This window comes from Silene latifolia, chromosome 1 (assembly GCF_048544455.1).
Source record: "Silene latifolia isolate original U9 population chromosome 1, ASM4854445v1, whole genome shotgun sequence".
Taxonomy (NCBI): domain Eukaryota; kingdom Viridiplantae; phylum Streptophyta; class Magnoliopsida; order Caryophyllales; family Caryophyllaceae; genus Silene; species Silene latifolia.
Genome location: NC_133526.1, coordinates 115,361,210 through 115,433,298, shown reverse-complemented (window position 1 = coordinate 115,433,298; position 72,089 = coordinate 115,361,210). Strand labels below are relative to the sequence as shown.

Below are 72,089 nucleotides of genomic sequence, written 5' to 3'. Positions count from 1 at the left end.
GGAGACTACTCAAAACTAGTTTCTAGATGTGATTTTCAATCGAGAATTGAGAAATGATTGGGGTCACCAACTTGAGTCTTGTATATATGACATTTTATTTATAGTTTGAATATAATTACCTTGATGTGTATGGTCTCACCATAAACTTAATCGTGGTATGTAAGGGCACAACGCTTGTTTTAATTGCATAATAGAGAAACCCTTTGCGTTTTATACAAAAAATTGAATTATATTCTTATTTAGACATATTGTACATCATAACAATTATTGAGGTACATTTCTAAACTATAATGAGTACACTACAACATTCTTGCTAGTCTTCACACGATAATGCCAAATATTATGATGAAATCCACAAATTTGTATCAAGTACTCATGATGTGGTATTTGGCAAGAATGCAATGTCAATGTCATTGATTTTCAAGAAGGAATATGTTGGAGTCACACGACCAACTTCCTTGGTCTTTACTTATTGGGGTTTGTATCTATTTTAGTGTCTAACACCTTCTCTTTCGAGCCTAGTTCTATCCTTAACAATTAAGATAGGTACTTACTTCTTATTGCTCCCACCGACTTCATGAATTTCTACTTGATGAAGACTTATCTTCATATAAATTCCTAGTTAATCCTTCACAAGGGTTAACTCTATTGTGATATTTGGTTAATCAAAATTTCTAACAAATCAATTTACCAATATAACATTGTCATGTTAACAATAACTTAAGTACTTGATGACAAGTGTTTAGTTTGAGCAATAAGACTTTTGAACCGTGGATGCATAAAAGATATTATCAAAACATATTTTGACTAATTATTACTTCTATTCACACATCTTCACAAGAAATTAAATCATACATAGGCATGTTAGGAATTTAAGATTCTAGTCTTATATGACATAGGACAACTCCTATGGAGTTCTATGGAATAGAATGATTCCTATGGAACTAGTCCATGCCCTATTTAAACGGTTCATCTGAGGATTTAGAAAGAGATTCTATTTGTCGTTAGTAATATTGGTTTAGCAGAGACTCGTGTTACAATCGAATGATATCGTATATGAGTAGGAGCGATGATAAAGAACAACATAAAACAACGAAATAGTGGGAAAAGAAATATTCATCATTAATATATGAAAATGTTTTAGCATGTTTTAGCATTTTTATAATGACCTCCACCCAATTATATAAATGATTCCGAGATCCAAATCCATATTAACTCGGGCACGGGGAAACCGATACATCCCTCACTAATATAACTCGGTGGGTTAACTCTTTAATCGATTCTACAATTAGAACTCTTGGTCGATGAAATTACATTAAGTTCATCTCTAGCCCCGAACATGAGACTAGTCACCATATCCGTTGAGTCCAACCAAATTTCGCGTGTAATAACTTGTTATTACCCCACTTACCCGATGAAAAAGAAAGTACCCCGGGAAACGGAATCTACCCCAAATGTCAAAGGGATTCATGGGTCCTACTATTTGGAAAGGCTAATCTCAATTTTAAATATGTGAGAGGTCTTGTCGATTTATTATCTATCACTTTTATGTGAACTATATTTAGTGAACTAACGATAATTATAATCGACACGGTCGAAAAGATGATATAAACATTTATAAAAATGCATGTGATTTTAATGGCGATTTGGCAATGCATGCAACATATAAAGGAAAAATGCAAAGCAATAAATAAATTTCCTAGTATGGCCTTCCTAAAAGAGAAAATCTAATATTCTATTTAAAAATTCAGAAACCAACTCCATTGGTCCCTTGAACTTCAAGTGGCACGCTTCCAAGGACTCCGTCTTGATCGGAACGCCTTTCCGATTGACACCGTCTTGAAGGAACTCCGGAATTACAAATAATAATAAAATTACATAGCATTTATATTATACATTTGTAAAAAAGAATCTAGTAAAAATAAAAGTGATGCGAGATCACATTAAAATTACAACCAAATCGGTAATCCCTTACATTACGGGTAATACCGATTAAATCTAAGGCCATACTAAGATAAAATTACATAATTCAAAATTACATAAATAAAATATGACATTCATAAATAAAATATGCAGCATAAATATATGTGTCTAACATGCCAAATTAATGTGCCAAATCGCCCCTACTTAAACCTTATATCGTATATAATCCGGTTTTATGGAAATGCGTGATAATAACTTATTAAAATCACAAATCAATACTTAAATCAAATTTAAGCTCAAGTTAATTACCCTAACTCTCTTAGGACTCAAAAATTAGTCTTTACTCAATTTTTGACAATAATTCAACTTGGTTTTCTATTATTGCTTATTAAACTTCTCTTAATCATAACAATTATGAAATAATTCCCAATAAATGATAAAAAATTGAAAAATTTCAAAATCATATATTTACGTATACTGTAATATTACAAAGATTCCAAAAACTCAATAAAATTTGCCCACAAAATATTTATAATTTACTTCATTAATAAATCGTATAAATCATAACTTTTACTATTTAATTCCAAATTAAACATAAAAATTATGGAAAAATCAAAATCAAAATTTTGAACATTCTTAAATAATTTCCAGAACCTGGAAATGGCAAAATTTCAACCAATAATTTCGAATTAATTTTTGTGACTAATAAAGTTGCCCTTTTATCGATTTTATCACATAAAAATCAATAAACATACCAAATCAATCAAAATTAATCATGCAACTTTAGATCTGATGTCCATATCATATATACAACATTAGGGAAAAATTTCATGCCATAAAATTCATATTAGCTATTTTTGCTAAAAATAGTCACTATTTATATCATTTTAACCATTAAAATTATAAATCATGCATAATAAATCACACTTATCTCAAATCTTACATATTTTCTGTAAAATATGCATTTGACATCATATTAAAATTTCATGGCCTGTTTCGAAGTTTGACTATTTTTAGTCATTTAACCACCATTTATACCATTTTTATCACATAAAAATCATAAAACATGCAAACCTAATCACAATGATCAGAAATTTTACATACAATATGCAAAATATGCATGTGAGGTCATACTAAAAAATCACGGCCAGTAGTGAAGTTTAACTATTTTTAGTAAATAAAAGTTCATTTTACTCATTAAAATGTAATTATTTCACTAAAAATCATAAAAATAAGCAATGATCATCCATAAATCATCAAAATGACCTAAAATCATTTTAGGACCAGAATGCATAACATGCAAAATTTTTCGTGATTTATCATTATAAATCTAAAATTTTAGTTTTTATTTTGTTATCAAATAACTCATAAAAAAAAAAAAAATGATATGCATGCAACACCAAAGCTCTTGATGCCAATTGAAAGGTTCATAAATCCCTATTAGTCTCGTCTAATTCATTTTATAAATTACTCATAATTTATGTCGTGTGGATCTAGTTGCATGCAAGATGATTTTATACAAAACAAGAAGAAAAACATGTTTCTTACATTATATGTGGGACGAAAATGGGTACAAGTGAGGACTCCTTCCTCCACTTGTTCTTGAGCTACAAAGTATATGGATGATCCTCCAACAAGATCCCAAAGTAGAGATCCTCCTCTTGATTGCACCAAGACTATCCCTCAATACTACAAATATTATTAACTAGATAATAAGAGTAGTGACCTTAAATATAAATCTAATATTAGAGTTATTACTACAATAGTAATCTTATGGAATATTAGAATTATATAACAATATTATGCATAAAACAATTTTATGTAGAGAGAAGAAGACGTTTTTGAGCATAAGAATAATCTTTTAATATGAGAACAATTTCCTTAGTAGTATAGAGGGGCAACCGGTTTTAACCACTTAAAATGGAATCCAATTTTTCCCAATTTATATTCCCAATTTTTCCTTTTGTTCTTCACAAGAAAAGTTAGAATAGGTGTAGGTTTCTTTCATGCAATAGGGTCATCATTATGTTCCAATTAGCTTAAAATAATCACCCACTAACACCTACATAAAACCGGTTTTAGCCACTTAAATTGGAATCCATTTTATTTTTTGTCATTTTTCATTTGTAATATGTTGTGACATGTGACATGTAACATGTCATTAGTGATATAAATGTATATTTAACTAATTAAATATCATTATATATCAAATAAATTACAATTAACAAATTAACAAGTAATTCACAATTACATGTATATAAAATGGGTCACATTAAGTCTAGTTAATATAATCTACAACATTTTGCAATTATGATTAACTAATTACTCTTATCTCAAATATTTCATAAACATTAATCAATTTTAGTAATATATAATATTAACTATTAAATTGAATCTTATTTAATCACATTACAATAAGATATAATATTCTCTCTTATATATCAATTTGTTCTAATTAAGGATTTAATCAATCTGTATCGTCATACAATCGATTAACTTTACAATTGAGGGAATCGGCCTTTAGGTATGACCTTAAGAGATCAACTGATCACCACCGTTAAACGATAGTAACGTCAAACTCTAGTCAGCCAATCATTACCGATTAATGTTGATTAGTTGACATATATAAATGAATCATCCCTTACGTATTCTTATCATGAGTTTCAATAATGTGATCGCACCATTGTTGAGGACACATACTCCAACAGTAACCTGACCAGAAAACACACGGCACCCTACTCGGCCGAGTTAGCCATATTCGGCCTACTAAACTGGACTTAGAAAACCGTGGTATTACAGTCTTCCCTCCTTAAAACGAACTTTGTCCCCGAAGTTCATACCATACCCAAAACAAACAACACAAGAAAACACTAACTACCCAAAGACAACTACCACAACTACTCAAAGGGACTACCAACACCAACCATAAACAACAAAACAACTCATCCCAAGCTCAAAGATACTAACAACACAACCATCTCGACCTCACACTAACTTAAAACATGCACGCGAGCATCTCCTACCCCCCCCCCTCCCCCCCAAAGACAACAGTTACATCCCCATAACCAAACATACCTGATAAAAAAAGTGAGGAAAGCGCTCTCTTATAGACTCCTGCGGTTCCCATGTGGCCTCTTCCACATTGTGATTAGACCAAATTACCTTAAGTAAGACGGTTTCATCATTCCTTGTCTTGCGTACCTTAAGATCCAAGATCTCCTTAGGAACCTCTGCATAAGTTAGAGCCTCATTTAACTCGATGTTCTCAACCTCAAGTACATGTGACGGATCACTCACACACTTCCGGAGTTGTGATACATGAAATACGTTGTGGACCCGATCAAGCGATGGTGGTAAAGCTAGCCGATAGGCTATTTCACCTACCCGGTCTAGAATCTCATAAGGGCCGATATGATGGAAATCGTATTTTAAATATCACATATTTTAGTTTAAAGTTTTAGTCATAAAAACTTAAAGATCTTATGCATGCAAAACATATAAATAAGTGTAGAGGAAAACCGGTTCTTTACATTGAATATTTCAGTTTATGGGCACAAGTAAGGTCTCCTACCTTCACTTGTTCTTGAGCTATGATGAGTAATAGGATGATCCTCCAAAGACTTCAAGTGTAGAAGCCACTCCTCTTGATTGCACCCAAGATTATCCCTTATCTCTACTAAATAATATGTGCTAGATATTTGTTTAGTAGTTTACCTTAAAATTGATTACTAATACTCATATATTACATTAATAATATTAGTAATGTTTTATGAATAATTTGAATCAAAAATCTCATGTTTTGATGAAGAAAAAGATGAATATGTGAGAGAGGATAACTTTGCATGTAATATATTAGAATGAATAATAAGAGAACTAATTCCCTTAAATTAAAGGAGGGTTCACGGTTGGAACATCCAACATAGGGCATCTTACTTTTCTCTTTTTGTCTTCACAAGAATTATGTGTCTAAGATGTGTAAGAGTAGGTGTAAGGCTAGTTGTAGGTAGGCATCATCATGCTACTTTATCAATTAAAATAAAACAATCAAAACACACTAATACTCCCTCCTTTTTCGGTCCATCCTCCATAAAATGGACTACCATTTTATTTTGTCAATTTGTCAATTGTCACACAATATGTCACATGTAGTATGTTACATGTTGTTAATTAATTTAATGCATATTTATCACATAAATATTATTTTATAAATTAATCAAATTACATACAACAAATTGACTAGTGATACTTGATCATATAAATAAAATGGGTCATTTAATTATAATTTACAATATCTTTTAATTATAATTAACCATTCATTCTTATCTCTATTGTTTCTCAAACAATAAACAATTTTTAGTATTAAAGCATTTTATTACTAAAATAAATCTTATTTAATCCCATTACAATAAGATATTAATATTATCTCTCACAATTGTATTGTTCAATTTTAAGGAATTAATCAACTTGTATCGTCATACAATTAATCAACTTTACAGATAAGGGCATCATGCTTTAGGTGTGACCTTAAGGGATCAACTAACCACCACCGTCCCACGACAGTAACGTCAAACTCTAGCAAGCCAATCGTTACAGATTAATGTTGGTCAGTTGACTATATAATTGAATCATCCCTTACGTATTCTTAAAATGAGATTTAAACATGTGATCATCATGATCGACAATTGTGATCGCATTATTGTCGGGGACACTCCAACAATCTCCCACTTGTCCTCGACAAGTGTGCGTCACCAATTCTCTTGTCCTATTACTATCTCCCACCCAATGCAAGGTGTCATTCAGGTCGTACTTGCAAGTGATCACATCGAGAGTGGTTTCCTCGATCTGGAAAATAACGGATTGACCGGACTTATCTACCATAGATACCTTCCGAGCGTGGCCATGCATTTCCAGTTCATTACTCCTCGAGTGGCCCTGAGATATTGTTTTAACCCTGACGAGGGGGTGGACAATTCCTATCGCACTATTCCCTTCGACTAGCCACAGCCATCATAACCCAAAATATGCCCATTTGACCCCTTTTACGAAGGTCGTAGTAACATAAATCAAAGTTAATCTGAAACCGTGCCACCTTAGGCGAACAATCTTTAGTCAAAAGAATCGACTCATTAGAATAATATAGTAGCTCTCGCCACGACTAGGCTTTATAAATTTGCCAGAACTCTATAAGCGGTCACTGCCCGACAGAATGTTCCTAACAGTCTGCCTATGTGATCGACTAGTCATCTCACATGACTCTATGGCACTTGAACTTGCCATAGATCGCATCACACTCTAGTCACTTCGAGACGTCACCTCATACAAGTGACTATGGGCAAATACCATGTTAATCCGAGTTCACTTTAACGGGGTTCAATATTGTCTCTACAACCCGTTTGGATGTAACAAAGTATAAAAGGAGTTTTTATATTTAAAAACACGAACGACAAATGTGATTATCTCATATGAATAGTCAATACTTGATTACTACTTCATATTTTTATAATCAATTTTCATCTTATATGTAGTTGTTCATCTCAATGCAATTGAAATGACATATGACATGACTCATCATGTTAAGCCTATGAGAAGGCTTTGGTTAGTAGGTTTTATCAACTTCTTGTACCTTACTCAACCTTACTACATACTCGTTTACTTTTGTAATGTATACATTTGCATTACAAAACTTTCTGAGTACGTTTCTAGATCCAATCTGGACATAAGCTCTCTAGCCTTAGAACAGCTCCCACTATTTTCACAGTGTGCGGGATCCATCCTCTTGCACATCTCATGATTGCAAGTGTACTCAATTTCCGTTGTAAGCATCTCTCATTGTTCTTTATTGCCTAGAACAATTCTAGCAAATCCACTTCTTAAATAACATAGCCACAATGGTTCCTTAACCATCTTTAGGTGTTTTGAATACGGGTTTTGTCCGAAACCTTATACAATCTCAACAGTCATTAGTGTAAGCCCTTACACAAATTTGTGAATTGCAAAAACACTTAACTTTGCATCCTTAATGCTTCCTCAAGCACTTAAGGATAATCTATATGGCTATTTGGTAACTATTACTTAAATTCGATTTGAAACAATTCATCATACTCAAAGTATATGAAGTGTTATACATCATTACTCATTTAATTGATCCGGCAGCGGAAGCAAATGGAATCAATCAAATATGTTCAACTTGATTGAACTAGTCATGAATCTTATCAACATAAGACTTCTTATTTGACGCTAATATCATGTGGATTTATCTCCATAAATCTGGATATTAAAGATGTATTATATATCTCCAAGTCTTAAATCATTCCCAATGATCAATATGTCATCCACATATTAGACTAATTAAAATTTCCGTAACTCCCACTAAACTTCATGTATAAACACAACTTCTCATCCTATCGAGAAAAGTTTTATAACATGATCAAAAATGTTGATTCCAACTCATTGATGACCTACTTAAGACAATCTCTTTAGTTGCACATTATTTTAGGATTGCAAGAATCTACAAAACTCATGACATGTATTGAATACATTCCTTCTAATTGAAGAAGTGGGTTTTAGATTCACTTGCTATATATATCTCATAATGAAACACAATCCCTAAGAAGATCCAAATAGACTTAAGCATTTCAACTAGTGCAAAACCCTTTGCTACCAATCAAGCTTTGATATCTAACAATTCACTTGGAATTTATTTCGGATTTTAATGGCTCTAAGCCTTGTATTGAGTTGTGACTTAAACACTCTCATGTAAGTCATATGTTCATTACTTTCCAGAAGTAATCAACTTGAATAAAACAATTTCTTTGTAAGTTGCAAGCTCTATACTTTCGAAAAGTAACACTAATTCATCATCTTCAACAAGTGATGACTTTAACCTCCTAGGTTTTGAAGAAACAACATCTTACACAAAACGTCTCATGTAGCCAAGAAAGACCAGTTTCTTACGACATATCATTCTCTGTGGCTCTTGAATAATTTCTCCCACTCTGTCTTCTAGAAATAAACTTGTATTCTAGAAAGACAGCTTCACGAGCCACAAACCCGTTGTACTCGTGATTATAGTAAGGAAAAAAATAAGCATTTGTTTCTTTTGAAAACTTACAAACATGGTACCCTACCATTTCATATCTCATATGATTCGTTTTAGATTTAGTGGAAAAATAATTTAGACAAAATGATAAAATCCCCAAAAGGATCAAGTAACTCAAAGTAACTTGATTGAAGTCCAAACCATATCGAATAGCGTTTGATTTCTTTATCCAACCACACAATATCCCATAATGCGTGCTAAGAGAGATTAATTTGTGATACTATATCACATTTCCTTTGGCTTATATCAAAGTTTTCATTTTGATAATGTAATACCCGGTATTTTAATATGATATTATATTAGGCCGAGTTACCAGCTGGGTCGTGTAGTGTATTTGTGACTCGGGTAATTATGTGACTCGGGTTTTAATTCATCTAACTAGGCTAGGCCCGTATCGTCTTAATAGCACCTATCCTATATGTATAACTCATCTAACCAAACCCTGATCTCCCTATCACCATATTCACTTTAACCATGAGAAAAGAGAGAAAAGAGAGAAGAGGGAGCCGTGTGTGAAGGGAGCCGCGTGAGGCATTGCGAGGCGATTTCTCAGCCTATTCTCATCCTATTTCGTAAGTAGACTATCCTATTACCTCTTTATTCAATTATTAGCATAATTATAGTGGTAGTGGAATACTTTTTGTAACCCTAGAAATTGGTTTGGGGGTTTTGATTATAATTGTATGAGATAAATGAATAGAATAGTTACAGCAATTTACAGATTCGTTGGTCTGTGTTGTTTGAGTGTTTTACCTGTCTTAAAGTCGTGGGATGCAAAAATTTAAAGAAGAGAATCATGTTTATTTCAAGCCTAGTTTATGCCTGTGAAAATTGGTAGCATTTCACCGTGTAGTTTTTCCTGAAGAAATTATTTGTGAACGTCTATCTAAAAAGTCCGCGAGTCAGTAGAGGCTGAAAGATTACTTCTAAAACATCATTTAGATATAGAATTGGTGCTGGGTATTTTTCATATAATTAATTTAAAGAGTTTAGATGAGTTAGGCGTTGGTTTTACTTAAAAATCATTTGTCAAACTCGTTTTATGAACCAATACTTTTTATGCGACGGTTTCTGTCAGTTTTTGGAAATCAGTCTGAAAACCCTTGATAAGTTTGGAATTTGAGAAAAACACTTTAGATATAATTTGTAGCGAAGACTCATGGGGTTCCAATTCAATTGGCCTTGCATCAATTAGAATTTTCTGGAATTAGTTATTCATTTTATACCGAGTATGCCATGTGCAGGAAAATCAGGGAAAGTCGTGTTTGTTCCTTAAGTTGATATTCCTATTAAATTACGATGAGTATAGGTTATGTGAATGATTAATTGACTGAGTAGGTGGTAATTATACATAATTATGTTATGTAGGTGATGTATATGTGAAGGATCATAATTGATTGTTTGTGCGGGCTTGGATTGCGAAAAGGTAGGGAAATACACTTGACTTATTATCGTTGTTGTTGAATGGTGTTGATTTGTTGTGTTTCGTATGACCAAGTTGTGAACGTTGACTTATTTCGTGGTTGTTGCTTTATGCTATAACTCATATACTGGATTGTGATTGATCGAGTTGATCGTATTGAGTATGCTATCACAACATTTTGTAGCTGGCATGATTTTATAATTGATCAGTTCAATGGTATACATATTGCATTGCATTGTTTACTGTTAAGCATTTCATGTGCATTGGAGTTGGAGGATAGTGTGGTGGTGACGAGGTTGTGATACGTTGTGATGTTGTGATAAGGCCTAGGCGGGTTCTGCGGGACCCGCTGGATAACCTCATTGCGAAGTGGGTATATCGACGACGGTCGATTGATAGTCCCGGGGATCGGTATGGTGGGCGTTCGGGTTATGAGATATGAGTTGAGATGGAGGTGGAGGTGACGGGGGAGCATGCATATCATATTTTGTTGTTTCATTGTATTCCCTACTCAACCTCGTGGTTGACCCTGTGTATTCGTGAACACCTGTGACGATCCAAATATTGGGGAGCAGGCTTGACAGGTTTATGAGATAGGATGGGAGCTTGATGGGCGTGAGACACTGGATCAGAAGACTTAGTAGCTAGATCATCATTTAGAAGACTTTCACTTTTATTTATGTTAGTTCTTTGTAATTTGATGTAAATGAGGTTTTGTAAAAAGTTAAGTTAAAGAAATTATGTAATTTGCCTTGGAGTTTAATTTGTTATTCACTACCTCGGGAAACCGAGATGGTAACAGTCCGGTTTATTAGGGAATGTCTTGCTAGAGGCTCCTTTATAAATCGGGGTGTTACAAAGTGGTATCAGAGCGAACGATCCTCAGGCCTAAACCAATGAACCCAATGAACGTAGGATGTGTCTAAATAAAATGAACCCCTGGGAATAAACTGTTAGGAGCTCACAGTGCGGTTAAGAAGGCGCCCTTAATGCGTGCTCTTTTGCCCTCTCAGTTTTGAACCAGGTAACCCGAGAGAAATCGAGTGAATGGGGTAGTTAGAAGGAAAACCTTGGATATAATCGAGTGGGTGTACACCTTAAGACCTATATATTCTAACCACTCTGCAGGACAACGTTACGGTACGTATTTTGTATGAATGATGACGTGGTCATATGATGTTGTGGAGATGAGAAATAAATTTTCGTGTTCAGGTTGATAATCAATGAAGTGTTGGATTGTGGTAATCGTGAGCGTAGAAATAATTGCGAATTGATGATATTTATCTGGATGGATGTTGAATGACGTGTTGATAGTGCTATTATGTCTAATGATATGCGGTTATGTGATCCCGAAGCCATGCTAGTATAGTATTGTGATAGTAATCAGAAACACTATTGAATTGCATGTTTCTAGTCATAGCAATCGTGATTTAGATGTAAGGAGTAGATCGAGATGCGAAGGGATTCTATGGGATAGATGTTTATGTAAGTACAAAGTGTGAGATTTAAGTTGGGATGCGTTAGTGTACATAGTATGTTCATAAGAGCTTGTAACATAGTAAAGAATGACCTAGTGCTGAAACTCGTTTTGTTTGATTTTACTCTTTAATTGACCTTACTGCCATTTCTTTTCTGTTTATTGCCTATGGATGAAAATTTTACGAGAGATACCCTTGGGAGTTAGTGTTCATTTGGCGTTACTTTCATGCTTATAGGATATATGGATTAGGAGTAATAAATATTTTAGTGGGCTGTGGTCAGGAAGTTCCTGTGCAGTGATGTTTTGACCAACGATTTTGTAAAAATCCTCATTTAAATTGTATTAATAATTTTTGCATAATTCCAATTCCATCGATCAGAATATTCGCATATGTTTTCAAATTGATAAGCCACGAAAATTATTGATGTCTCTATATTAAATGGTAAGTTTTGCAAACTGACCTAAGTTTCGGACCAATTGCTGTCACATACTTGTTTGGACCAACTGAGTTGTAAAATCCTTTAAAAATTGAATTCTTGAGCTTTGGACCTCATTCTTTTTCTCACGAATTATTAACTCTCTGTATGTTATAAAAAGTAATATAACTCAAGTTTTCGTTGAACGGTTATTTATTTGTGATTTTTGGAAGTTACAACGTGAATCATAACTTTTAAAATGTGAATTCTATGTTGAGTTTTCATACTGTTGTTCGATTATTTCATGAGCCTTATTAATGTGAAATTATAGTGTCCTTATATGATGATAGTAGCACACATATTCATTGGTTATGTATCTTAACAAGTGATAAAAAAAAAAAAATTTAAAGTTTAGTTTATAACATTGTTGGCATGATAGTATGTGTGAAATTGAATAGCTTAATATGATCCTTAATCGAGGGTGAAATATTTTATACGAGTCCAGTTGTTGCATATTTTATATATGTTTGGCATGTGGTAATATCTCTGGTGTGTTCATCATATTTGTATAGTGGTCGGATATATATAAATATAAAACTATATTGTCATATCTTGGTAAAGTTGGTGGCATTAAATATTAACTTGATTGTTCTAATATACTCGCGTGAATATTTATAATAATTATGTTTAAATGTTTACACATGGATGGTAGTAATGAGTATGTCTAAATGTTCACACATGTAGGATGTCATCTGAGTTCTCATGTCTGTTATGTGAGTCTGTATGCCTATAGTTATACTTATTACTTTCACTGCAACAATTTATTTCAGTTGAACCTAAACTTATGATATGATAATAAAATAGTGTTGTTGTTCCTTATTGGATATGTTCATAGTTGTATTGTCATGAAATGTTAAGGTGATTGTTGCAATTGTCACGATATTTGAAATATAGTTGATATAGTTACGATATTTGAAATATATTCTCGAACCGTCGAATTATAATGAGATAACCCTTTGATGATTCACATGTCATGCGTATGTTTAAATGATAGTCGTTATAGTTACGTTTAATTGAGCCGCGAGTTGCCTATTTGTTCAAACCGTGCAAAGCAGAGAACTTGTTCACCTTACTAATCTTTTGTCATAGATAATGTTTTACAAGTTATATGATGGTATATGTACATGTTTAAGTTGTTTATGCGATATCTTTTATTTTTGGTGGAAATGAATTATACTGAGTTGATGGATACAATTGAATGGTATGGTTGCTAAAATGTTAAACATATGTGTGATATGGAAGTAATTTTGTTGTTATTGTGAATCATATAACTATTAATACTCAATTGTAATTTCAGTTGTTTGACTTCTACATTATTAAGTTAATTACTCCTGGACCACATCGATGGTTCCGTAAGGAGTTTAATCGGGAATTTTATAGTGTGCCTCCGATCTAAACTAATAATCTTCTTATATTGACTATATGGTTAGACTCTTGTCTAGTTCTTATGACGTGATAAATCGTTTTAAAATTTAACATGTAATTGAGTTGGTACTTATACTTTTGTGTGACCATGCAACCTGTGATAAATAGATCTGTAATAAAGAGGTAAAATTTTGATTGAACACAGTTAATTTGTAGTTACTTGCTTTACATTATGGTACGAATCGTATGCTTTGATGAGACGTCACCAGGGAATGTGTACTATCTAAAAGGTCTCCGATTAAATGCTGTAGTCGTGTTAGCCGTGAATATAACTGAGTAAAGAAGTGCAACTAAAATCCTGATGTTGAGGTAATAGTCGTTCATTAGTAAAGATAGGACTGAAATGAATAAGATGAACCTGTAAATTACGAAATATGAGTCGACACCTAAGCTTGTATTGTTTGAAGAAATTGAGTTAAGTTTATCTGATTTTGAGTTAAATGGATTCTATGGACGGCTCTGTTATAAGATTTATGTTAAGAAAGTTATTCACCGTCCAAAAAGTAAAAGTTTTGAAAATGAAATTAAATTTTGTCGTGTGAGTATAAATTCGGAATGAGATTTCCAGCCAGTGTCTGGTTGTATGGTTTCATGATATTTGCTAGTCTGGAGGAATGAAGCTAGAACGGAGTCACAAATAGTGGGTTAATTTAGTCATGTTGTTCGTTCATGTAGTGAATTGGTGGGTTGTGGTTAGTTACGAATGTCAAAACGGGAAATGTAATGTGGTGATTTAAGTGAGTTGTGTGTTAACATGGTATGTTGATATTAGCATGATATGTAATGAATATTTGTAAAATTGGTGTAGTTAAATACATTTAATCTTTTAGGTCATTGTGTTGGGTGCAGTTTAAATATGTTTAACACCAAGAACAAAATTTTATGTATGATAGTCTTGTATGTTAACTTTCCAATATCATTTGTTTACTCGCTTGACGTCGACTCGACCAATAAGCTTGTAAAATTTGCCAATCAATGTGCATTCGTCATTCGTGAATAAATCCCAACCCTTTGTTATGAGGATTAAAGATATTTCTAGGACGATAAGTGTCTGCATAAACTGGTTGTCTTCATTCTATGGGTGATTCGTGTCTTGACCTAAATCGGTACAGTTATGTAAAGGAAAGTCAGACTGGACCTATTAGGTTACAAATTTTCATAAATCGATTTATTAAGTTTTGACCCTAATTCTTTTCTTATGTTGATTGATTCCTTATGTTTCTAAGGTATGAGATTACAATGATTAGGGAAATGAATAATTACTAATGATTTTTATTGGTAACCTTGTAAAGCATTGTTCCATTCATAATTTGATTATTCACATGAATAAATGTTACCAATATTTCTTGGAAAATATGCTATTTGACATGAACCATATGTGAGCACCTAAGCATCTTCATCTTTGTAACCTGAGTAGTAATGTATAAATTAGATTGACAAGCAGATCCTGTGAATGTTATTGCATGTATTGATTAATATGAAGAGTGTTTAGATTAATACTGAAATGTCTTAAGTTATTCAACGTGGCTTTTGCTCCGATCCGTGGCGATGTGCTATAGCAGCAGTAACTGTAGCTTCCTTGAGAGAGCTTGTATATTGATTGTCTTTAGTAGGGATTAGTTAACTTGAGCGTGAGTTGTGAATCTTTTATCCTCTTTCAGTTGTTAGCAGTAGTTTGAGAACTTTTGTTATAATAGTGAAGGTTACGGGGACGTAACCATGTTTAAAGAGGGTAGGATTGTAAAATCTTTATATTTTCATGGGTGATTTCTCAGTTTGGCTATATTGGTTATGCGTTGTGTGGGTTATGTTGGAGTGTTACATGATGTGTTTCTGTTATGGTTAAACTTCGGGGACGAAGTTTATTTTAAGGAGGGTGGAATGTAATACTGCGTTTAATATTCAATTTGGTGGGTGCCTTACATACTTTTGTATATGCGTTTCATAATTCGTTTGCGTTGGTTGGTAGAGAGGGTAAACTTCGGGACGACGTTTCTTTTAAGGAGGGTAGACTGTAATACCCGGTATTTTAATATGATATTATATTAGGCCGAGTACCACCGGGTCGTGTAGTGTATTTGTGACTCGGGTAATTATGTGACTCGGGTTTTAATTAATCTAACTAGGCTAGGCCCGTATCGTCTTAATAGCACCTATCCTATATGTATAACTCATCTAACCAAACCCTAATCTCCCTATCACCATATTCACTTTAACCATGAGAAAAGAGAGAAAAGAGAGAAGAGGGAGCCGTGTGTGAAGGGAGCCGCGTGAGGCATTGCGAGGCGATTTCTCAGCCTATTCTCATCCTATTTCGTAAGTAGACTATCCTATTACCTCTTTATTCAATTATTAGCATAATTATAGTGGTAGTGGAATAATTTTTGTAACCCTAGAAATTGGTTTGGGGGTTTTGATTATAATTGTATGAGATAAATGAATAGAATAGTTACAGCAATTTACAGATTCGTTGGTCTGTGTTGTTTGAGTGTTTTACCTGTCTTAAATTCGTGGGATGCAAAAAGTTAAAGAAGAGACTCATGTTTATCTCAAGCCTAGTTTATGCCTGTGAAAATTGGTAACATTTCACCGTGTAGTTTTTCCTGAAGAAATTATTTGTGAACGTCTATCTAAAAAGTCCGCGAATCAGTAGAGGCTGAAAGATTACATCTAAAACGTAATTTAGATATTGAATTGGTGCTGGATCCTTTTCATATATTTAATTTAAAGAGTTTAGATGAGTTAGGCGTTGGTTTTACTTAAAAATCATTTGTCAAACTCGTTTTATGAACCAATACTTTTTATGCGACGGTTTCTGTCAGTTTTTGGAAATCAGTTTGAAAACCCTTGATAAGTTTGGAATTTGAGAAAAATACGTTAGATATAATTTGTAGCTAAGACTCATGGGGTTCCAATTCAATTGGCCTTGCATCAATTCGAATTTTCTGGAATTAGTTATTCATTTTATACCGAGTCTGCCATGTGCAGGAAAATCAGGGAAAATCGTGTTTGTTCCTTAAGTTGATATTCCTATTAAATTACGATGAGTCTAGGTTATGTGAATGATTAATTGACTGAGTAGGTGGTAATTATACATAATTATGTTATTTAGGTGATGGATATGTGAAGGATCATAATTGATTGCTTGTGCGTGCTTGGATTGCGAAAAGGTAGGGAAATACACTTGACTTATTATCGTTGTTGTTGAATGGTGTTGATTTGTTGTGTTTCGTATGACCAAGTTGTGAACGTTGACTTATTTCGTGGTTGTTACTTTATGCTATGACTCATATACTGGATTGTGATTGATCGAGTTGATCTTATTGAGTATGCTATCACAACATTTTGTAGCTGGCATGATTTTATAATTGATCAGTTCAATGGTATACATATTGCATTGCATTGTTTACTGTTAAGCATTTCATGTGCATTGGACTTGGAGGATAGTGTGGTGGTGACGAGGTTGTGATACGTTGTGATGTTGTGATAAGGCCCATGCGGGTTCTCGCAGACCCCCTGGATAACCTCACCGCGAGTGGTATATCGACGACGGTCGATTGATAGTCCGGGATGGGGATCGGTATGGTGGGCGTTCGGGTTATGAGATATGAGTTGAGATGGAGGTGGAGGTGACGGAGGAGCATGCATATCATATTTTGTTGTTTCATTGTATTCCCTACTCAACCTCGTGGTTGACCCTGTGTATTCGTGAACACCTGTGACCATCCAAATATTGGGGAGCAGGCTTGACAGGTTTATGAGATAGGATGGGAGCTTGATGGGCGTGAGACACTGGATCAGAAGACTTAGTAGCTAGATCATCATTTAGAAGACTTTCACTTTTATTTATGTTAGTTCTTTGTAATTTGATGTAAATGAGGTTTTGTAAAAAAGTTAAGTTAAAGAAATTATGTAATTTGCCTTGGAGTTTAATTTGTTATTCACTACCTCGGGAAACCGAGATGGTAATAGTCCGGTTTATTAGAGAATGTCTTGCTAGAGGCTCCTTTATAAATCGGGGTGTTACAGATAATCCCATCACGACTAAATCGTGATTCTTTGAACTCCTTGAACTTCTTCAAAGATTTCTCTATTTACCTTATTAAGTGAACACATTAGCGTCAACTTAAATCGTTGGTAAAAGAAAATGATCAACCTATTTTGGATCAATGATTTACAACCTCGATCTCCTTTTCAACCAAAAGGCACGAGACATCTTTCTTTGAATACAAGATACGCATATACCATAAGATTAACAATCTAATGGTTTCAAGAGTACTCGATAACTCTTTGCGTTCATCATTCCAGAATTTAAGGTTTAATCTTGGGTTACCAATTTGAGTCTTGCATCATCTACATGATGTATCATTCTAGTTTGGTTTAGAATATATTCACCTTGATAATGGGCTAGCCATACATCAAATCGTGGTGTATAGGGTCACAAAAGTGAAACCTCTTTTGTATCTTAACAAGTTTATATTCTTATTTAGAGTTTATTCACTTAATAGTCATAATTAAGGTATAAATATAAACCCAAAACTAGATTGAGTACACAATGACTCTATCTCTCGACATCATTGTTGCTAGTCGTCATATTCTAATCATCCTATGTATCAAATACAATGATGAAAACCACCACCGGTTTCTAATATTGACGAAGTAGTACTAGCAAAATTTATGTTAATCGAATAAACATTTAAAGAAAAAAGTCCCATTAGATGTCCCACAACTAACTTGTTGATTCTTCAATAATTTGGGGTAGTTTCCTTTCTAGCGTCCAACAATTAAGACAATGGAAACTTTATTGGTCGCGATTGATAGGTTTAGTATCGTTATTCTCAATAACTTTACTTTTAACATTACCTTGTATCAATTCCATTCTAATTTTACTTATTTGAACCTCGTCCTTATCTTAACGGTTAAGAGAATACTCCCACTCATTTCAATGAGTCTTTGCTTAGAGAAGCAAAATTGAATTTCATGAAGACTACTCTTCAATTCATTTGTTTAGTCTTAAAACTTTCGTTGAAGTGGTTGCGGTATTTTGGTCAATTTTGATTTCCTACAAATCTAGTTTCCAAAATGATATAACGTTTCAAAGTACGTAACTCAATTAAGCATATGAGAAACAATTCATTGTAAGTAGATATGTTAGTCAAGAATCAAAAATCATTTTGATCACGAATAACTTTTATCTATACTCTTCACAAGAGATCCTTTTTTTTTTTTTTTTTTTGGGAAAGGTGAAGTATATTAATATCAACAAAAGAATACATCATCCGTGTAGAGATTTACAAGATCAAGACTACTACAAAAAAACACTCACAAATTAGCTGCAACAATAACAATAAATGGATCAGATTAACTAGCACGCAAACTATTGAGCCAACTAATATCCTCCTCTTTGATAGGTGCTTTGTTTCGAGCCCAGAATCTGATAGAGACAGCTTGAATAGCTTGCTGAACAATAACTTTAGGATGAATGACAGAAAACATAGTACGAGCTTTGTTCCTAGCCTGCCATATCAAATACACCAACATCACATAACACGTACACACCATCCTTCTTCTCAGAATACTAAGTCTTCTCCCTCTTTTGTTCCACTCAACCAGAGCTCGAGGATTCAGTCTGATAGTAAGCTTTTGCTGCAGAAGATCAGAGAATTTTCTGCTAAAGTCACACTCAAAGAACAGGTGCTCATGGGATTCATCAGCACCCTGACAAAGATAACACTCCATAGATGTAGGACCACCCATCTTTGCCAACCTATCTCGCGTCAACAATATGCCTAGCATAACCGCCCAGTAAATAAAAGAAGACTTGGGAACATTCAGAGAATTCCAACAAAGTTTCCACCAATTAACAATGTTCCTTGGATTCCTAATCCAATCATAGCCGGCTTTAATAGAATATGCAGCACTGGTACCAAGCCACTGATCATCAATATAAGCATGCCTAAACAGCAACATTATGTGAGCTATTGTTTTCCAAGACCAACTACAATCAGAGGGGGGAGAGTAGTTGGTCCAATGACCACCTCTGAGATACACATGATTGATCCACCGCACCTAGAGATGATCCTTATTATCAGCAACCCACCAAGCATACTTACCCAATAAAGCTTTGTTCCACATCTTGGAATTCTTAATGCCCAGCCCACCTTCAGCCTTTGGTTTACAACACTGATCCCAGCCTACAGCAGGGGCACGAAGATATGAGTCTTTCCCACTCCAGAGGTAATTTCTACAAATTCTATCAATGTTATTCATGATGCCAGAGGGAATGAGGAAGATAGTAGCCCAATAAGAATGCAAAGTGTGCAGTACAGAAGTGACCAAAGTTAATCTTCCAGCGTATGTAAGATGTTTAGCCCCCCAAGCTCTTATTCTAGCTGTAATCTTGTCTGTCAATTTCCTTCCTTCATTCTTAGATAATTTCTTAGAGGAGATAGGTACCCCTAAATATTTGAAAGGAAGTGCCCCCTTCTTAGATAATTTCTTAAAGGAGATAGGTACCCCTCGTACAATGGATTATACGAGGTTTTTAGAAGAAAATTCAAATTTTGTCTTTAGCTACGATGTTTTAATGGAGATTTGAACTAAAATCGAAATGATATTGTATATAATTTGAGGTAAAGAATTAGAACAATATGATTAATGGAATGATGAAAAAACTAACATTTATCGTTATAATAATACTTGTAAACAAGTAAAACATTTACATAGTGACCTCTACCCAACTATCATAAATGATTCCAAGATCCAAATTCATATTAACTTGGGCACGGTGTAGCCGATTCATCCCTTATCAATATAACTTGGTGGATTAACTCTTTAATCGATTCTACTTTTAGAACTCTTGGTCGATAAAATTACATTAATATTTATCTTTAGCCCAAAACACATCCGGCTATGGTCGAGAATACTTTTGTTGAGTTCAACCCAAATTTCGAATAAATGTGTCCATGATCCAAATTCACAGAAACTTGGGCACGCTTTGGCGATACAACCCTCATCAACATGAATTCGGTGGATATACATTTATCACCCACTTCCCCTACGTAACAAGGTTTGTACCCCGGTGTGGCCGAGTGCACTCCCTCACGAAATAGGTTTTCATGATTTTTACTTTTTGGTAAGGCTAAGTCTCAATTGTTTATTTTAGCGAGAGGTCATGTCAATTTATTATCTATCACGTTTTAAGTGAACTAAAGCGGTGAACTACGATAATTGTAATTGACACGGTCGATAAACTCGATTTAAAATGCATGTTTAGTTATGGCGATTTAGTGATGCAAGCAACATATAAATAAAATGCAAAGCATAAAAATAAAATCCTAGTATGGCCTTCCTAAAATAGTAAATCTAATAAACTATTACAAATTCGGAAACCAAATCCTTTGTTCCCTTGAACTTCGGTCTTGGCACGCACTTCAAGGCAACACTTTGTTTGATGGACCGCCTTCTCGAATGGTATCGTCTTCAAGGAACTCCGGAATAATTAAATTACAAAATGAATTACATAATTTCCTATTATACATTTGTAATTAAAAATAAAAATAAATCTATTAAATTACAAAACGGTGATACGAGATCACAATAATTACAACCGAATCGATATTCCCATACATTTCGGGTAATACCAATTAAAACTAAGGCCATACTAAGTAAAATTACATAATTCAAAAATTATATAAAATAAAAATATGACAATCGTAAATAAAATGTAGCATTATAATATGTATGAACATGCTTAATTTTATGCTAAATCGCCTTTTAAGAGCCAATATCGTATATTAAACGGTTTTTACGGACTTGCGTGATTTAACTTATTAGAATCACAATAATTACATAAATTCATATTTATGTACAAGTTAATTACCCTAACTCACTTAGGACTCAAAATTAGTCTTCACTAACATTTTGACAATAATTCAACTTGATTTGATAATATTGTTCATTATGGACTTAAAATTACAATATTAAGCTATAAACTCCAAATTAAATTATACAAATTTCAAATGATTTCAAAATTCGAAATTTAAACTCATGAATATTCTGGAAAAATACCATGACACTCATAGTATTCAAAACTTGGGTTAAAAATTTCGAAAATTTATCGAGAAAAACAATGTTGCGGTTTATCGGTTTTAACAAATATAATCATTAAAATATGAAAAAATTATATTCATCAACTTTTCACTTTTATATCTGAAATATATGATAAAATGAAATATGTGACGTTTTTCCTTTAGTCATGAAGTATGTTTTAGCATTATTACTAATAATAGTCACTATTTATGTGATTTTTCATCGAAAAATCATAAATCATGCAAAATGACTTCATTATAGCCAAATATTTTACACACATCTTGTAAAATTGTATGTGACAACATACTAAATTTTTATGATCATATTCGAAATATAACTCATATTAACCTATTTACCCATTTAAATACGATTTTAACTTATAAAATTCATATTTCGAGCAAAACAACTTATTTTAACATGAAAATTTACAGGCCATCATTATGTATTACATGTGAAAACATATCCAAAAACCACTGGAAAATTCGAAGTTTAGCTATTTTCGTCCAAAAATGACATTTATCTCATAAAAATCATATTTTAATGCCAATAATATATAAAATGAACAATAAAATCCATAAATCGTCCCATATAACCTAAAATCCATTTAGGATCAAAAACTTTTAACATGCCAAATTATTTCGTGATTTATCAACATAAAATACAAATTTCAAGTTTTATTCGTTAATCGTATTATCTCGGAAAAACGAACCCGATCTTGCATGCAACAACCATAATGCTCTGATACCACTTGATGGAAATCGTATTTTAAATATCACATATTTTAGTTTAAAGTTTTAGTCATAAAAACTTAAGGATCTTATGCATGCAAAACATATATATAAGTGTAGAGGAAAACCGGTTCCTTACATTGAATATTTCGGTTTATGGGCACAAGTAAGGTCTCCTACCTTCACTTGTTCTTGAGCTATGATGAGTAATAGGATGATCCTCCAAAGACTTCAAGTATAGAAGCCACTCCTCTTGATTTCACCCAAGATTATCCCTTATCTCTACTAAATAATATGTGCTAGATATTTGTTTAGTAGTTTACCTTAAAATTGATTACTAATACTCATATATTACATTAATAATATTAGTAATGTTTTATGAACAATTTGAATCAAAAATATCATGTTTTGATGAAGAAAAAGATGAATATGTGAGAGAGGATAACTTTGCATGTAATATATTAGAATGAATAATAAGAGAACTAATTCCCTTAAATTAAAGGAGGGTTCACAGTTGGAACATCCAACGTAGGGCATCTTACTTTTCTCTTTTTGTCTTCACAAGAATTATGTGTCTAAGATGTGTAAGAGTAGGTGTAAGGCTAGTTGTAGGTAGGCATCATCATGCTACTTTATCAATTAAAATAAAACAACCAAAACACACTAATACTCCCTCCTTTTTCGGTCCATCCTCCATAAAATGGACTACCATTTTATTTTGTCAATTTGTCAATTGTCACACAATATGTCACATGTAGTGTGTTACATGTTGTTAATTAATTTAATGCATATTTATCACATAAATATCATTTTATAAATTAATTAAATTACATACAACAAATTGACTAGTGATACTTGATCATATAAATAAAATGGGTCATTTAATTATAATTTACAACATCTTTTAATTATAATTAACCATTCATTCTTATCTCTATTGTTTCTCAAACAATAAACAATTTTTAGTAATAAAGCATTTTATTACTAAAATAAATCTTATTTAATCCCATTACAATAAGATATTAAAATTCTCTCTCACAATTTTATTGTTCAATTTTAAGGAATTGATCAACTTGTATCGTCATACAATTAATCAACTTTACAGATAAGGGCATCATCCTTTAGGTGTGACCTTAAGGGATCAACTAACCACCACCGCCCCCACAAAGATAACGTCAAACTCTAGCAAGCCAATCGTTACCGATTAATGTTGGTCAGTTGACTATATAATTGAATCATCCCTTACGTATTCTTAAAATGAGATTTAAACAGGTGATCATCATGATCGACAATTGTGATCGCATTATTGTCGGGGACACTCCAACACGATAAACTTCTGGCTCAACTTTCTTCTCTTGCCAAACCTCATCACGCCTCGCATAGGTGACACTTTCAAGAGGACCTTGTCACTTACCGCAAACTCAATGTCCCTGCAATGCAAGTCCGCGTTACTCTTTTATCGATCCTGAGCTACTTTCATCTTCTGGCGAATCAAGTGAACTTGCTCAATCATGTCCTGCACCATCTGTGGTCCCAAAACCATAGCCGCAACACTATCATCCCAACACACCGGACTCCTGCACTTTCTGCCATACAAATCTAAAAAAGGTGTCATCTCAATACTAGTGTGATAGCTACTGTTGTATGAAAAATCTATCAAATCTAGCCTATCCTCCCAACTCCCACCAAATTCCATGGCACAAGCTCGTAACATGTCCTCTAGAGTTTTGATGGTTCTCTTAGTTTGATCATCTGTCGCAGGATGAATTGATGTACTCATCTTCAAGGTAGTTCCCATCAATTCCTGGAACTCTTGCCAAAACCGTGATATAAACCTCGCATCTCGATCTGACACTATATCCTTTGGTACTTCATGTAACCGAACCACATGCTTCCTGCACTCCAAAGCTAGCTGCATCTTACTCCAAGTATCTTTCATCGGGATAAAGTGAGTTGACTTTGTTAAATGGTAGACGATAACCCAAACCATATTGTTACCTTGCTGAGTCGTTGGTAACCCCACAATGAAGTCCATAGAAATCAACTCCCATTTCCACTCCGGTACCTCAAGTGACTGAATCATACCTTGTGGTCTCAGTTGTTCACCCTTTACTCTTTGACAAGTTAGACACTTAACCACAAACTCAGCCAACTCTTTCTTCATATTAGGCCACCAAAACATCTTCTTTAAGTCCTTTTAGAGCATGTCACAACCCGGATGTACTGAATAAGGAGTGCAATAAGCCTCCGTCATGATCAACTTCTTGAAGTCAACGAACACTCTCATCTGTATGGATAGAAATTCTCAAAGCTGTCCCAGTCTCTACCCTTGATTTCCAATCTTGAATCTTGGGGTCAAGTTCTTGTTTCCTCTTTATATCATCATATAGATCAGGCTCGATATTTAAGTCACCGATGGCATCACCCTTCCGAATCATATGGATCCCTATCTTAGACATCTCATCCCTGATTTTCATCGAAGACATAGCAGTGCACAATGAATGTACACACTTCCTACTCAAGGCATCTGCCACCACATTAGCTTTCCCCTCGTGACAGATGAATTCCATGTCGTAGTCCCCAATCAACTCCATCCATCGTCTCTGGCGCATGTTCAACTCTTTCTGTGTGTAGATATACTTCAAGCTCTTATGATCCGAAAACACCTTAAAGGTCACCTCATAGAGATAGTGCCTCCAAATCTTTAGAGCAAAAACAACTGCACCGAGTTCCAATCGTGAGTAGGATAGTTCTTCTCATACAGTTTTAGCTGCCTTTTAAGCGTAGGCGATAACATTCCCATTCTGCATCATAACACAACCCAACCCATTCTTCGAAGCATCGGTATATACTTCAAAGTTCTCACTTCCCTCAGGTAGAGCTAGGACGGGAGCTGGGGTCAAACACTCCTTTAATGTTTGGAACGCCGTTTCACAACTCTCATCCCAACGGAATCGAATCTCTTTCCTCATTAAAGCTGTCATAGGTTTGGCGATCTTAGAAGAGTCTTTCACGAACCTCATGTAGTAGCCAGCTAAATCCAAGAAACTCTGGATCTCAGCAACATTCTTTGGTGCTTCCCAGTTTGTCACTGCCTCAATCTTACTAGGATCCACCGACACCCCCTCTTTCGAGATCGCATGGCCCAGAAAAGCCACCTTCTCCAACCAGAACTTATACTTAGATAAATTGGTCTACAACTGGTTATCTCGAAAGGTCTATAGTACTAACCTTAGGTGCTCCTCGTGCTCCTCGTGCTCCTCCTTAGTCTTAGAGTAGACCAATATGTCATCAATAAAGACAACCACAAACCTATCCAAGAACGGACTGAAGATTCAGTTGATAAGATCCATGAATACTATTGGTGCATTAGTCAACCAAAAAGTCATCACCACATACTCATAGTGACCATACCGCGACCGAAAAGCTGTCTTTGGAATATCCTCATCTGATATCCTCATCAGGTGATAACCCGACATCAAATCGATCTTAGAAAACACTCCTGCACCACTCAACTAATCAAAAAGATCATCAATCCTTGGCAAAGGATATTTATTCTTCACGGTGACATGGTTCAACTCTGTATAATCGATGCATAGCCTCATACTCCCGTCTTTTTTTTTTTCACAAACAAAACTGGTGCAGCCCAAGGTTATACACTAGGTTGGATGTACCCCTTATCTAGAAACTCATCCAGCGGCTTCTTCAATTCTTTAGGCCCCATCCGGTATGGTGCTTTAGATATAGGTCCCGTCCCCGGTTTGAGTTCAACACTGAAGTTGATGTCTCTCTTAGGAGGTGTTTTGTGTGGATTTTGTGCAAGGCAAAATCAGGTCAGGTTAAGATGAGATACTGATCAGGGAGGTTTGCGGATTTCCAGGCCTAACAATTGCCCCTTATCTTCTTATTTTCAGTGTGTCAGGACGAAAATGAGGAGATAACCTTAATCTCAGAAAAATTACCCAACGGTTAAGTTATGCCTAGTCAGTTCCTTCAACGGCTACTTACTGCAGTTTATGACGCGTGTGGCTTTTACTACAACTTCCTTAATGATTATCCATTTTCTTGCGGTTGAAACCCTAATTTACTCCACTATAAATACCTGTTTGCTTCATTAAGTTGAACTCCACCAAAATAATCTTTCTTATTTCTCTCTTAATAATCTTTCTCTCTAATTTCCTTAATTCCCAGTTCTTCAATCTTCAATTAATTTTCATAAATTCTCAAATATGGCCGCAAAAAAGAAGTCTACCAGGGCAGCGACTCATGCAACTCCTCCTTCCCAGAATCCTGAAGAAACTTCTTTTGAGAATTTGCCTGTTTCCTCTGCTGCTCAACCTTCTACGGTTAATAAACCGAGTGATTCTCCATTGGAGATGATCTCAATCTTTCATGGTGATTTCCAGTTCAAGTCTACGAAGGCTTTGAAGGATGACCAGTCTCTTGCAAATCGTTTGAAGCCTGAGTTTGAGAAGGTGTTGAAGGATAAGGGGATCATCCTGCGCCGATCTTCAAGTCGGATCCCCGAGAATTCTCATATCAGGGCCGACTGGGCTTGTCCTGGTTGGTTCTGCATTCATGACTGCGCTTTCAGGGCAGGTTGTAAGCTTCCTTTTTCTCCTCTTATGGTTAAGGTTATTAAGGAGATTGGTGTTCCATCTTATCAGCTGATGCCTATGGTGTGGAAGGTTGTGTGTTCTGTTGAGTATCTCTGTAAAAAACACAATATCTCGTTTTCCCTTGATGATCTGAAGGCTTGTTATGCTGTTAAAACCAATAGTCCTGGCCGTATAAGTTTCAAGGTCAGGGCTTCTACTACTCCCCTTTTGAGCAATCTGCATAGCGGCCATGATAAAGCCGGGTCATTGGTACATGTTTGTCGGACTAATTTGTGGGTCCCGACCTGGCGTATTTAAATTACGAAGCTTGCGTTTGGTGAGTTTCTTAGTTTTTCTTTTGTCCGCATGTTTTACTTGTTAGTAAAAAATAAAATGAAATTCATATTGAATTATACCTTTTATGCGTGCGATTGATGATTAGATTTATCAAACCGAGTATCCCACGCCAATATTTCGCTTTCCTTGCTATTCCTCCTTTGGAGAGGTCTTGGTCTCTCTGTTGTGGGGTTGGCCATCTCCTCATTTGTTTGAAGGTCGATGGCGCCGCAGTGGCTAAACCTTCCGGGGTCATTAGTGCCACTACCTCAGGCAGTAAGTCTATCTTAATTTCTTCTTTCTTCTTACTTTGTCTTCCTGGTGATGTTTAGTTTATATTGCTAATATAGTGTTTCGTGTTGTAGCCACCAGGTCATCTACTCGCCTTGCCAGGTTTGGTATGGCTGACCTTTCAGCCAGGCTGGCTAAGATCAAGGAGGAAGGTTCCCAGGGAAGTGGAGATGCTGAATCTGTTATAGATTTAACTGAACAACCTGATGCTCCCAAGGTTACTACTGTACCTGCTGAAACAAGTTCAACAGCCCAAAAAAGGAAAATTGAAGATGTTGACATTTCTGCCCCGGTCAGGGAAGTGAAGGCCAGGGTGGACAATATGGAGGCTGCCAGGGTGAAAATCAGAGATTATGCTGCTTCCAAATCATATGTCATTGATGTGACCATAATTGGCGCATATTTAGCCCCCGAATTGCCCTTGTTTCCATGCTTTTTAGTGCTTATTTGGGTCATTTCTTATCTTTAGTTCTTTGTTTTGCATATTCTTTGAGATTTTGATCCCTTGGTAGGAAAGGAGTAAGAATCTTGCATTTTCGTGGCAAAACAAGACTAAATTGATCAAATTCAATGACCAAGCATCAAGGAGAGACAAGATTAGAAGGCCTTTGTACATATCATAGTAGAAGAGCAATGTTGAGAAAGGATCCTCGAGTCCCCAAGGAAATCCCCAAGGAATTTATGAAGAAAAGGGAAGAAAAAGAAGAAGTATCACGCTGACTGACAATCCGAGCGGATTGTCAACAATCCGCCCGTCCCGCCTTGCACAATCCGAGCGTCCCAGTGGAATCCGCTCGGATTCCCCTCGCAATCCGCCCGGATTCCCGTAATCCGCTCGGATTCCACCGCCCAAATCCGGCCGTCCCGACCCTAATCCGCCCGGATTCCTTCACAGCGCGGGTTGTCTTCTTCAAGCTACGAAAAGAGAAGCCCTTCTCTCAGAAAATACCGGAGTCTCCTTGCTCAACTTAAAAAGTGTAATTACTAGTTTAGCCCTTAGTTAACCCTAATGCATCCTCCCTAATTTTCACTATAAATACCCCATTAGTCTAATTAGAGGGGCATGTTCTTCTTATCAATAATTAGTGTAGTTAATATCAATCAAATCTCTCTTCAATATTGTAATCAAGTATTAATCAAGTTTTAATCCAAGTTTTAGTTCTTTAATCTCTCTTTTGTTCATCCTTTATTTTGGGTAATTGAAGATTATTTGGGTTATTATTGGGAGATTGACAACCTCTCAATCAATCATCAAGTACTTCTATTATCTTTGCTTTATTATTGGAATCATTAGTAGGTATAATCTCTTAATCCTCTTTTAATTATTGTTAATTACTTTTATTTATTCATCATGTTTCATATTGTTGGTATGATTGACAACCTTGCTAGCATGATCAACATGATAATGAGTGAGAAGTCTCTTAGCTAGGGTTAATGGGTGATTAGGGGAAACCAACATGGGGAATGATTCATGCTTAAATAAATATGCTTTCATATCTTATTTGCTTGCTTGTTTTGATCTCAACTCATGCACATGTTATATTTGATGAAATGCTAAGCCTATGAATCCTTGCATTTACTATCATCTCCTATCTTTTCAATGAGACTTGTAAGACATAACCCAACTCGAGTCCCATTAGACCATGCATGTTGTTGAGTAGGGGAGATTAAGTCGACTTGTAGGTGTTGTACAATCTAATCGATTCGGCTCCGGGACCCAAACTTTCCTAGGATTGTAAGATATAACCCAACTCAATCCATCACAACAATAATTGCTTGCTTATAATTTGAGAACATGTTTGTATGATCATATCCCATGATTCCCCTATGATCCCATGACACCCTAGTGCCTTTAATCAATTGTTTACACTCCTTTTTATTCATCTTGCTTGTTTATTTTCATTGTTATTCTAGTTTAGTAACCTTCTACATCAACCCAATTTGTGACACCCCTTAGACACCACTAGTTACAATAGAAATCTCATTTCAACTCCCGTCCCTTGGGATCCGACCTTTACTTGCCTCTTTACTAATTGTAGAGTTGCTTGTTAAGCTATAAATTGTGTTTTGATTCGACCGTGACCAACGACCACATCTATTTATTTGTGAATACTAAACGGACCCGATCAAAAATGGCGCCGTTGCCGGGGACGGTGTTTGTTTGATTTAGATTTCCTTTTTTGTTATTAGTTGTGCCTTTCTTCGCCTTGAGGAAGTAAAAATCCTCAAGGTTTGTTCTAATTGTTTTTGAGTTGTTTGATATTTTGCATGTCTAGAAGGTTACAAAGTGATTTGTTACCTTTTGACCGTGAAATCGAAAGAACCTTGACGAACAATAGGAGACTTGTTAGGAGGAATTTGAGAGGTGTTGGTGAAGTTGTTCAACCCACTAGTGAGTTTGTCAATCCTTTCGCAATAGAAGGAGAAGAAAACCCATTACACAATATCCCACAAAATCCACCTACAATGCCAAAATTCTCGTCACACTCCGTACCCACCGAGGATAATCTACCAAATGGTACTCCTACACCGCAACATCTCACCGGAAATTTTATTGCCAAGTCCGCCTTCATCCAACTAGTTGAGAGGAGCCAATTCGGGGGAATGCCTAGTGAGGACCCTCATTCTCATATGGAAACCTTTTGCGATTATTGTGATGCTATCTCTCAAACGGGCGTGACTCAAGACCAAATAAGATGGGTCTTATTTCCTTTTTCCTTAATCGGCACCGCAAAGCAATGGTTGAAGGGCCTTGATAAGGCCACCCTTGGAATAGATTCTTGGAAGAAGTTGGCTCTAGCTTTCTACAAAAAATTCTACCCACCGGAAAAGACCAACATGCTAAGAGCTCAAATTACGGGTTTTAAGCAAAGGGATGAAGAGTCTTTGTATGAAGCTTGGGAGCGGTTTAAAGGTATTTGTCGCTCATGTCCTCACCATGGACTTAGCGAATGGTTTTTGGTGCAACAATTTTGGAATGGTTTATATGAAGATTCTAGGAACATTCTCAATATGGGATCAAATGGAATGTTCACCGAAGTTGATGACAATCAAACATGGAACAAAATTGAGGAAATGGCGGTCCATAATTCACAATATAGTAGACCTCGCAAGGCTACTAGAGGAGGAAAGCATGAAGTGGACTCCGTTACTCAATTGGGTGCTCAACTTAGTGCTCACATTGACACAATCAACTTGAGGTTTGAACAAGCTATGGCTAGACTTGAGGAAAACTCAAAATCATCGAAGCATCATGTCAATGCCATGACGGCATCCTCATCAATCCCAAGTGGGATATGTGAGAATTGTGGAACTTTGGGTCATGACCCAAGTGAGTGTAGGGGAACAACCGAACAAGTTAATGCTTTCCAAGCTTACAAAAGTGGTACCCCTTATTCAAATTTTTACAATGAAAACACCAAGTTCCATCCAAATCTCTCATACAAAATCCAAAATGTTCAAAACCCTCAAACAACATACACTCTACCACCCATGAGAAACCAAAATCAAAGACCCTTTTACAATCAAAACCAAGGTTACCAAAATCAAAATCCATACAATCACCAAAATGACCAAGGCTTTGATGTGCAAAAAGCGGTCCTCCAAATGCAAAAGAATCAACAAGAATTTTTCACCCAAATGCAAAAAGATAGCCAAGCAAAAGAAACCACCATCAACAACATTCTAGCTCACACCAAGATGTTGGAAACACAATTAACTCAACTAGCATCTTCAAGCTCACAAAGACAAAAGGGGCAATTACCACCTCAAAGTAATCCCCCTAGACATGAAACGGTTAGTGCCATTCACTTGAGAAGTGGTACAAGGTATGAAGCACCGAAGAAGCAAGTTGAGGATGAAGTTGTGGAAGCTAGTGAAAAAGAAGAAATTGTGCAAAACTCCAAAGATGGAGAATCATCAAAAGAAGAAAGTTCAAAGAAAAATGAAGACAAGGCCAAAGAGAAGGAGCCCATTGTGATTAGACTTCCTTTTCCAAGTCGTCAAGCCAAGCCCAAATTTGATGATCAACTTGGAAAGTTCATGGAAATTGTGAAGAATTTAGAAGTCTCAATTCCTTTCACGGAATTAATCAACCACGTTCCGGCCTATGCAAAGTACATGAAAGATATCCTCACAAAGAAAAAGTCAATCCGAAAACTTGAGACTATCGCCTTCACTAAGGTGAGTAGTGCAATACTTCAAGGGAGTTCACCTCCAAAGTTAAAGGATCCGGGAAGCTTCTCAATACCGTGTACCATTGGCGACACGACGATCAACAAAGCCTTATGTGACCTAGGGGCTAGTGTGAGTGTCATGCCGTACTCGGTAAGTAAAAGGTTGGGAATGGGAGAGCTTAAATGCACCAACATCACACTTCAAATGGCCGATAGATCGACGAAGACACCATTAGGGATATGGGAAGATGTCCCCGCATTTAATTGGGAAGTTTTTCATCCCGGTGGACTTTGTCATTGTTGATATGGAGGAAGATTCCAACATTCCAATCATCCTAGGAAGACCTTTTTTACACACCGCGGGTGCGGTGATTGATGTGAAACATGGAGAGCTCACTCTAGAAGTGGGAGATGAAAGCATAACTTTTAATCTTGACAAGACCATGAGAGCTCCTCGTTTGCATGAGCCATGTTTCATGATTGATCATTATAGCCAAAAAGATGAAAGGAAGAAATCGGAACTCCAATGGAGGAAGAAAATTGAAGATGCTCCATTCAAAGAGCAAGTGAATTGTGACAAGGAGAGCTTGCAAGGCTCATCAAAATCAACCAAGGAAGAAGAGGATGGCCTCATTGGCCAAGAGAAGAAATTGGGAGAGTTGTCTCCATCTAAGCAAGAGATTTTCAATGATCAACTCAATGAAGTTTGTGGTCTTTGGGACGACGAGTTTGAAGGGATTTTTAATCCCTACATTGGACATGCCATCGATCATGATCAACAACAAGGACCACGGTCTATTGAGGACCTCTACCATAATAATGAACAAGCTTTTGATTACTTCTTCAAGGTGTTGAGCAACATCAACAACACCTTGAACATGCCCCCTTGACATCTCATCAAGAATGAGAGTTTGGTGGAGTCCTCCCTAAACCACCACTTGTAAATATTTCTAACTCCCTAACTTACATTTCAATTCTTGTATTGCATTTTTGTCATTTTTGGATTTTTATTTACTTTGATCAAAATAATTGTCATGTAAGAGAGAAGTGAGGGAGGGACTAACAATTTCAATTGATGTGTAGTGCTTTACCTTAGTGTGGGGATGGCAATTGCCTAGGCTATCCATGCCTTAGTAATGCCCCCACAATGAAGAACACAAGCCTTGAAGAAGAATGGAAGAATGGTAAAGGGAAATGCATTGTGCACGAATGAAATGAATCCGGGTACAAAGGACCAGAATCCGAGCGGATTCCCAAAAATCCGCCCGTCTTATGCAATCCGAGCGTCCTACAGAAAAGACGCCCGTCTTGAACTGAGCTGAATTTTGGAATTTTCTTGACTGTTAAAGAATCCGAGCGGATTCCCAGAAATCCGCCCGTCTTGAAGAATCCGTCCGTCTTGTAAAAAAGACGCCCGTCTTTGCAGCTGAGGAAAACAAGCAAAAATCTCTGGACTGAAATCCGTCCGTCTTTGAAGAAATCCGCCCGTCCCGTGTTCAGCAAATCCGAGCGGATTGTACCAAATCCGCCCGTCTTTAGGCGAGCTTTTGCAAAGATTGAAGAAGCAGAATCCGCACGGATTGAGCCTAATCCGCACGGATTGTCCCTGCAGTTTTGAAAATTTCGGCCTCCTTATAATCCCTCCCACCTTCATTTATTCATTCGTTCATTCATAAACACTACCCCCAACATCAAAACCCTCATCCTCTCCATCATAAAAACAAAAACCCTCAACAACATTCAACAAAAACAAATCAAACCACCCTTCCAACAACAATTTAATCACCCCTTCTTCAACAAAAATCAAAACCAAGAACACAATCTTCAACCTTTGAGTCGATTTTTGTTTTCATAAAGGCAAAGCCTTTCACCTTCAAATCGATTTGGGCATACTACAAATTGAAGATTTTTCATTCTTTTCTTGGTTAAGCTCATCAATGGCAAGGACTAAGGGTGCAACAAAGGCACCAAAGGCTAAGGCACTCTCACAAAGGCAAAAGGCTCTTCAAACAAATAAAGCTTTGGCTATGGTGGTGGCAACACCAAACTTGGAAGTGCAACAACAACAACAACAACCTCCTATGGGACCATCAACATCCTCTACTCCGGTAATTAATCAACTTTTGCATTATCCGGAGGTAACTTTTATTTCCGATACCCATAGAAATACCTTTGTCAAGTTTGCTATGAAATCTTTTTAATCCACCAAATTCATATGTGAAGATACCTTGGAAAAATTGGGTGTTCTTGAACAAACAAAAGCCTTTTTCAAAGCCATGGGGTTGAAGAAATTTTTTGAAACAAAGGAGTTGACATACCCCTCACTTGTCTTGGAATTTTTAAGTTCTTTGAAAGTCACCAAAGTTGAGAATAGAGAAAATCTCGAGTTTCGTCTAGCTAACGTTAGTAGACGCATTACCTTTACGGAATTAGGTGAAATTTTGGGTCTTAGCGATGAATCGAGTTATCTTAAGCATTATGGAAAGTATGACCCCGAACCTCTTTGGGAGGCAATCTCCGGGAAGAAATTTGAGGATTTTCATGCATGTCGTGCTCTTTTGGTCCATCATCCGGGCATAAGAGTATGGCACAAGGTTGTGGGAAATACCATAATTGCTAGGAAAGACACCAATCATTTCACAAGACTCGATTTTATTCTCCTTGAATCGGCTTTGAATATCGGAAGAATTCACACCAAGCCTTACAATTCTTTGAGGCTATTGGTTGATAGATGGCTTAATGTTGATAATGGGAAGAAGGGCACGACCGTTATTGTCAATGGCGGGCTAGTCACGGTCCTAGCTAAGCACTTTGATCCTAATTTCAATAAGGATAAGAAGTACAAAGCAAAGGGAGGTGGCCATCTTATTGATATGCACATCATGATTCACAAGTTCAAGTGGGTTGCCCATAACCCCCTTGACACTAAATATGGATGGCTAACTAGTGAAGCTAGATCGTTCACCTTGCCCTCGAAAATTTGTCGCCTAAGCGTCCACCGGACCAACTACCTACTTCCCCTTTCCGAAGAAGCCGAGTATATCATTCAACAACAAAAGGGTGATCTTGAGACGCCCTCCTCTTCCATTGTCATACCACCTTACCCCTTTGAGTATGAAGAGTTCAAGCCGGAAGGAATTGAAATTGGGAAAGACTATGTGACTCTTCTCATGCAAGCAATGCACAAGCAAGCCCATGAAGATCGGAAAAATGCGTATTTGGCTCAATATCCACCCCTCCTACATCTAGCTAGGCAAGGACTCCTTGATCCATCTTGTCCTTTGCCTAGTTGGGCGGATAGAGAAGTCTTATTTCCGGGTGCATCTAGGGACGTGGTGGGAGACAATGAGGTTGTTGGAAATGATGAAGAAATTGATGATAATATTGAGGAAGAAGCAAGTGAAGAAGAAAGGGATGGTGAAGATGACGAAGATGATGATAAGGAAGAAAGTGAAGAAGCAAATGACAAGGAAAGTGGCAATGTGACCACTTCTCATGAGGGAAGTGATGATGATGATAGCATGATGGAAGACTAGCAAGCCTTGGAGACTCCTACACTCCCATGGTTTGTCTATATCTCTTTGTATTTTATTTCATTTTGATCATTGTTGGTTTAGTCCTAGCAACATCAAAGGACTCGCACCTCGGTACCATTGAGGTGTTCTTATTGTTCCCATTTGTAAAATCCAAAATGACAAAACTAGTTTCATGCATAGCATAGTGTATACATGAACTATACCCATCCATGGACATTAGCAATAGTGTCTTACTCGGTTTGGGGAAGTTAATGCATACACAACGGGAGGTAATCTAAATTATCCTCTCCGTCATAACAAAAACCATGCATCATGTAGTGTAGCTTAGTATAGAATTGCATTTAGTATAGAAATCATGCATCATCTTTGCATAATTTCCATCATTTTGGCCATTGAGGACAATGCCCATATTAGTGTGGGGATGGGAATTCTAACATTTAACTCTTATTCAAAAACCCATAAAAAGTGAAAAATTTCAAAAATCATAAAAATTGAAAAATTTAAAAATCCAAAAACATGTTCATTTCCTTTGTAGTGTAGTCTTGTATATATTGTCTTGTATATATTGTGTTTGTTTTATCCTTGTTCACATTGATTGACTACGCCACATCCGAGACATGAGGATATTGAAGACCGCATGGTATGATCTTTCCAATCTCCTTTTTCCTCTTTATGTTAATGACTATGTGGCTTTATTTTGATTGATGCGGTATAACAATGTGAACTTAGGACTTGCACTTAGATTATATGTCATATTAGTTGGTAGAATCATATGCATTAGGATGTATATATGTTAGTTGCATCATGGCATGTAGTTGCATGTTAGAAAAATTTTGCGAAACCGTCTACTTGGGAAGCTTGACAAGTGTATATAGGCCCTAGTAGATGCTTTTTGTTCTTAAGACTTTGCTTGTTAGAATGCTTGTAAAACACCCTAGGATGTGTCATGCTAGTATCCTTTGACCCATGGATTAAGGCCTAGTCAAGAGTACCTTGTGGTGTGATAACTCCTTGGCTACCGTTTATTCCAAGGTGACCCTTGAAACCATGCATCCATCATCCATGTTCTACCACATTTTTGTCATCAAAAGGGAATGGGCACAAAAAGAAATCAATTTGAGTTCAATGAATTGAAAAGTGAAAGAATGTTTGTAAAAGTGCATCAAATGAAAAGAGGAGCAAAAATAGACTCCTAAGCTTCAAATACAAGGCACCCTCGTTACTAATTGGGGTGACTTTGAAAATGTTCAAAAAAGAAATGCAAAAAAGTTGTCAAGTATTGAAATGCCAAAAATAAAAAAGAAATGGCAAAGAAAGTGTTCTCAAATGTCAAATGCCACAAGAAATTGGGGGGAAAAACAAAAACAAAAGCAAACTCCCAAAGTGAAACTCAAATATCTATTGATCCCTTTATCCATCGTATCCATTTTTGTGCATGGTAGAGAGGGGATGACCCTTCTTCTTGTCTAGGCAAAAGGGGGAATTCCGCGATCCTCCAGTGTTTCTAACACCATAGGGAGTCTACTCTTGACAAAAGCATTTAACGATTGAGGACAAAGGTACCCTAGCTTGACACAACTTGGAGGTGATTTATTGGTATCCTTCTAGGCCTAGTAGTTTGAAGAAATTGCATCTATGAAGGATTGTGTACCCTTGAATTGCTTCCCTTGTAGATAATTTCCGCCACTTAGATGAGGAAAGTGGCTATTCTTTTTGTAGATGCATCCATTACATGTTTTTGTGTGCTTAATGTTTGGATGTGTCGCCATTTTGGCAAGACCCACCTTGCCTTGCAAGAAGGCATCCTACCTCATGGTTGTCTTGTTGTGAGTTGAAGGGGCGGAGTGAGACCCGCTAATTGTCTCATATCGGCTATATTATTAGGATAGGTTAGTATTGGTCCTAGTCTTAGTCACCTCTTTACTCGGGACGAGCAAAGGTTCGGTTTGGGGATATTTGATGTGACCATAATTGGCACATATTTAGCCCCCGAATTGCCCTTGTTTCCATGCTTTTTAGTGCTTATTTGGGTCATTTCTTATCTTTAGTTCTTTGTTTTGCATATTCTTTGAGATTTTGATCCCTTGGTAGGAAAGGAGTAAGAATCTTGCATTTTCGTGGCAAAACAAGACTAAATTGATCAAATTCAATGACCAAGCATCAAGGAGAGACAAGATTAGAAAGCCTTTGTACATATCATAGTAGAAGAGCAATGTTGAGAAAGGATCCTTGAGTCCCCATGGAAATCCCCAAGGAATTTATGAAGAAAAGGGAAGAAAAAGAAGAAGTATCACGCTGACTGACAATCCGAGCGGATTGTCAACAATCCGCCCATCCTGCCCATGCACAATCCGAGCGTCCCAGCTGGAATCCGCTCGGATTCCTCCTCAGCAATCCGCCCGGATTCCCCAGAATCCGCTCGGATTTCACCGCCCAAATCCGGCCGTCCCGACCCTAATCCGCCCGGATTCCTTCACAGCGCGGGTTGTCTTCTTCAAGCTACGAAAAGAGAAGCCCTTCTCTCAGAAAATACCGGAGTCTCCTTGCTCAACTTAAAAAGTGTAATTACTAGTTTAGCCCTTAGTTAACCCTAATGCATCCTCCCTAATTTTCACTATAAATACCCCATTAGTCTAATTAGAGGGGCATGTTCTTCTTATCAATAATTAGTGTAGTTAATATCAATCAAATCTCTCTTCAATATTGTAATCAAGTATTAATCAAGTTTTAATCCAAGTTTTAGTTCTTTAATCTCTCTTTTGTTCATCCTTTATTTTGGGTAATTGAAGATTATTTGGGTTATTATTGGGAGATTGACAACCTCTCAATCAATCATCAAGTACTTCTATTATCTTTGCTTTATTATTGGAATCATTAGTAGGTATAATCTCTTAATCCCCTTTTAATTATTGTTAATTACTTTCATTTATTCATCATGTTTCATATTGTTGGTATGATTGACAACCTTGCTAGCATGATCAACATGATAATGAGTGAGAAGTCTCTTAGCTAGGGTTAATGGGTGATTAGGGGAAACCAACATGGGGAATGATTCATGCTTAAATTAATATGCTTTCATATCTTATTTGCTTGCTTGTTTTGATCTCAACTCATGCACATGTTATATTTGATGAAATGCTAAGCCTATGAATCCTTGCATTTACTATCATCTCCTATCTTTTCAACGAGACTTGTAAGACATAACCCAACTCGAGTCCCATTAGACCATGCATGTTGTTGAGTAGGGGAGATTAAGTCGACTTGTAGGTGTTGTACAATCTAATCGATTCGGCTCCGGGACCCAAACTTTCCTAGGATTGTAAGATATAACCCAACTCAATCCATCACAACAATAATTGCTTGCTTATAATTTGAGAACATGTTTGTATGATCATATCCCATGATTCCCTTATGATTCCATGACACCCTAGTGCCTTTAATCAATTGTTTACACCCCTTTTTATTCATCTTGCTTGTTTATTTTCATTGTTATTCTAGTTTAGTAACCTTCTACATCAACCCAATTTGTGACACCCATTAGACACCACTAGTTACAATAGAAATCTCATTTCAACTCCCGTCCCTTGGGATCCGACCTTTACTTGCCTCTTTACTAATTGTAGAGTTGCTTGTTAAGCTATAAATTGTGTTTTGATTCGACCGTGACCAATGACCACATCTATTTATTTGTGAATACTAAACGGACCTGATCAGTCATGCTCACCCTTGACCCTGTTGAGACTGCTACTCAGGCGGTTGCTTCAGTGGATCATTCCGTCAGCCTTTTGGCGGGTGCCATGGCTGCTGTAAGGGAGGAAGGCTGGAACAATGTGTATTTTGTTTGGGTAGTTTTTATTATTAGGGTATATTACTAATATTCTTCTTCCTATTTTTGGTCAGGGTGTTGCGACCTGTCTCCATAACGCCTATCAGGCTACTTCTTTGGTTGCCAGGATTGATCTGATGAGATCAGATTATGATAGGCTGAAGTCTGAGCTGGATTTTGGACGAGCTGACCTGGCTGCTAAAGCTGCTGACTTGGTGAGGGTGCAGGCTGAAAGGGATGTTGCTAAGGCTGAGGCAGATTCAAGTAAGCGGCTTTTGCAGGAAGCTTTGGACAGGAATGAGGAGCTCACCCAGGAGAGGGATGACCTTGAGTTCAAGCTAGATGATGCTTCCCTCTATTTCTATAATAAGGGGAGGTCTGCTGCTATGTCAGAGCCTGTCGAGGCCTGGGCGAAGTGGAACCTTGAAGCCGAGATGGCTGTGTTGGAATATGTGTCCTCCGACAATAATGCGATCACAACTGTTGATCATGATGATCACATGTTTAAATCTCGTTTTAAGAATACATGTGGGATGTAATATTTTACAGTCAACTGGTCCACACATATCGGTAATGATTGTAGATAACTCATTTCTGCACCTCCCGCAAACCACCCGATGATGATTGGGCCGCATGTTTGGTACGCGGAATGATTTATGACAGTTCGTAAGTTTATCGTCAAGTGATTGCTCAAACACTAATGTCTACCTCTTAGTTGTCATCTACGCGCCGATACGATCGTTTTGACAGTAATTAGAGTACATTTGGAGTCTAGGCCTAAAACCGTCTTCATTTTCTGATAACCGTTAAATCCCGAGTCAGAATGTTCTGGAATGTTCCGGATATTTCTATTCCATATTTTATAAATATTTCACAATCTTTTATTCTTTGGTAAACAATTTCCCGTAATATTCATACAAAATATTAAGGAAAACCAAATTATCCCGTCATTCCATAAATTAAACACGGAAATCTTTCTTCCGCAGGAGGAAACCACCTGGGAACAGACGCAGCAGGTGCTGTGCCTCTTCCAAGAGACGCAGTGACTGCTGCGCCTCTTCCCACGTCCTTTTCTGCGTATTTTTCGTATCTTTTTCATATCTTTCCGAGATTCACTTCCAAAGTCTCTCCGAAAACCCTATTCCTTCACGTGATTAGTATAAATAGGAGCCTTCGCTCCTCATATTTCTCACGCGAGTGTCCGCCCTTCTCTTCTCCCTTTGCATTCTAGACCTTTGTTCTTACTTTTTGGCGCCTACGTGCTTGAACATTCGACCACGTAAGCTCGGATCCTTCTGAGTACCAGCCTCGTTTGCATGACCGACAAATTTGACCAACTCAACAACTAATCAACTTAATTAATCTAATCGTTTTCCTCTTACGAGGGCACTTTCGTCTAGATTCGAGTCGAGCATCACTAATCGATAACTTAGTTCATCTCGTTTCGTCAAACATGTAAGTCTGAGGGTGTAAATCTCTCTTTTATTATTGTTATTTACCTTTTTGTAATCATTAATATAAGGTTTATATCGAAAACACCTCTTAAAACCGATTTCTAAAACCTCGTTTAAAACCCCTTTTTACGGATTTCCAGAAGACAAACCATCGAGAAAGGACGCAGCAACTGCTGCGCCTGTTCGAAGGAGCGCGCGATTCTCGCCGCGCCTCTTCGTGAGGGCCGCCAGCAGCTTTCTTTTTTCTTCTTCCTTCGTCCTCTGTAATTCGTCAACTTTTATTCGTTTTCATTTGTTTTCTTTAAATTCTTTGATACTATGGCATAATAATTTCACATGTATATTATTGTTCGTCATTAACATGTCTAATCCATCATTAAAATTCGGCTTAAATCCCTTATAATCTATTATTTGCGGGTTTTCGTCATTAAACTCAATCCGGGTTGTAGAAATTCGATTCATTCATATCGGGTTTCTGGAATTCGATCTTTGATATATTTTCATCTGTCTTTTGTCATATTCGTCATTAATTTGTCATTTATTCGTCATATTTAGCCTATTTTGTTCACCCATGTCACTAATCAATCGTTCATTCATGTAAATAATCCGTCTTTATTCCGTCTCATCCATGTTTTATTGCTTTTATGACCCTCAATCAGATGTAAATAACGTGTTAATCACTTTCATCCGAGTAAATATATCAATTAACCATTAAATTCACCAATTACTAATTAACGATTTGCAGTTCCGGCTTCACAGCCAGAACTCACCCTTGGAACAGACGCAGCAACTGCTGCGCCTCTTCCAAAGGGCGCAGTCCTGCTGCGCCTGTTCCAGGTTGACTTCTGTCTCTGAACTTCCGTTGTTGCTTGACCTGATTAATTAGTCTACGTATAACTAACTATTATCCGTATTATCGCCTACTGATCTGTTCGTTAATTCTTTCTTTTATTCTTTTTCTAAAATTATCCGTTTTAAAGGTATTTTCGACATAAATCAATGAACCCAATGTAATTATTGTAATTTTCATTATTGTAATTTTATTTATTGTATTTATCATATTTCTTGCATCATTTGTATGTCTTCACATGTAATTGAGCATTAAATCCTACTTCGACATTAATTGTATGCTAAATTGCGTGTTCACCGACTTAGTCTATTCTTCACATGCTAGGATTAAAACTTGGATGTTGCATTGCATGCATATAATCGATGATATATCAAGTATAGATGATGTCCCTAATCATTAGTAGAGGTCGCTATCGAGGCGGGCGAGATTAGGTGTTCGATCAAAAGAGCTTCCTAATACGTACCCTCACCCCTTACTCCAGATCTCTGTGAACATCCGTGTTCATTGGCATCCACGAGAGTCATTCTAGATATAGAATGCTAAGGGTAACGAGTTCTTGGTGTTCATGTCTCTACTTTGTGTCTTAACATGGCACGAGGTATTCGAACGGTTCCAATTTCCCATAAAAATTGGTGGCGACTCCACAAAATGCAAACGCTTGTTCTCCTCCCAAGCGCCCTCGTGGGCCCATTGTCCACAGTTTGGCGACTCCGCTGGGGATAATACACTTACGTGTAGCCAAGGGTGAAACTTGAACAAGGTTAGGGAATAGTTTGTACAAGACAATTGTCGGTTTTCATAACTCGGTCTTCCTAGATCGTTTATTCGGCCTTCTTAGGCCCAACCCATCCCATTCGACCAATCGTCCCGTCTAAACGGTCCTAATTCTTATTTGGGCCTAAAGATGGATAACGATTGACATCATCCATACCATGATGCTTACTCTTGTTTGTATCAAGGGCCTTCACTACTTGAGGAAATGGACTAGGAATCGGCCTTACTCTTGTTTGGTACGAGCCTCTCCACAGACTTCGGGTTTGATTGTTCGGTATGGCAACCCACCCTTTAAGCCAAAACCTTTTTAAATGCACTCAGCATCCCGTTATAATGCTTGTATAAATGTTTGTACCTTACGTGATCACCATTTCTAAACGAAACCATGACGATTTTTGTAAAAAAAAAAAATCAAAACCCATTTTCAAATGAAAATTTCGTAAAAAAAGGCCTTTGATTAGCGCAAAACCCAGTCAAAACTCTGTCCGTTTGTCGAGTCAAATTTCGGGCCCAAGCCCATTTCAAAATCTCACTTCGAGTCCACTCCTACAACTACACTATAGTTGACTAGGATACACATTTTCAAAACTTTGTCTTTTCTTCAAAGCTCACTCAACACAAGTGGCACACACCCACTTCACGAGTCAAAACATTTCTTCTCTTAGCAAGTGTATAAGAATGGTCGATCGTGTTTTGATTCGTCATCGATCTCTTATCCAGTTTTCAAGATGCCTGAAACAAACGACGTGAACTTCAACCAACTTTAAGATTGTAATGATCGAATCCTAGCCGCGTTAGCTCAAATTCAAGTTACCCAAGACCAAGTGTATGATCGCCTTGACACCATCGAGGGCCGGATCTATGCCATTGAGGGGAGGTTGCCTCCTCAAGAAAGTGAAGTAGTGGGTGACTTCGCGGATGAATCCAAGGACGAAAATCCTCCCATGGGAATGACTGTAGCCGAGAAAAGACTCCAATACTTAGAGGAGCAATTGATGTATCTTAAAGGGGATGACATTTATAGGGAGAATAACCGCAAGTATGAGGCCATAAATTCCAAATTGCCACCCAACTTCAACATGACGGATATCCCTAAATTCAAGGGGCACGAAAACCCCTTGAACCACATCCGTGCTTTTAAGGATTACATGTCTATCAAAGGCATCAAACCTGAGATGTTCTTAAGGATCTTTCCTTCATCTCTCGACACCATCCCAAAGCAATGGTTCTACTCTTTAGAACACAAGAAGATCGCTACTTGGGAAGATGCCGCGATCGAGTTTGCTAAGCAATATGCGGATAATGCCGAGATCCAAGTTAACATGCGCACTCTAGAGGTTCTTACCCAAAATGACAAAGAAGGATTCACCGACTTCCTAAGTAGGTGGAGGAAGACTAGTACCCAACTAGTTGAATGCCCAGATGAGGCTGCCCTTGTGGAGAAGTTCGTGGACAATCTCAAACCCATCTATGCCAATTATTTGAGATACCAAAACATCAAAACTTTCAAGGACTTAACCGTACTAGGAACAAGGATTGAAGATGATATCCATAAAGGGCTCTTGTCCAAAACGGTAGGTCGAGGATATCAAGGCTCAACAAGTCGTTCATACGGCTCCACTAGCAAGACCGACGAGGTTAACCTTCTCGAGCCATCCAAGAAAAGTACCCCACCAAGGAAATTCACAAATCTTGGGGATACTTACTCCAACGCTCTTAAGAGGTTAATGAAACAAGGCAAACTCCAACCCATAGGACCTACTCCAGAACCTCAAAAGAAATCCAAATTCTGGGACGAGAATTCGTACTGTGAATACCATAGGGGCAAGGGGCATGACACAGAAAAATGCTACAAACTGAAAAATGTGCTTCAAGACATGATCGAGGACGGTCGACTACCAATACCGCCGGGAGGTAAACCCAACAACACTCGGAACCCTCTTGGGATTCTAGTGATCACAAGTGAAGAATCTACCTTAGATTGTTCACACCTCATTTCTCCAATTGAAGATGAGATCCACGCAATCGAGAGTGATGGGTTCTACTCTACTATCTCTCCTACCATTTCCGACTTCATCACATGGCCAAGGAGTGTGGATAGGCAAGTTTGGGAATTGGAAAATGTGGTGACAACTTTACATGACCCCAACGCGACACCTAAAGAGCATGTGCCACTAATGTTCTCTCAAAATGCTACTATGCAAGAAATAGTCGCCGTGGTTGATAAACTAGTCGACCAAATCACGCAATTAGAAGACGAAATCATGAGAATGAGGGAACTAGCTACAATCAATGGAGTATGGGCCGATGACGATGAAGACGAGTATCTCATTGAAAACTCCCTAGTCAAAGAAATAGTCCAAAATGGTGAAGACCAAGATGTGGACCACCTAACTCGTTCGGGGCGCCCATATCAAAGTACTACTCAAAACGGTCCAACCAACGTTGTCACACCAAATGATAATGAAGATGACTCCACTGATCATTTGCTCAAGCAATTACAGAAGACAAAGGCTGATCTTTCAGTCTGGCAACTAGTAGCAAGCTCATTCCCACATCGCCAAGCTTTACTACAAGCTTTGGCCAAGCTAAGTGTAGCACATAACTCCACACCCGAAGATGTAGTTAACTTGGTCTTCCAAGAATCACCGAAGTTAAGTAATCCTATTACTTTCTCAGACGAAGATTTGCCACCTTTTGGCGCTAGTCACAACTTGGCTCTCTACATCACTGTCGTTTGTCTAAAGAAGAATGTGCCAATGACCTTGGTAGATGATGGCTCTGCGGTCAACGTCATACTCCTAAAAACGGCATACAAATTAGGCATGAAAGAATCGGATTGGACCCCTACCAATAAAGGTGTTCGCGCATATGATGGTACACGACGAAAGGTAGTAAGACTCGTTAACCTAACCATAGCCACAGGGCCAATTGAGCGAAAGATAAACTTCCAAATAGTGGACATTGAAGCTTCCTTCAACATACTTCTAGGAAGACCTTGGATTCACGCTTCCAAAGCGGTGACATCCACCCTTCATCAAAAGATCAAGATCCCACTAAATGGCAAAGTGGTGACGATCACTTCGTCACCCATCAAGGCAATAATCGAAAAGAAGTCGAACAATCAAGTCCTTGCAGATCCAGTATATGAGCTTGGGGGCTTCGAAAGCATAAATGTCATAGAAAGAGAATTGGCACCCTTATACTATGATCCCTACTCCAACTTGGTGGTCAACCACATACTCAAATCCCAGGGATACTTCCCTGGAATGCCTTTAAACCCTATCCGAAGAAACACCTTCGCACCATACAAGGAAGGCAACTAAAAAAGGATACCACTTGGACTAGGGTAAAAACCCACCAAAGAGGAAGTTCTCGAGATGCTTGCTCAAGTTCAAAACCGTAAGTACGTAGGAGTCCAAATGCGACCCTATCTCCCTACCCTAAATGGATACTTTGTTAAGTAAGGAAGTCTAGAACTCTTTCACGGATTTCCCGAGCCTTGGCATTATCTTGAGAGGAAGCTAGCCGGAATCGAGATCTTTCACGATTGCTACTTCATCCCTCCAGAAACGGTTCCTACCGTCAAAACCCGTCAAGCACCTTGCTTAGACGAACAAGCTGTTAGTCTATTGTTTGGAGAGGATCGATTTGTTCGAGTCGCGCAGGATGAGATCATTACCATGATACTTCAAGACGATCACTTCAACCCCACCGCGTTAATCACAGAAGCTAACGCGAACCAACAGAAAGGATGGAGAAAATCAATCAAGTGGACCAACAATCAAGGAAGACTCTTCAAGCTCACCACTGGAGAAGGAGAGATGTTTAAAGGAGAAGCAGAAGACGATGAATTCGAGTCAGAGTCGGAGTCTAGAGAAGTCACTAAGGAGTCTCCTCCTGTCGTCATCCCCATTCCCTTTGTTTCTCCTAGCTTAGCCTCGAATAGTAACAGTAGTTCGGGAAATGTCCCAACCACTGTCCCTTTACCGCCACCCGACCACGGATCGATGGCTTCTTTGTTTCAACTTTTCTCAAACTTTAATATGAATAAATCAGGTTCTGCTTACTCTTTGTGTTGTCTTGAGTGCAATTCTGTTTATGATGATACTGAGGATGACCAAGACCCAGACTCAATTGAAATACCTCCCTACGTAGCCAAAGAAATACCACATGAAGGGGAAGGGGGACAAGTAATAGAGAACACCGAACCCATCAATGTAGGAACCGAACTAGAACCCCAAGAACTTAGGATAGGGACTACCTTGAGCTCTACCGAAAGGGCCGACTTCATAGACCCCCTACACGAGTTCAAAGACGTCTTCGCTTGGTCCTACAAAGACATGCCAGGGATCGACAGGGATATCGCCAAACATAGAATCCCGATTAAGCCAGGTTTCAAGCCTGTAAAACAGAAGCTTCGTCGAATGAGAACGGAATGGGCTCTCAAGATTAAGGAAGAAGTCGATAAGCAATTCAAAGCCGGGTTCATCAAAGTTTCCAGTATTTCGACTGGGTAGCCAACATAGTACCTGTACCCAAAAAGGATGGGAGAATCCGTGTTTGTGTTGATTTTAGGGACTTAAACAAAGCAAGTCCTAAAGATGACTTCCCTCTACCACACATTGACATATTGGTGGACAATACTACAGACCACGCATTACTAACCTTCATGGATGGGTATGCAGGTTATAACCAAATCAAGATGGCCATAGAAGACATGCATAAGACCGCCTTTGTCACTCAATGGGGAACCTATTGCTATACGGTAATGCCGTTTGGGTTAATCAACGCCGGAGCTACATATCAACGCACCGCAACTACACTCTTACATGACATGATGCACAAAGAAGTTGAGGTATACGTAGACGACATGATTGTCAAGTCCAAGGATAGAGAGGGGCATATTGGGAATCTTCGCAAATTTTCCGCAAGGCTACGAAAGTACAACATGAGGCTCAATCCTCAGAAGTGCGCATTCGGAGTAACATCGGGTAAACTCCTGGGATACGTCGTTAGCCAACGAGGTATATAAATAGACCCTTCCAAGATCAAGGCTCTGATAGAAATGCCACAACCTCAAACAGAAAAAGAAGTCAGAGGATTCCTAGGAAAAGTGCAATATATAAGTCGATTCATATCGAAACTCACCATGATTTGTGAGCCTATCTTCAAGAAGCTCAAGAAAACGGATCACACCATGTGGGATGATGATTGTCAAAAGGATTTTGACCGAATCAAGGAGATATTGGCTAAACCACCAGTGCTCATGCCACCTCAACGAGATCAACCTCTTGGTTTGTATCTCACAGTAACCGAAACAGCCATGGGTGCCATGCTAGCTCAGACCGTAGGAAAGGAAGAAAGGGCTATCTACTACCTTAGTAAGAAGTTCTTGGAGTACGAGTGCAAATACTCACAACTCGAAAAGACATGCCTCGCTCTTGTGTGGGCAACGAAGAAGCTACGCCATTACATGCTTAGCTACTCCGTCAAAATACACTCCAAAATGGATTCAGTCAAATACCTCTTCGAAAAACCCGTCCTCAACGGACGTCTAGTAAGATGGACTTTGATGCTCTCAGATTTCGATCTCAAATACGTGCCTCTGAAAGTTGTAAAAGGGCGCGCCGTCGCCGAATTCTTTGCAGAGAATCCCATCAATGATGCACAAACGATAGACACTTGGTCATTTCCAGACGAGGATATATTCCAAACTGATGTAGACTCCTGGGACCTTTACTTTGATGAAGCATCAAACTTAAGAGGATTCGGAATATGAGTGTTGCTCATTTCTCCTGAAGGCGAGCATACACCAATCTCTGTCAAACTCGACTTCGAGGTGACAAACAATGCTGCAGAATACGAAGCTTGTCTCTTTGGACTACAAGCGGCAGTAAGCTTAGGCATCAAAAACCTCCGAGTACATGGGGATTCGTCCCTGATCATCAATCAAGTTACGGGATCTTGGAAAATCCGAAGCGAAAGCCTAGCACCTTATCAAGCCAGAATAGACCAAGTTGCCCAATTCTTTGATCACGTGACCTATCTACACCTACCTCGGGAAGAAAATCAATTTGCAGATGCTCTTGCGAAACTTGCATGTTTGATTAATATGCCAGATGACATGGTGGAAATGCCTTTACGTATCCAACGACGGTCAGAGCCAGCTTATGTCCACCAAATCACCGACGAAGAGGAAATCGCACAGGAACCCTGGTTCCAAGAAATCCTAAATTTCAAGCTCAACGGAACCTATCCACCGGATATGGACAAAAGGGGACAACGTGCTATACGCCTGCTAGCTTCCCAATACGTTCTCATGCAAGGAGAGTTATACAAAAGAACACCTCTTGGTGTAATCCTACGTTGCCTTGATCATTCACACGCACGGAAAGTGATGGAAGAAGTGCACGATGGAGAATGCGGTCCTCGCATGAGTGGGCCCATGATGGCAAAGAAAATCACACGTTTGGGGTATTATTGGACCACAATGGAATCCGATTGCATCAAATATGTAAGACATTGCCACAATTGCCAAATCTTCGGGAATGTACAACATGTCCCTCCTTCATTGCTCTACACGATGACATCTCCTTGGCCATTTTCTGCCTGGAGAATTGACATTATCGGGAAGATAACCCCAGCCGGAACAGGAGGTCACTGTTTCATCCTAGTGGCGATCGACTATTTCACCAAATGGGTAGAAGCGGCTTCCTACACTAGTCTTACGGCTAAAAACGTGGCAAAGTTCATACAAAACAACATCATCTGTCGATATGGTTGCCCATATGAGATCATTAGTGATAATGGATCACATTTCCAAGCTGAGACTGAGCAATTGCTAGGCAAGTACAAAATTAGGCATCACCACTTTTCGCCATATAGACCACAGACTAATGGCGCGGTAGAGGCAGCAAATAAGAACGTTGTCACAATTCTCAAGAAAATGATTGACAACTATCGAGAATGGCCAAGCAAGATACCCTTTGATTTGTGGGGATATCGCACATCTGTTAGGACGCCCACTGGAGCCACTCCTTTCTATTTGACCTACGGCATGGAGGTTGTACAACCAGTCGAGCTAGAAATACCATCCTTGCGTATCTTACTCGAAAGTCAAATCCCGAAAGCCGATTGGAAGAGGGATAGATATGAAGAACTCATCCTCCTGGATGAACATAGGCTACGCGCCTTGCATAATGTCCAAACATATCAAGCACGTATCAAACGATCCTTCAACAAAAGGGTTAAGCCAAGAAACATCAAGGAAGGAGACTTAGTACTCAAGTCGGTTAGAGCTCTTTTACCTGTCGATCTACGGGGAAAATTCAAACCTAATTGGGCCGGGCCATTTCTAGTCAAGTCCATACTTCCAGGGGGTGCGGTTAGAATCACAGACCTAGATGGGAATGAGTTTTCCAACCCGACAAACCTCGACCAACTAAAACGGTATTATGCCTAGAATAGGAACAAAACGCGCCTCGCGTAACCTCACGTGTCGCTCTTGTGGCACTAAATAAACGGCCCCTGGCCAAGCTGAAATAAGCTAATGTCACTCTGCTCTTGCATTTTGACGAATTTGTCATCCTCATATCATCGAATAAACTAAACTACACCTTCAGAGTAAGCAAAAAGCTCATGCTTATTTTCTTAGTTCATTACAAGCTCTTGCTTAGAACAATTATTCTTTTACATTTACTCGAACTACGCGCAAGGGTTTGATTTCATTTTTCTAAATGAATACATAGGCAATCCTTCACGGGATACAACCCATTATTTTAAAAATGTAAATAGAAGGACATTTGCATTGCATTTGGAATTCGACAAGAATAATAAATAGAAAATCACAACGGTTTCATAACCAATTAACCTTTTTTATTTCATTCATTTTCTAATAATAATACGCTACATAATAATAAATAAAATAGTCAAGGATTCTAAAAACCCCACCTTTTTATTACAACAATAATAATAATAATAATAATAATAATAAATAATAAAGACTTGGGCTATTCCTCCATTTTCCCTTTGCCCTTGTCATTCTTGTCATACTTCTTGTCACGACCTCGAGCCGGACGCTCTTGCGCCACTTCGGACCTAATCATCAACGGTCTTTCTCGAGGCCTAGACTTCCCATTCTTGTCAATCACTTTATCCACGGCAGGAGAGGTCTTCGGTTTCTTCGAAGGATGAACAACTCGAAACCCGGCTTCTTCCTCTCCCTCAGTCAAATGCTTCTCTTTCTCTTTTTCCACCTCACGCACCTTGTAGTCAACAGGCTCGCGCTTCCTCTATCTCTTGCGCTCCTCCGGAGTAGTAGCTTTCCTCCATCGCAGATAGGAATCCGACACCCATAAGGCATTAGCAGAAGAGTTCAAGAACCACACGTTTCTTTGGGCCCATTTAATGGCCCTCTCCCTTCGACTCTCAGTAGTAAGCACCACGGCAGTCTGCGAGACAGTATCAAGCTTCGGGATTGTCTGCTTTAGTCCAACCTGTCTCATCAGCCTTTCCGGGAAGATGCACACCATGAATTCCAAGCCAGGAATGCGCACAGATCGAGTAGGATCTAAGGAAGACACTCCACTGACAGATTTGAGGTGCCACCATGGTACAATCCACCTAATCAAGGGGCCATCATCACTCTTCAATTTATTCTCCCAATAATTGCAAACTCGAGCGAAGTCCACCATGTAAAGCCTGGTCCTCATTGCAATAGAACAAGCATGATAAGAAGGAACATGAACTGGGGGCTCGATCAATCGAAGACGCTCCATAAGCCAAAACTACCAAAAGCGGGTATTAGAACAAAATAAAAATAAAAAAAAAACGAACAAAAAAAACGAACAAAAAAAAGAAAAAAAAACGAACAAAAACAAAAAAAAAAGAGAAAAAAAGAGAAAATGTTCTTTTACCTGCAAGATAATGGGACTTCCCAAGTACGGCAGGTCACGATTGGCTTTCCTATTATCCAACCCCAAAAGGATCTCTCCTAAGCATAAACAAGCTGGGCTCCTGCGTAGCTCCATTTGCTCAACTAGGCCCAGAAGACGGGGATCACCTCTCAAGTTTTCATCAACATGCCCTTGAAGGACATACACATGCAACAAACAAAATCCAAATGCCCTTCGCCTAGCAACATAAGAAACGGTGGGGTCGGCCCTGTTAATGAATCGATCAATGAAGTCCAACATTCGCACTCCCTTCGAGGTCACTAGACGGTCCACCTCAATTCTAGCCAATCCAAGCAAGTCTCTAAATTTGCTCTTATACCCTTGCGAAGTAGAAGGAATCGTAGGCAAGTGTTATGGGTCCCACCCACCGATCGCAGCAATTTCTTCAGGAAATGGGCAAATGTCGCCTCCGGGGAACGCAAAAACATGATAATTCGGGTCCCAGTAATCAAGATAAGCATCCAAGAATGGTTTGACAACTTTGATAAGCTTTAAAATAAACAAAGATCCAAGATTATAGGCACCCATGTCGTGTTTCTCCATGTTAGAAAACTCGTTGGTCCACTCTTTTAGGCGAATCTCCAAAGTATTCATGATGAGTGCTTGTATTGAGAATTTTATGTAATAAGACGAAGAAGAGACGGAAGAATTGTGTGAATAAAACTTCCATCGACGTCTTTATTTATACTAAACTCTGTTTCCTAAAATCTGCCAGAGCAGACACACCTGGGAACAGGCGCAGCACCTGCTGCGCCTCTTCCAAGGGACGCAGCTCATGCTGCGCCTCTTCCTCAGCTAGGTTTCTGTGATTTTCCGCGTTGGATCTTTCCTAAATTCCTTGACGAATAATTTCCTATTCCTACGGGTTATTATTTTGGTAAATAAGTGGAAATTACCATATTCCATATTTCCTAATTCCGCGGGCACGCATTTCGAGGAAATATCAGCATTCCCGTCATTTTAACACACTTGTATTTTTTTTTTTCGTTTTAGGAAATAATTTTCATTTTAATTTAATTCATTCCAAAACTCATATATTTATTTCACTTATATATTTCTTTTATTTCTCTTTTTAATCATTTCATTTCTAACTTATAGGTTTCTATTTTTTTCTTTTTTTAGGGGTAACCCTCCCTACCGTCCGGTCATTTCCGGCAAATTTTTTGCATTTTTGCATTTTCTCTTACATTTTTGCATTCTTTTGAGTCATTCGTTTTGCGCTAATTCAGGCCGTGTGTATATACAAATGTATGTTCTACGTGATTTCTATGTAAATTTCGGCTGCATGACGGCATAAACCGTCATCTACCAAACCTGTTCAAAGCTAACCTGCAGGTACAAGCAACGCAACCCAGCAGCAAAGGCACTCAGGCCATCATATATACAACAAAAAGGGAAATGTACAACAAACTAGGGGCTCGACCCCCAAGCAAAATCCAAAATGTCCAAAATGAAGGTCCAAAATGTACAAATGTGCAAGATACAAACAACAACAAAGCAAAACTATCACGGGCCGCCCTCCGCCTTCGCAACTCTTGCCGCGAGAGCAAAGAACCTCGGCGTCGCGAACCTCAAGCTCCTCAACAAGCGAGCTATCTCCTCCCGAGATCGAGCCAACTCTCGCTCCACTCACGGTCCCCTCAGAACAAAGAAAATTGGCTCATGTCAATCATTTCAAGCAATTGCAAGAGAAGTTGGAAAATCAAAATTCAAAAATGAAGTAGACACAAGGTTCATACCTGACGACCTCCACCGCCGACAAGTGCCTCGACGGCAGTAGCTCGCAGCCGGTTGGCCACCCTCCATAACGCCACAAACCGAGACGGCGCAACCTGCATTTTCAAAAAGAAGTTCTCAATAATTGAATAAGTTCAACCAAATGTGTTCTTACATAAAAATCATGCGAATTAGAGGCTCACCCTCCGAATCAGATGCTGCCAATCATCCAGGCCAGCATCCGTCACAGCCACGTCAAAGTCACGTAGCTCGGAGATCATTGTCCTCCCGGTCGTGTCAGTGTACTCGAGGGTCTCGGGGTACTCTGGGGGCTCGATGCCCGCCGCCTCAACCTCCTGCAAAGTCAAATGTTTCTCATTAATCGATGATCTTTCATCGTATTTCAAAATCAAGAATAAAGGAGAGTATATATGCTCACCACAACCGCCCAGTATGCCAACCTCCCGTAAAGAAACGCCGAGTAGTCCTCACCAGGAAAAAGGAGGGCGTCACCACCAACGCCAGCCAAGTCAGCCTCCCCCTCAGCCTCAGAAGGCTTCCTGAACATCGTCCTAAGAGGATCGATGGGAACCGTCAACACATCCCGAGAGCACTGACGAGCCAAGCACTCGCCCAAGTACCACACAGGACCCATCGACGTCCTCAACAGCAGCCGACTTGAGCTCCTAGGTCGAAGGACCTCAGCCACAAAAGGAGGCGCTCCAGCGTACTCCGCCCAAGGCCTGGGCACCCACTGGGACAAGACAAATAAGGAATCATTCTTATGATCAATTAAAGGCAATGTAGAAGCAAAATGAATATAAGTGAGATGCTCACGCTGTCCAGCTGAAGAGCGTTCACGTCACGCCGGCAAACATCGTGAGAGGAACGCTTGCTCCTCGTCCTGCACATCACCCAATCCCTCACGACGGGATAGGCCTTCTCCAGCGGCTCCGTCCTCTTGGGCGAGAGGCTCGGAAAGTAAGAGTACACCCACGCCTGTAAAGCAAGGTAGTTAATAACGATCTTTCGTAATTCGATAAGGAAAAGAATTGATTTTAGTCTAAATGAAGGTTCATACCTCCAACAGTAGTCCAGGGCCGACAGCACCAGGAGAAGTCCCCTTCTCCATCAACTTCGGACGAACCATGGCCCTCATGAAGCGGATGAGGACCGCAAAACCAGCAGTGACCCAGTCCCAACGCCCTGGGGAGCTCAGGTCAGAAAGGAAGGGAAGAAGCTTCGTCGACAGCCTCTCTCCCTTGTCTCCGAGGTAGATCGAAGACAGAAACCACCAAAGCCACAAACGAGCCCTCTGCTCAGCTGTACAGAGAGGAGGGACCATCTCTCTCCCTTCAATCGTCACCAGCGCCGGGGTCTTCCCCGCAAAGTTGTCTCGGACATAGGAACTGGGCACCAAACCAGGCACTGTAACAGCCTTCGGCGACAAGTTCCAGCCGATCAACCTCCTAGCCTCGGCCGAGTCCATCCTCATGGCAGTCTCCGGCCACTCCACAGCCTCAGTCCCACACGACAGACCAGAAATCATGCCGTAAGCCTCCAACGTGACTCCCACCTCACCAAAAGGCATGTGAAAAGTGGAAGTCGTATCCCAGAATCGGTCCAAGAAAGCGCGGACCAGGCTAAGGTTAGCCCGCAGCTTCCTCTTCGCGATATCCCTCCAAGCCTGCACCAAGGCACCAAACGCTCCACGCTCGATCATGGCGCGCTCCTCCGCCGACAGCCGCTCGTAGCACTCCATCGCCGTCGTGTAACCCGAGAACGATCTGATGTTCTCGGCCTCCTATTGTGATTTGAAACAAAAGCTATCTTTAGTTTTGAGTGAAATTTGGAAAAGATATGAGCAAATCGAATGAAAGAAGATGAGTGATGAGTAATGAATTCAAGATTACCTAGCTCTTCACCGTCCTGTAGGACAGGTGACCCTCCGCAGCCCAAAGCAAGTGTCTGCTGTCCCAGGTCTCAGCCCACGCGGGTGCTCCCCTCAGCTGATGACCTCCTCGTCCAACATTGGCCCGCCTCGGGGCCTCCTCCTCCTCAACAGCCTCCTCCTCGTGGACCTCGTCCCCAGCAGCCATCACCGCGGCGGTGAAAGCCTCCTCGATAACACGAGAAGGGTCAACAGCAGTGTCTATCTCCAAGGGAGCCCTCCCAGAAGTAGAAGCCTCGTCACCTGCAACGTTAAAGTAAATTTAGGCCGCGTCACGTGACGACGAGCCTTAGTTAAGGGATTTTCGAGCCTTCGGAAGCCCTGAAATCGCTCTTTTCTCGCCATCTTTGGCCATATTATCATAAACCCGATCACTCATGTGGTAATTAGGGTCGAGTCAAGCCTAAGTTGAAGCCTAGTCATGGGTTCAAGTCGAAATTTCGGCAGCATTTCGTTATAACGGCGATTATGCCCTAAAAAAGTGTCCTGAAAAAGCCGTCACAAACCAAAATTCCGAGATGGTAAAAAGTTTACCCATCATCCAAGGATCCCAAATATCAAGTTTCATCGCAAATGGGCAATCCTAAGTCTATTTTCGAAGCAATTTACGGTTTAGCTGTGAAACCGTCTCAATTTCACTCAAATGCTCAAAACTCAACGAAAATTCGAAACAAATACATGGTTATGTTCCTTATATTACCAATTATTCGTTTCTAATACCAATTTTACAAGGCAAATCCATTTGGGGGAAAAGCCCCAAATTTTCGAATCAATTGGGTTGAAAACCCTAAGTTTTTCGATCCAAATTAAGCAAAATATAGAAGATTGATGCAAGAATGATATACATACCTCGATTAGTCATGATGAATGCAAGCTTTTGGATCAAATTCTGGCGGAAATGGTTAATATTTGAGAGAGAAATTGAGGAATTTGTGTTTCGAACAAATCAATTAAAACCCTCTGTTTGTCGCGTTTTTACGCAGAAAAGACACCTCCAGGAACAGACGCAGCAGGCGCTGCGCCTCTTCCATGAGATACAGCTCTTGCTGCGCCTCTTCCTGGTGTTCCCTCCATACGAGTTTTCAAAAATTCGTTATGAGTTCGTTATTTGTGGGCCCATCTTTGGTGCGCCTCTTCCTCGATGCCATTTTATCTTTTTTGGTCCGTTTGACGATTATCTTTCGTTCAGACGCGCATTTCTAAGCCAACAGCAGACTATCATACGTTATTTATCGCTTCCAAGACTGTGCTTGTCACAACGAGCGGGTATTCCTTCACAGGTGTTTCGACACGCCTTCGTTATATTCCCTAGTGAGAGTACACGGATAGACTTTCCCTCTCGAGACATGGAGATTAGTTCCCGATTAAGTTCCCCAACGAGAGTTCACGACCGACAGTCACTTCCTCTCGAGACATGGAGATCAACATAGACCCCGAATTCTTCCGAAGTTTGTTTGAAGCTCAACACAAACAGATTTCTCCCAGCAGTTCCAGACTGTGTCCTGCTGCCTTCCCCAAAATCATCGTTTTTTATTCCTCAGGCGAACCTTCATATCTTTTAGGTAACCCTTTTTCCGGATAAACCCTTCAGATCTTTCAGAAATTTACCGTTAATCCTTCAGACGACCCCTTTTAGTCCTTTAGAGAGAGTTGTCCTTCAGCCTTTCCTTTAGTGAGAGGTAGCCTTTAGAGTTAGCCTTCGGAAGTGTTAAGAAGTTTCTTCAGAATCCCTGTGACCCCTAATGCCTTCAGACACCAAGTTATCTTCAGACCAAAGAGTTTCGCCGAAGCGTCTTCAGTCCCGTTTCACCTAGGGGTATTTCAGGTATGATCTCTTCTTATGGGTGGCGAGCTTCCTTACGTAGTCTAATGGACTTTAAACGACCCTCCCCCGAAGTCGACAGACTCTAAAATGTTTCCGACGACAGGTCTTTGGCTCAGACCCCTTGAGCCGCCTCGCGTCGCCATAGTCGTCAGGTTGTAAGCTTCGATTGACCTGAGGGCTATACTTTGACTTTCGCCTTGTCCAAGCCTCAGTCAAAGTGGGGGCTCTGTAGATACCTCATTTCTGCACCTCCCGCAAACCACCCGGTGATGATTGGGCCGCATGTTTGGTACGCGGAATGATTTATGACAGTTCGTAAGTTTATCGTCAAGTGATTGCTCAAACACTAATGTCTACCTCTTAGTTGCCATCTACGCGCCGATACGGTCGTTTTGACAGTAATTAGAGTACATTTGGAGTCTAGGCCTAAAACCGTCTTCATTTTCTGATAACCGTTAAATCCCGAGTCAGAATGTTCTGGAATGTTCCGGATATTTCTATTCAATATTTTATAAATATTTCACAATCTTTTATTCTTTGGTAAACAATTTCCCGTAATATTCATACAAAATATTAAGGAAAACCAAATTATCCCGTCATTCCATAAATTAAACACGGAAATCTTTCTTCCGCAGGAGGAAACCACCTGGGCACAGACGCAGCAGGTGCTGCGCCTCTTCCAAGAGACGCAGTGACTGCTGCGCCTCTTCCCAGGTCCTTTTCTGCGTATTTTTCGTATCCTTTTCATATCTTTCCGAGATTAACTTCCAAAGTCTCTCCGAAAACCCTATTCCTTCACGTGATTAGTATAAATAGGAGCCTTCGCTCCTCATATTTCTCACGCGAGTGTCCGCCCTTCTCTTCTACCTTTGCATTCTAGACCTTTGTTCTTACTTTTTGGCGCCTACGTGCTTGAACATTCGACCACGTAAGCTCGGATCCTTCTGAGTACCAGCCTCGTTTGCATGACCGACCAATTTGAACAACTCCACAACTAATCAAACTTAATTAATCTAATCGTTTTCCTCTTACGAGGGCACTTTCGTCTACATTCGAGTCGAGCATCACTAATCGATAACTTAGTTCATCTCGTTTCGTCAAACATGTAAGTCTGAGGGTGTAAATCTCTCTTTTATTATTGTTATTTACCTTTTTGTAATCATTAATGTAAGGTTTATGTCGAAAACACCTCTTAAAACCGATTTCTAAAACCTCGTTTAAAACCCCTTTTTTACGGATTTCCAGAAGACAAACCGTCGAGAAAGGACGCAGCAACTGCTGCGCCTCTTCCGAAGGAGCGCAGTTCCTGCTGCGCCTCTTCGAAGGAGCGCAGTTTCTGCTGCGCCTCTTCGAAGGAGCGCAGTTCCTGCTGCGCCTCTTCGTGAGGCTGCCGCAGATCCTGCTTCCTTTCTTCTTCCTTCGTCCTCTGTAATTCGTCAACATTTATTCGTTTTCATTTGTTTTCTTTAAATTCTTTGATACTATGGCATAATAATTTCACATGTATATTATTGTTCGTCATTAACACGTCTAATCCATCATTAAAATTCGGCTTAAATCCCTTATAATCCAATATTTGCGGGTTTTCGTCATTAAACTCAATCCGGGTTGTAGAAATTCGATTCATTCATATCGGGTTTCTGGAATTCGATCTTTGATATATTTTCATCTGTCTTTTGTCATATTCGTCATTAATTTGTCATTAATTCGTCATATTTAGCCTATTTTGTTCACCCATGTCACTAATCAATCGTTCATTCATGTAAATAATCCGTCTTTATTCCGTCTCATCCATGTTTTATTGCTTTTATGACCCTCAATCACATGTAAATAACGTGTTAATTACTTTCATCCGAGTAAATATATCAATTAACCATTAAATTCACCAATTACTAATTAACGATTTGCAGTTCCGGCTTCACAGCCAGAACTCACCCTTGGAACAGACGCAACAACTGTTGCGCCTCTTCCAAAGGGCGCAGTCCTGCTGCGCCTGTTCAAGGTTGACTTCTGTCTCTGAACTTCCGTTGTTGCTTGACCTAATTAATTAGTCTACGTATAACTAACTATTATCCGTATTATCGCCTACTGATCTGTTCGTTAATTCTTTCTTTTATTCTTTTTCTAAAATTATCCGTTTTAAAGGTATTTTCGACATAAATCAATGAACCCAATGTAATTATTGTAATTTTCATTATTGTAATTTTATTTATTGTAATTATCATATTTCTTGCATCATTTGTATGTCTTCACATGTAATTGAGCATTAAATCCTACTTCGACATTAATTGTATGCTAAATTGCGTGTTCACCGACTTAGTCTATTCTTCACATGCTAGGATTAAAACTTGGATGTTGCATTGCATGCATATAATCGACGATATATCGAGTATAGATGATGTCCCTAATCATTAGTAGAGGCCGCTATCGAGGCGGGCGGGATTAGGTGTTCGATCAAAAGAGCTTCATAATACGTACCCTCATCCCTTACTCCAGATCTCTGTGAACATCCGTATTCATTGGCATCCACGAGAGTCATTCTAGACATAGAATGCTAAGGGTAACGAGTTCTTGGTGTTCATGTCTCTACTTTATGTCTTGACATGGCACGAGGTATTCGAACGGTTCCAATTTCCCATAAAAATTGGTGGCGACTCCACAAAATGCAAACGCTTGTTCTCCTCCCAAGCGCCCCCATGGGCCCATTGTCCACAATGATTGGCTAACTAGAGTTTGACATTACTGTCGTGCGACGGTGGTGATCAGTTGATCCCCTTAGGTCATACCTAAAGGGTAACACTCTTAATTGAATATTTAATTGATCGTATGACAATACGAGTTAATTAAATTATTTTAAATTGACGGACGATTTTAAAAGTAATATTTACGTGTCTTATTGTAATTTGATTAAATATGATACGGTCTAAGTAATCGAATTGTTTTATTACTTAGATGAAATTATTGTTTACGGAAACAATTGAAACTGAATGAATAATTTATTATAAATATAAGATGTTGTGATTTATAAATTGGTAAACCATTTTGGTACAAGTAATTGTGAATTACTATGTTAATTTTTATAAGTGACATATTTTATTAATATGTTGATTTTTAATTGTTAAAAATACATTTTATATATAAGATGTCATGTAATGTGTCACATGTGACATATGGACAAAATCACAAATAAAATGGACTCATCCATTTTATGTGTGTATACCGAAATGGAGGGTGTATTAGGATAAAATTGTGTTGATTATTAATAAGTGGAAAACATAATTATGAAACCTACACCTAGCCTTGCATGCCTATATTCTTGGTTAGAGAATCAAGCCCATGCATAGGGCACCCTCCCCACACCCACCGGTTTTGCCCTCTAAAGAGAGCCAAATGGGTTCTTTCATTATTATTCATTCAATTCTTATTTCTAGTGTAAGAAATAAAAACTCTCTACACATCTTATGAAATTAGAGAGATAAAAAACTCCAAAAATTCCTTCCTCTATTTTACCGAAATAATAGAGTACAAAATAAATATTTTGGGTCAACTTTTAGTAAGATTATTATTATTCTAGATCTAATAATATTAATCTATTAAGGGGTTATCTTAGGTATTCATCTTTGGGAGAGATTCTATCTTTGAATCTTTGTTCATCCATATAAGTAAAGCTCAAGAACAAGTAAGAAAGAGATCTTACTTGTGCCCTTTGATCCGAAATTTTATAGTAAGGAAAACGATTTCTTCTCTATATTTATTTATGTTTGCATGCATAAAATCTAAATTTATGTTTATGACAAAATTAAATTGTAACATATATGAATATGTTGTATAATGAGATATAGATTTCTAACATTTTGCTGCTTCAAAGTATCCGGACCTGCATAACATGGAAAATGAACAGGAGGTTGATTCTGATCTGGCTAAGAGTGGGAGTGCTGGTACTGTTTCTAAGGAGAAGCAGTAATTTGATTTCTTTAGTTGATATTTGGCTCATCAAGGGGGGATGTCCCTGGGCGAACAATTTTTATTTTCTTTTTCTGTCTTTGTCCAGGTCAGGGAGATTATCCCCGGCCTTTATGAATATTTTGGCGCCTTTGCCCCAAGGGTAAGGGCTTTATTGATATGGGCATGGTGGCCTTTTTTGGCTGATTTTGCATTTTTGCTTGAGCCTGTGAGTTTTTCTTTTTTCCATCCTGATGGTCCTGTCGAAATTGGTGTTTGGTTAACCTGCAAAGCATTTTTTGATTTATCCTGTCATTTGAGTCGTCGTGAGTAATTCAACCAAGTATAGTTTTTTGCTATAATGGTTGAAGAGGTGGGAAAACCGGCCTGTCAGGAGGCTTATGTCCCCTGCCTACAAGATGTGTGTAAAATAATTGGCTATAATGAAGTCTTTATGCATGATTTATGAATTTTTGATGAAAAATCACATAAATAGTGACTTTAATTAGTAAAAATTGCTAAAACATACTTCATGACTAAAGAAAAACGTCACATGTTGCATTTTATCTTATATTTCAGATCTAAAAGTGAAAAGTTAATAAAAATAATTTTTCTCATATTTTATGGTAATAATTGATAAATCCGATAAACCGCAACATTATTTTTCTCGATAATTTTCGAAATTTTAACCTATGTTTTTTTGAGCATTATGAGTGTCATGGTATTTTTCCAGAATGCTCATGAGTTTAAATTTCAAATTTCAAATTTATTTGAAATTTTATGTTTTAATTTGAAGTTTATGACATATTTTTGTATTTTAAGTCCTTTTATGAACAATATTAAGAAATATAAGTTAATTATTGTCAATTTGTTAGTGGAGACTAATTTTGAGTCCTAAGATGGTTAGGGTAATTAACTTATACATAAATATGATTTTATGTAATTAATATGATTTTAAAATGTTAAATCACGCAAATCCGTAAAAACCGATTAATATACGATATTGGCTCCTTAAAGGCGATTTAGCATAAAATTGGGCATGTTCATACATATTATAATGCTGCATTGTATTTATGATTGTCATATTTTAAGTTTATATAATTTTTGAATTATGTAATTTTACTTAGTATGGCCTTAGTTTTAATTGGTATTACCCGAAATGTATGGGAATATCGATTCGGTTGTAATTTATTGTGATCTCGTATCACCGTTTTATAATTTAATAGATTTATTTTATTTTAATTACAAATGTATAATAGGAAATTATGTAATTTATTATGTAATTTATTTATTCCGGAGTTCCTTGAAGACGGTGCCTGTAACACCCCGGTTTATGAAGGAGCCTTTTGCAAGACATTCCCTAATAAACCGAACTGTTACCATCTCGGTTTCCCGAGGTAGTGAATAACAAATTAAACTCCAAGGCAATTTATTTAACATTTTAACTTAACTATTACAAATTCTCCTTTTAAATTAAATTACAAGAACTGACGTAAATAAAAGTGAAGTCTTCTAGATGATGAACTAGCCACTAGGTCATCCGATCCGATGTCTCACGCCCCTCCGCCTCCCGTCCTATCTCATAAACCTGTCAAGTCTCGCTCCCCATAAAACGGTTCATCACGGTGTTCACGAATACATGTGGTCAACCACGAGGTTGAGTAGGGAAAACAATAAAACAATAAATATGATATGCATGATACTCCGTCACCTCCATCTCCATCTCAACTCATCACACACAACCCCAAGCACGCCCACCATACCGATCCCGGTAGACTATATATATCGACCGTAGTCGATCTGCCCGCTCGTAGCGGAGGACACCAGGGCAAGTCTGCAGAACCAGCACTGGGCCTTATCACAACATCACATCATATCTCATCATCGTCACCACCACACCATCCTCCAACTCCGATGCATATGCAATGCTCAACAGTAATCAATGCAACATGATATGTATATCAATGAATGAAATCATGCCAGCTATCAAAATAACGAAATAACACAATCAACACGAACAGTTCAGTCAACCACACTCCAGTGTATGAATCATAACATAAATTACAACCACGCACAAGTCATCGATCACAGCTCGGTCACATGTAACACAACAACTCAACACAATTTAACAACACCGGTAAGTCAAGTGTATTTCCCTACCTCAGAACTGCAGTCAAATAGTCGGAAGCTCGGTGATAATCCACAATAATTCGCCCTCTGAAAGATAATGAAATGATAACCAATTACTTAACTATTCCCGTTCCCAAAATAGAAGTTACTAAAAATAGAATTTCTTAAAATGGAAACTTTCCCGGTATAGTAACTTTTCTCTTTTAACAAACCCGACTCAAAACCCGTCTCTAATTATTTTAAATAACTCAGGGATTAAATTAAATAAATTATTTAAAGGACTCGGGAATAAAATTAAATACGAATATGATACATAAAAGATTAAACGAATTAAACGATTTAGAAAACCCGAATCAAACATAAAACAACTCACAACCCAACTTAAACCCGTCTTTAATTATTTAAATGACTCGGAAACAAATTAATTAATTAAGGATACGATAACTTAAATAATAAGGACACAAAACAAACCCGCTAAATAACACGCCCCAACCACGGTTTCCAGCCCATTTCCCGACTCCACACGCCACCCAACCACCGTGACAACCACCAGCCGTGTCCCCCACTTCGACCCAGCCACCAACCACCGACCCCAAGGTGGTCGACTGCCGCCGGCGAGTTGAACCAGGGCCGTCATTTGGCCTGGTTCACCGCCAAGCCTCACCAAGCACCCCTTTTTCCCGACGCACCACCACCGCACCCATCACTCATCCCCTGCCAAACCACCACCTACCTGCTCGCCGTCAGCCCACAACCACAGACACCGTGGCACCACCATTTCGACCTCCCCCGAGTCCACGGTGGTGCCACCCCAACCTAACCATCTAAAACACCTTAAAACCGCTGCTTAAACCCGATTACTACCCCCATGTCGATGCCGCCTTGGACAGCCACAACCACCACCCATAACCACCCTAACCACCACCACAACACTCGTCACCAACCACCCTACTCCCTTATCCTGGTAACAACCACCATCAACACCCCTATAAGACACGAACCAACCACCAATGAAGGGGTTGACTCTTACCTGTTTCCGCCACCACAACCGCCACCAGGGCCACCCACGGCCGTCGACAACAGTCCCTATCTCTTCCTTGCTTCGCTGACAACACCCACGGCCACTCTCTCTCCCTCTCTATGCGCGAAATCAGATGTTTTGGTGTTGGTGAAGGGGGGAGGCGGGTTGAGGTGTTGCTAGGGTAAAATTAGGTTAAAACTTAGGTTAGAGAAAGATGTTGGGTGTTGGGTTAATTGGGTTAAACATGATATTGGGTAAACCCAAATGGGTCGAGGGTAAATGGTTTAGCTCACGTCTCGAATACCATATAAACCCGTCTCAAATAACTTATGCAACAACTCGCTTTTACGATATCAACACGACTAAACAATTAACTCGACTCAACTATTATCCCGACATAATTAGTAAAATAATATATATAATAATTATATATAATAATATCCGTTTAATTAATTATATTATATAAAATACGGGGTATTACAGTCTTCCCCCCTTAAAATGAACTTCGTCCCGAAGTTCGCTCATCTACCAAACCTCCAAGTACCACCGTGGTTACCAAAACAGATTTCCTAGTACCAGAACTCATGAACTTAAGCGGGTGAAACGGTATGTTACATTCTACCCTCCTAAAAAGAAAGTTACGTCCCGGAACTTACTTCATGCAAATCTATCACCACTCATGAACTCGTGCAACTATCGGAGCGCCATAACAGCAGCAGTTTAATTACACAACATAGAGAACTCATTTGTATGGGTACCACGCAACGAAACATCAGCGAAACATCAGCTTGGACAAACTACGATCTATAACTTGATCAACACCACAATCTATACACAAGTGGAACATAAACCTTAAGATTTTACAATCCTACCCAACTAAAAACATGGTTACGTCCTCGTAACCTCTTCTCAACTTTCATATTCCAATGTAACAAAACACATCAACAACATGTAATCGTAAAAGAACACATGACCAAAAGATTCGTAAATAACATTAAAGTTGAAAACAAGGTTTTATTATGAAATTAACTGATTGTCAACAAGTATCACTTATTACTTAGTTCATGCTTGACTTAAAACACAACATCGAACTAAAAGAACAACAAGAAGGAACCAAAGGTTTACACGGTTTCACAACAGACCGATCATGGTGTTACTAGCCCTAACCTAACGGTCTTTAGGTCGCGCTTCCTCTGTTTCTGGTGACTTCTATGTCATTCCCTTTCTGGTTCACCTCTTCCCCGAAGTCTGGCATGGGTGGTTCAGTCGTACTTTCGGCATCAGGTACATTAGCGTAAAATTCGTGTCTCAGGTCGCCTGCTATGAAGTCAAAGGTATGCTCGGGCGGGTATTTGGCCCGCCGCAGTAATTGGGGTCACGGAATAGCCTCATGCAATGGGTGGTCAACTCTCTCATATAAAATCGTTTGCTGTCCTTTAGTATGCCAGAGTCAGGAATAGAATCGATAAGGGTATACGCTCTTAACTGAGTATTAGTTAAATACTCAGGGTGCCCATTATGGCCATACATGTCCATGGCAGTGCAAAGTCTCTCACAATGCTCATTAAAGTCAGCATCAAGTGACATATAACAGTCTTGCGGGTGTACATTGTAGGGATCCATCCTACAAAATGGAAGGTTAACAAATTTAAACACAAGGGTGTTAAGACAAGGGATTCACCCTCGAGGTTTAAGTGTGCGAAAGATATATAACAAGTTTCCAGGGTAACTGTTGTAATACCAGGGTTTTGGTCAACTCAAGATCATCACAATTCGCATTATCTACCAGAGAACAATCATTTTAGAAATATCAACTGCAAGAATACACGTAAACCAGCATACAATCTACATTGACCCCACCAAATTCCACTCCCAAGTCAAAACTGTTGCCAATTCCGAATAATTGAACAATCTGCTACTAATAAATCACCAGGAGTATTAAAATATGCGGTACATGAGCATTACTTAAACACCTCGAAACCATAGAAAACATAACACGTAATCAAAACCTTTTTACTCATCAGACATACAACACGAATTGGCCAACTTGTTTGCTATAAATTCTGAAACATATTCGCTAATAAAAGTAACAACATATGATCCATGCCAACACAACACTACTTCCATATCACACATGTGTTTGACATCATAGCAACCATATCGTTCAATTGTGTCCAGCAACTTAGTACCACTCATTTTCAAAGAAACAACCGATATCGCATAAATAGTTTAAACATACATTCACCATCGTATACTTTGTAGAATTCTAGCTATAGTAAAAGATTAGCAACTTGGAAACTTCACTGATTTGCACGACTTAAATACTTAGGCAACCCGTAGACTCAATTAAATGTAACTATAACGACTATCATTTAAACCAATGCATATCATGTGAATCATCAAAGAGTTATCCTATTATAATTGTCAACATGGTTATCATAACAATCTTCATGTTAATATAATTGATAGTAACGACACGAGAATATAAATATGCCAATTGTCGTGTTATATCAAACAGTTTCCTTTATATCATACCCATGCATTTGCAAGAATCACTTTAGTGCTTTACGACATTGTAATAACGAACATATTCAATAACAAGAATAACAACACTGTTTATTATCATGTTATAGGTTTTAGGTTCGACTGAAATGAATTAATACAATGAAGGCAATAAGTATAACTATAGGCACACAGACTCACATAAAGGACCTTAGGACTCAGATGACATCCTACATGTGGGAACATTTAGACATAACCATTACTACCGTTCCTGTGTAAAATATTTAACATCATTATTGTAAATATTCATGCGAGTACATTAGGACATTTACGCCACCAAATTTACCAAGATATGATAATATGGTTTTATGTTTACGTATACCCGACCACTATACGAATATGATGAACAACAGAGGTATTACAACATGCCACAAAATATGCAAACAACTGGACTCGTACAAACATTTCACCCTCGATTAAGAATCAAATTAAGCTATCCAATTTTACTCATGCTATCATGCCAACAATGTTATCAACTAAGTTTTAATTGTATCACTTGTTAAGATATATAACTACTGAACATGCGTGCTACTATCATCATGTAAAACATTATAATTTCACATTACTAAGGCTCATTAATTAATCAAACAACTGTATGAAAACTTAACTTAGAACATACATTTTACAGGTCATGATTCACGTTGTAACTTTCAAAATCACGAATAAACAGCCGTCCAACGAAAACTTGAGTTACATTACTTTTCATAACATACAGAGAGTTAATAGTTCGTGATAAAAAGAAGGAGGTCGAAAGTTCAAGAATTCAATTTCTAAAGAATTTTACAACTCAGTTGGTCCAAACAAGTATGTGACAGCAATTGGTCCGAAACTTGGGTCAGTTTGCAAAGCTTACCATTTAATATAGAGACATCAAGAATTTGCGTGGCTTATCAATTTGAAAACGTGTGCGAAACCTCTAGTCAATGGAGTTGGAATTATGCAAAAATCATTTACACAAATTAAATGAGGATTTTTACAAAAACGTTGGTAAAAACATCACTGCACAGGAACTTCCCGACCACAGCCCACTAAAACATTTATTACTCTTAATCCGTATACCCTATAAGCATGAAACCAACGCCAAAAGAACACTAACTCACGAGGCTATTTCTCATAAAATTTTCATCCGTAGAAAATTAACAGGAAGGAAATGACAGCAAGATCAATTACAGAGTAAAATCAAACAAAACGGATTTCAACACCAAATCATTCATTTTCCATGTTCCAAGCTCTTACAACCATACTATCGATACTAACTCATCCTAACTTAAATCTCACACTTTTGTATTTACGTAAACATCTATCCCATAGAAGTCCCTTCGCCTCCCGACCTACCCCTTACATCTAATCACGATTGCTACGACTAGAAACAAGCAATTCAATGGTGTCTCTCATTACTATCACGATACTATACTAGCATGGCTTTGGGATCACATAACCACATATTACCAGACATAATAGCACTATCAACACGTCATTCACATCCATCCAGATAAATATCATAAATTCGCAATTATTCTCATGCTCACGATTACCACAATCCAACGCTTCATTGATTATCCATCCGGATAAATGTCATAATTTCAAAGACTAGGTCTCAAGGTATACATCAACTCGCTTATATCCAAGGTTTTCCTTCTAACTACCCCATTCACTCGTTTTCTCTTGGGTTGCCTGGTTCAAAAATCGAGAGGGCAAAAGAGCACGCATTAAGGGCGCCTTCTTAACCGCACCGTGAGCTCCTAGCGTTTATTCCTGTGGGTTCAATTTATTTAGACACATCCTACGTTCATTAGGTTCATTGGTTTAGGCCTGAGGATCGTTCGCTCTGATACCACTTTGTAACACCCCGGTTTATGAAGGAGCCTTTGGCAAGACATTCCCTAATAAACCGAACTGTTACCATCTCGGTTTCCCGAGGTAGTGAATAACAAATTAAACTCCAAGGCAATTTATTTAACATTTTAACTTAACTATTACAAATTCTCCTTTTAAATTAAATTACAAGAACTGACGTAAATAAAAGTGAAGTCTTCTAGATGATGAACTAGCCACTAGGTCATCTGATCCAGTGTCTCACGCCCCTCCAGCTCCCGTCCTATCTCATAAACCTGTCAAGTCTGCTCCCCATAAAATGGTTCATCACAGGTGTTCACGAATACACAGGGTCAACCACGAGGTTGAGTAGGGAAAACAATAAAACAGTAAATATGATATGCATGATACTCCGTCACCTCCATCTCCATCTCAACTCATCACACACAACCCCAAGCACGCCCAGACCCATACCGATCCCCGGTAGACTATATATATCGACCGTAGTCGATCCGCCCGCTCGTTAGCGGAGGACACCAGGGCAAGTCTCTGCAGAACCAGCCTGGGCCTTATCACAACATCACATCATATCTCATCATCCTCACCACCACACCATCCTCCAACTCCGATGCATATGCAATGCTCAACAGTAATCAATGCAACATGATATGTATATCAATGAATGAAATCATGCCAGCTATCAAAATAACGAAATAACATAATCAACACGAACAGTTCAGTCAACCACACTCCAGTGTATGAATCATAACATAAATTACAACCACGCACAAGTCATCGATCACAGCTCGGTCACATGTAACACAACAACTCAACACAATTTAACAACACCGGTAAGTCAAGTGTATTTCCCTACCTCGGAATCGCTAGTCAAATAGTCGGAAGCTCGGTGATAATCCACAATAATTCGCCGTCTGAAAGATAATGAAATGATAACCAATTACTTAACTATTCCCGTTCCCAAAATAGAAGTTACTAAAAATAGAATTTCTTAAAATGGAAACTTTCCCGGTATAGTAACTTTTCTCTTTTAACAAACCCGACTCAAAACCCGTCTCTAATTATTTTAAATAACTCGGGGATTAAATTAAATAAATTATTTAAAGGACTCGGGAATAAAATTAAATACGAATATGATACATAAAAGATTAAACGAATTAAACGATTTAGAAAACCCGAATCAAACATAAAACAACTCACAACCCAACTTAAACCCGTCTTTAATTATTTAAATGACTCGGAAACAAATTAATTAATTAAGGATACGATAACTTAAATAATAAGGACACAAAACAAACCCGCTAAATAACACGCCCCAACCACGGTTTCCAGCCCATTTCCCGACTCCACACGCCACCCAACCACCGTGACAACCACCAGCCGTGTCCCCCACTTCGACCCAGCCACCAACCACCGACCCCAAGGTGGTCGACTGCCGCCGGCGAGTTGAACCAGGGCCGTCATTTGGCCTGGTTCACCGCCAAGCCTCACCAAGCACCCCTTTTTCCCGACGCACCACCACCGCACCCATCACTCATCCCCTGCCAAACCACCACCTACCTGCTCGCCGTCAGCCCACAACCACAGACACCGTGGCACCACCATTTCGACCTCCCCCGAGTCCACGGTGGTGCCACCCCAACCTAACCATCTAAAACACCTTAAAACCGCTGCTTAAACCCGATTACTACCCCCATGTCGATGCCGCCTTGCACAGCCACAACCACCACCCATAACCACCCTAACCACCACCACAACACTCGTCACCAACCACCCTACTCCCTTATCCTGGTAACAACCACCATCAACACCCCTATAAGACACGAACCAACCACCAATAACTCGACAGAAAACTGAAAACAGGGGAAGGGGTTGACTCTTACCTGTTTCCGCCACCACAACCGCCACCAGGGCCACCCACGGCCGTCGACAACAGTCCCTATCTCTTCCTTGCTTCGCTGACAACACCCACGGCCACTCTTTCTCCCTCTCTATGCGCGAAATCAGATGTTTTGGTGTTGGTGAAGGGGGGAGGCGGGTTGAGGTGTTGCTAGGGTAAAATTAGGTTAAAACTTAGGTTAGAGAAAGATGTTGGGTGTTGGGTTAATTGGGTTAAACATGATATTGGGTAAACCCAAATGGGTCGAGGGTAAATGGTTTAGCTCACGTCTCGAATACCATATAAACCCGTCTCAAATAACTTATGCAACAACTCGCTTTTACGATATCAACACGACTAAACAATTAACTCGACTCAACTATTATCCCGACATAATTAGTAAAATAATATATATAATAATTATATATAATAATATCCGTTTAATTAATTATATTATATAAAATACGGGGTATTACAGTGCCACTCGAGAAGGCGATCCATTAAAGACGGTGTTACCTCGACATATGTGCCAAGACCGAAGTTCAAGGGACCAATGGAGTTTGTTTCCGAATTTGTAATAGTTTATTAGATTTACTATTCTAGGAAGGCCATACTAGGATTTAATTTATGCTTTGCATTTTTATATATGTTGCATGCATCGCTAAATCGCCATAACTAAAACATGCATTATCATTTTAATCGAGTTTATCGACCGTGTTAATTATAATTATCGTAGTTCACCGCTTTAGTTCACTTAAAACGTGATAGATAATAAATTGACATGACCTCTCGCTAAAAATAAATAATTGAGACTTAGCCTTACCAAAAAGTAGAAACCATGAAAACCTATTTCGTGAGTGAGTGCACTCGGCCACACCGGGGTACAAACCTTCTTACGTAGGGGAAGTGGGTGATAAATGTCTATCCACCGAATTCATGTTGATGAGGGTTTCATCGGCCACACCGTGGCCAAGTTAATGTTGGTTTGGATCATGGACACATTTATTCGAAATTTGGATTAAGCTCAACGGAAGTATTCGTGACCGTAGTCACATGTGTTCCGGGATATAGATAAATATTAGAGTAATTTTATCGACCAAGAGTTCTAAAAGTTGAACCGATTAAAGCGTTAATCCACCGAGTTATGTTGATAAGGGATTCATCGGCCACACCGTGCCCAAGTTAATATGAATTTGGGTCTTGGAATCATTTATATTAGTTGGGTAGAGGTCACTATATAAATGCTCATATCTTGTTAATTTATTTACAAGTATGATATTAAAAAGACAAATGTTAATATTTCTTTTTCCTCCATACTTGTAGTTCAATACAATGAATCCATCAAATGCTACTACACCGATAACTATTGAGTCTTGCCACAATATTTTTGACGACGTTTGCTTCAACAATGATTTCGACACTACTAGAGAACTTCATTTTGGGATTGGTTCGGATGGAAACCTAAACTTCATCACTTCTTCTAGACCACCTACTACTACAAGATCTCTTGTGAGCCAGTCTCAGGAAGACCGCCTCATAAAATCTATAGGATCTTTATCTGTGGAAGAGAAAGATGCCAAAACTAGTGGGAGCTCAAGCAATCAAGTTCTTGCTTCCAAGGGCAAAAGGTTTAAGAAGAAGGGAAAGAAAGGGAAAAACTTCAAGCAAGTTGAAAATGAGTGCCATTATTGCTATGGCATGGGACATTGGCTTAGGAATTGTCCCGTATATTTGCGAAATATAAGGGAAGGAATCATCGTTCCAAAAGGTGAAATTCCTAAGGAAATT

At 38.5% G+C, this 72,089-nt stretch overlaps 1 non-coding gene across 1 annotated transcript; it reads right to left on the bottom strand.

Annotated features, from left to right (window-relative positions):
• Window positions 1-30,708: 30,708 nt before the first annotated feature.
• LOC141618568 (small nucleolar RNA R71) lies at window positions 30,709-30,815 on the bottom strand. The gene has a single exon (XR_012531430.1). It is a non-coding gene; the product is annotated as a small nucleolar RNA R71 (small nucleolar RNA).
• Between the last annotated feature and the right edge of the window lie 41,274 nt (window positions 30,816-72,089).